The sequence below is a fragment of the Nelumbo lutea genome, chromosome 3 (genome assembly GCF_056320005.1).
Source record: "Nelumbo lutea isolate HS-2025 chromosome 3, American lotus-T2T, whole genome shotgun sequence".
Taxonomy (NCBI): Eukaryota; Viridiplantae; Streptophyta; class Magnoliopsida; order Proteales; family Nelumbonaceae; genus Nelumbo; species Nelumbo lutea.
Genome location: NC_142686.1, coordinates 111,427,718 through 111,498,609, shown reverse-complemented (window position 1 = coordinate 111,498,609; position 70,892 = coordinate 111,427,718). Strand labels below are relative to the sequence as shown.

Genomic DNA, 70,892 nt, shown 5'->3' with positions numbered 1-70,892 from the left:
GAGAGGAAATGGTTATGGACTGATACCATACGACCTGAGCGAGGTGAAGTTGGAGTACGCTCTCTGGTTTAGATTCAAAGCATCAAACAACGAGGCGGAGTTTGAGGCACTAATTACCAGGCTAAACTTAGTGAAGGAAATGGGTACAAAACACATCATCGTGTGCAATGACTCTCAGCTGGTAGTTATCCAAGTCAATAGTGACTACGAAGATCGTGACTCAACTATGGTGGCCTACTTAGCCAAAGTCAGGGAAACCCTACCAGGCTTTCACTCTTGTTTCATCAGGTAGATACCAAGGTCCGAGAACACCAAGGCTAACTAGCAAGTACTAGTGACAACACCATGTGAACTATGTACATAGAGGACTTGCCTCGGCCCAGCATTCTCGAGGGAGCAAAAGAGGTTGCTCCCGTGTTGCAAGTAGAACTGAGTTGAATCGATCCACTTGTTGATTATTTGCTCCACGAGATGCTACTTGCAGAACACAATGTAGCTTGGAAGGTAGAGCGTCAATCAGCTCAGTACGTCCTTATAGACAGACGGCTGTACAGGAGGTCCTTCATACTCACCTACCTACGTTGCTTACGACCCTTAGAAGTTGAGTTCGTACTTCATGACATCCATGAAAGGTTATGTGGAGAACACTGGGGGGGCAAAGCACTCGCCCAAAAGGCATTAAGGCAGGGCTACTATTGGCCCACTATGAAGGCAGACGCACTGAAACTCGTCAAGAAATATGATAGATGTTAGAGGAATGCCAATATCCTCCATCAGCCTACAATCGATCTGAAGTACCTGACTAGCCCATGGCCCTTCGCGCTGTGAGGAATCGACATCCTTGGTCTATTTCCACCGGCAATCAAGCAAAGAAAGTTCTTGGTCGTGGCAGTAGACTACTTCATGAAGTGGGTGTAGGTTGAACCGTTGGTAAGCATCAAAGTCCGGAACGTGCAAAATTTCTTTTGGAAAAACATTATGTGTCATTTTGGACTGCCGAGAGTGCTGATATCGGATAACGAGAAACAATTTGAGGATATAAAAATTCAGAACTGGTGTGCCAAGATGGGGATTCATCAAAATTTCACTTCAAAAGCACACTCGCAAGCAAAGGGACAAACCGAAGTGACAAACAGGGCTATCCTCCACGGATTAAAAGCTTGCCCTGCTTGAGCTAAAGGATTGTGGGTGGACGAGCTGCCCAATGTCCTTTGGGCCTAACAGACTACCATCAAGACTGGGACTAGCGAAAAACCCTTCAACCTCACATATGGGACGGAAGCCATAATTTCGGCAGAGATTGAAGTACCGACGTTGCGGCTTGAAGCATACAATGAAGAGCCAAATAACAACAAGCTCTGGACCACCTTAGACTTGGTTTAAGAGGTATACGACCTGGCCCACATTCGAACTACATCTTACCAATGTCGAATAGATCAGTATTATAATGCCTGGGTCAGGAAGCGACTTTTTTGAGTCGACAACCTAGTCATTCGTAAGGTAATGGTACTTGAGCCCAACGTGGGTAAGCTCGGTTCGAACTGTGAAGGTTCATACCGGGTGAGACGGGTGTTCAGAGAAGGGATCTATGAGCTTGAGACCATGGAAGGAAAACAAGTACCCCGAGCTTGGAATGTTGACAACCTAACAAGATACTATCTGTAAAACTTAAATGCAACTGAAAAATTACTAAGTCTACAAGATCACCAATTTGATCCTAAGGACGACGAACTGGAGAGAGGACCCTAAGTCACTCCCAGATGCCTAAGGGTTTATGGTGCTGAGCTGATAGAAGACCTCAGCATAATATAAGACCCAGTTGCCTCTTCGGCATGGGTAGAGAAGTCCTAGTCATCTCTTCAGCATAGGCAGCCTAAGACCCAACTGCCTCTTCAACATGGGCTTACTTAGACCTAGACGCTTCGGCATGGTCAACCAAAAACTCTAGTCATTTTGGCATGGGTAAGGCAAAAGTAGCCCGGGAACAGACAGGTCGGGCATATACCCAAAGTGTTTATTCGCCCCCGCATACAACGACGTTGGATTATTCCTATTTGAGTCTAGCTCACCAACTTGAGAGTAATCTATACTTATAAAAATTTTGCACGTGAGAAATTTTTGAACTATTGTATTTCATTAATGAGGCACTTCGAGTACATAGCCCAAAAAGAAGAAGAGAAGAACAAGAACAAGAAGATTACAACTATATAACTGAGGCTCTAGACATTAAGTATATACAGGGGGGTCCAAGAAAAGAGGCAAGTTACATTAGTCAACTTGGGGTTCCTCATCCCCAATAGAAACATCGGTAGGCCAATCGGTCTCCATACAATCCTCGACAACACCATCTCCTTCTCCCTCTTTTGCCGCCTCATCACCAAGGAGGTCATTGCCGCTAACCTCTTCGGAGTCCGGGTCTTTTGCAACCTCGGCGGTCATCTCCTTGGTGATCTTCAACATTGTGATGTCACTAAGGTTGAGATGGGGGAATACAGGTCGGGTTAACCATCTGCTGAGCTTAAAGCCTTTACAGTCCGCTGTCCCGACCTCGACGAACAACTTGCACTGCTCCACCGAAGACTTGTACTCCTCGACGGCCTTGACCTTGGCCTCCTCTACTGCCCCGAGTAGAATATCAGTCCGATCCTTCATCAGCGCCTCGAGGTTCTCATTCTCTCTTTTGAGAGTCTCCTCTCGCTCCTCTAGCTCTTCTACCATCAGTAGAGTCAGCAATTCCTTCTTAGCTCATGCGTCCTTTTGCAGCTTGTTGATTTTGCTATGAGCTAGGTTCAGTTCGAAGTGGCCATTTTAGGAGGACTCTTCAGCCTCCAAAGCTTGCTTCAAATTCACCTCGGACTGGTAGGCCTGGGAAAGGATGTAGAGTTCACCTAGCAAGAGAAGAGACAAAATCTAAGTATGGAGAAAAAAAAAGTTATGAAGAATATAGTCCATAGGTCAGGTACATACCGCCATGCAATGAGTTGCCGCTCTGGCCCAGAGCTAAGCTACCGGTAAATCAGCCCAACGAGCAACCTCCTCAGCGAAAACCGCATCATTGCTCTTGAGGATATCGAACTTCGGAGTCAAGATGCTCCGAATTGAGGCGTTACCACTCGAGGGGGTGGTCACCTGAGCATGCTGAGGCTCAAAAGACATGGTCTCCTTGGGCAAGCAGGGCGGGGAAGCTTTACCTTGGTCCTCCTCGACCAAGTCGACGACTGGCGTCTACTAGGCAACCGAAGGATGCTCTAGGACGGTGGTGTCGATGCCGGAAGTGGTGGTGTCTTCATGGAGGTGAGCCTTCTTGGAGGCCCTCTTATTCTTCTTCCCCTTCTGCATGCGCCCGAAGAGCTCTTCAGTGGGGATGTCAGCCATGGCAGTTGCAAAAGATGATGAATAGGGTAAGTTACAAGACGAATAAAACAAGTATAACATTTGTGATGACGACCTACTATGAGGACTTAGCCCCGCTTGTACGAGCTTCTCTTTGGTCACAAAGTTGTCAAACTTCAGCCCGAGCTTCGACCAAGATCAGACTTCCTCCCTTGTCGTTTGGTCCAATCTAACGCCAATGCCCTATATGGCAAACCTTCAGTGTGTTGGAAATGGTCACCCCTCAATGTTACAAACTACAAAATAATGCCTCTTCCAGGTCGAGACTTTGTTTGGGAGCTCATGCAACAATTTGTATCCGCGGAAAAAAGACATATAATAGCTTCGCCTGTGCTTGAGGAGAACGCAGGCTAAATTTTTCTTTATGGAAAAGATCGAGGAAAAGGTGTCGAGGTCTAAGGATCGGTTATAATCATGGAAAAGGGAGATGGTACCTACAATGTTACGGATAGAGTTGGGATGGAGTTGGTCTATGGTGATGTTAAAGAATTTGACGATCTCGAGTATAAAAGGATGAAGTGGGAAATGCAGCCCAGTTACGAGCTGCTTCTCAAAGACCACGATCTCGTCATGGTCGTGATCCCAAGGAAAATTGCCCAAGGGAATACTATACACAAGGTTATTGGATAGCCTATACTGAGCTACTTGGGATAAGAGCCTATCCGCTATCATTGAAGATGGATCAAAGCTGTCTGGTAACCGACCCCAACGCGAAGTGGAGGCCGACCTGCTGGAAGCCTTGTGCTCTTGCCGAGGTGAGTCTGCCTCAGACGGATTGGAGTCCACATCCTACGCTAAGGTTCTCACCTCAATAGGACAAAAATCCACGGCCTGTGCCGAGGTGCCTACCTCGGCCCTACTGGACTCGCCACTCCCATCTAAAAGACAATCTAAACTAAAACTAGACATGCTAAGCTAAAGGAATAGGACAACGGAATTGAAAACAAGGAAAGGCAAACTCACCAAAGAAGATCGAAGGAAGCAGGATGACCTCAAACACGGGGATAGTTAACACCGAGCTAGGAGACTTGAATGTGATCTCAAAGATCTTAGTTATGCGGTTTGAGGCGAGGAAAATGGGCCATTCGACCCCTATTTATAGCCACCATATCCAAGGATCAATGGCCAAGATCTGCATGATCCAACAGCTCCTCTGAAAACCGGTTACATGCCACCCGATGTTGAAATCAGTTGAGTGTGTGTTTTGAAGTCCGCGGACTTTATAATCGGTGTGACATCCACGTGTACCTGATACGCAATCTAGGTCATTTCTTGGTCGAGCCAAGCAGTCATACAGATCCAACCAAAGGTCCACCACCCCTACCACTTAGACATCGTGCTAAATCCACCTAGGCTCATCATGAACTCCCTGCGTCTGGTTAGGACCCCTGGCACAAGGAGTAGGGGGCAATTGACGGGGGGTGATTTGGCCCGACCTAATAAGTAAGGGACACGCGGACATGACCTGCCAGTAGGATGACAACTCTGCAAGGGGAGCTTTGTTAGCTGTTTAGGAGACTGGGTGTTAGGGCACCTCGGCACCAAAGCCACTTCAGCACCTGAGTTATGAAGTGACACATGATCGACTCTAGAAACTTCTCAACGGACTCCGAATCTCCCAGGATCACATCACGTAGCATCCAGCCTTATTCTCTCCCCGCCCGTATCGAACGGTAACAATAGACTTCATTGACTGGTATGTTACTTTCCTTCTAAAGCAAAATGGATCCCATTTGCATGGGCCAAGGATTTTGGAGTTGTTTCGTGAGACCCACGACAGATCAACTATATAAGGGCATCAACCCCCCGGGACCTAAGTGCACGCGATTAAGTGCATTCTAACTCTCCTATTTCTCAAACTCTCAACTCGCGTATTACTATTACTGACTTAAGCATCGGAGTGACCCTGTCGGGTTAACCACCCCGGGTTCTCTTCTTCCTCTTTTTCTTTGCAATTCGAACGACCTACTTGGCAACAGGCGTCTGAACTGCACTACAGCTAGGAGCATCCAGATCACACACTATCAGATTTTGTCATTGGCATTCAAGAAGGAAAGATGAAAAACCCTAAACATAAATATTAGCTTTCCTCTAAATACTCTTGATGTTTGAAGCTTTCTGTTAACACCGTTGTTGTTGCCGTTAAAATCCACAGTTGTCATTCTATTGTGGTTTGAACACCGTTGAAGAAGGCTTGTTGTTGTTAATGGTGCGGTTGGGGGAGAAAGGTTAGAGCCTAACAACGTAAGGGCTTTGGAAATTTCTGTTGGTATTAGCTTTAAAATCTTATCAATTTTTTTTATTTAATATTAATTTTGTCACTTATAAAGTTTCAGTCAATTGTAACTAGGGGTGTTCACGGGTCGGGTTGGGTCGGTTTATTGGGGTTTTCCCAACTGACCCAACTTGGTCGGGTTACCTGAGGTGGAAACCGAAACCGATCCACTGATAGGGCAAACCAACCTGGTCGGTTTGAGTCGGGTTGGGTCGGTTTCGGTTTTGCTCCTATACAAAAGGACACCTAATTGAATTCTAATTGTAATTGCCTAATGGGTCGCCTATTTGGTGTAAAAGATTATAGAAAGTTAGAAGCTAGGATAGATTGTCTATTCTAATTGTAATTGCCTAATGAGCCTTCTAGTTCTAGTAGAAGACTAGTTATAGTTAAGTAGGAAACTACTCAAACTCGGGATTACCGAACTAGTAGAAGACTAGTTTGGTTCGGGTCGGGTTGGTTTCGGTTTTCACACAAGAAAACCGAAACCGACTTGATATATCGGTTTATATATTTATCCAACCCGAAACCGATCGGTATTAGTGAAAACCCGCCCGACTTGAGTTGGGTCGATCCGAATTGATCAATTTAATCAGATTGGACATTCTTATGAACAACCCTAATTGTAAGTAATGAATTCACATCTCCGCCTCACAAGAGACCACCCCACAACATTCCACGATATTATAAATATTGGAAACATTTCCTAATAATAATATTAGAACTATATCATCATCAAAAAATGTTCTCAATACATGACAAGAATGTGCTCTGGGACGTTGTGGGGCGGAGATATAATCTCGTAAGTAATGGTGAATGGACTACTAAATTATGTGTCAAAAAATCCCTTCGAATCAAAACGCACTACATCCGAACTACTTCCAAATATCCAATATCCCAAGCTGCTGAATACGATGGAATAAGGAGGCAATTTGGTCCGTTGGATTGGTTAAAAACATTCAAGCCCAATTCAAAAATTTATACCGCTTATACCAGTCCAACTTAAAAGTCATAGTCTAAGTCCTAAATTATCGAGCCCAAGCCCAACGGGAACTAAAGCCTATATTATTGAAGCTGGGCAATGGGGGTTCTGTTGGGACTAAATGGGGTCGGGTATTGTAGTACGGTCCATTAAATTGAAACTGGACACAGAGGAAAATACGTACAGTCGTACGATATCGTTATGAACAATACGTATAGTCGTACGATATTAATTATATTTATATATACGTGGATAAATTATTGTCATTTTTTTTGTTATGCTCAGAAGTACAAATAAATATATAGAATACAAAACTTTGCATTTTGTATATATTTGTACTATACATATTTATATTTATACTTCAAACTGGGTTTTAGGTCTTAAGTATGTTTTCAAAATCGGATTGGACCAGATGGTTAAACTGAAAAAATTGGGAAATCGGTCAGGTGATCAGTTCCGTTTTTTTTCAAATATCGGATTTTCCCACAAAACTGTTGATTTTGGTCAATGAACCGTTAAATTGGGCGGTTAATTGTTCGAACAGTTTGATCATTTTTTAATTTTTTTAAATTTTTTGTCATAATGGGCCAAACATTCGGTTTGAATGATCAGACCATTCGACACATAACCGGGCCCCTGACCAATTCGGTCACCAGGTCGGTTTTAAAGACCGTGCTCTTAAGCATTTCTTGAAATTGGGACTCCATTTTTGTTTGGTTTATATATCTATTAGAAAAACGGTTGTCTTGGATCATATGAAATCATTTTTGGAAAAAAAAATTTAGAATTATGTTTCTGCAATGATAAAATGTTTTTCCTTGTTGGCTTATGTGACACTTAATGGTGCCTTAGGTGTTATAAAAAATGTGCACTAGTCATGTGCATAACATTATTTACTTTCTCCTTTTGTTAAGGCAAATTCTGTATGAAACGTTTATTTATAAAATGAGAATGGAACCAAAACAGGGCTTATTGAACCTAGGCATATTGCAGATAGAAAGAACGATTGGATTGTGTTATATCTTATATGGGAGTTGATGCTGATACATAAGGGGTTGGGGTGTTCATTATGGGTTCGGGTCTCCTGCCCAAGAGAGCTCTGCCCATGTCTACCCACAATGTACTATTCCTCATGAATTGGGAACATCTCCCCCAACCAACCCGTGATTAAGAGTTTGATTTGGATTTTTAAATTTTAGAAAATAGGCTAAACCATAAACTATATTAAATCGAATTATTAATAATATAGTTATTAAAGTATATAATATATACAATACATATTTATGTATGTATATGTTCATTTGTCATTTCATACATTTTTGTTGTTTGTTTTAATATCTAGCTTGTAGTTTGATAACTAAGAAGCTGTTTTATATTTGAGAAAGTGTGAATATAATTTATATAATAGTAATAAATTTCAATTTAATATTTGAATTGTATATGTTAATTTATGTACATATACATGCTATTTGAGATTTCTAATTGGGTTAAACCCAATAGAATGACCCAAATTGTAATAGGAATATGATGAAACCATATTATTATGGTTTGATCTGGTTTAAGTATCATACTAAAATGGTTTGAGAATTTCTCAAATCATAATTTATTTAATTGGCTTTAGATACTTTCCAAACCGAACCAAACCAAACCGAAAAGGGGGAGTTAGCCTAAACTCCATATTGCACTACTACAAATAAAGTTAATCCAATCCGTAGGGGAGCTCACCTTTACTTCGATTAAGCTGGAATTGCACTCGATATTGCACTACTACAAATAAAGTTGCCTAATCAAATAACAAAAGCCCTAGTCCAACAGGTACAAAACTTCAAATTGGGTCTAATCGGTTTAAGTTGGAGCCACCCAAGTTGATCCTATTGCCGGATTAGAAGATAACCACGGGTCCACGCCACGGCAGCTAATAATCAACACAAACGAGACGGTCAACTCTTATCTTCTAGATGTTCAACACGTGGCAAGTTAGAGATGCCAGATAACAATTATATGGGTTCAAAGTTGTACCCCACAATGCACGCCCCACAGGCACATCTCAGCGTTCCTTGAGGACATCTTCGGATGTTCCCAATAGACGGTTGGGATGTGCTGTGTGAGGGCCGTGGGGCGCCAATGTGATCTCCAATTATGTAGTGTGTCACTAGAGTTAGCCTCAGAAAAAAAGAGACGTCGTCACTCGTCCGTATGGCAAGCAATTTCCTACCCGATAAGGGTATCATCGTCATTTAACACGACAGTAGGCAAGTGAATTCAAAAATTTACAAGTGCAAAAATTATAACGAAGTTAGCTGTTAATACTCCAAATTTGGAACTTCTGGACTACGCTGTCGCTGATTGTATTATGTGGTGCCTATCTATCAATTCGAAAAAGGAAGAAAATAACAAACGCTAACCGTCCGATCACGTTCACATCCAATCATCGTTGACTTCTGATCCAGCGTGTTTGATGGTTGATGCGACAATCAGAACAGTAGAGGTACGGAATGATAGACTGTGCTCTGCGACTATGAGACATCTAGCGGCTCCAGAAGGCTGAACACATGATCTATCCATCTTCTATGAATAAAATAATTGATAAATTAATAAATTAATGAAAGGAAAAAAGGCTAGCCGCTGAATTCCCATGGGCTCCCCACGGACGCCCAACATGCACAGGTAACCGTGCATTGGGAATATCTCCCCGTGATAAACGGTTGGATGAGCAAGTGGGGCGGGCTCAGTGGGAAACCCATCTGAATTCTTAGCCACTTATTAGTGCTTGAGTTGCAGAGTTGCAGAGTTGCAGTTGCCAATTGCCTTATATGCATCTTCAAATTCAAAATCAGTGGCATCGGTGTTAATAATCTCCAGGTGGAGCCTATTTTGCTTTCGGATATTGGTTAAAAACCACTATAAAAGACCTCTCCTTTCTATCGACTATCTTTCGAAAACAAAATAAAAAACCCAAACCCTCCGCCGTGCCGGTGTTTCTTGTTCTCTTCTTCCTCTTCTCACTTTTCTCTCTTTCTCTATCCCTCAATCCCGCCCCGCTCTTTCTTTGTCTCTCGATTAGGTACTGTTTTTCTTTCTATTCTCTTTCTGTTTTCCTCCATTTATGGTTTTCCTCTTGCCTGGTTTGTCTCGATCCTTAGATTTCTCTTTTTTTGTTGCTTTTCCTCTAGGGTGCAGCCATGTCTCTGAGACCAAGCGCCAGAACCGAGGTTCGTCGGAACCGATATAAGGTCGCCGTCGATGCCGAAGAAGGTAGAAGAAGGCGAGAAGACAATATGGTTGAGATCCGAAAGAACAGAAGAGAGGAAAGTTTGCAGAAGAAGAGACGGGAGGGCATGCAAGCACAACAATTCCCCACTGCGATTCACGCTTCTGCCGTCGAGAAGAAGGTTTGCTTAGTCATTTCTAATTCAATTTAGGCTTTGGTCGGATCCACCACTAGATTTTCGTGGATCTATGGATGTGGAGTCCTAGGGTTCTCTTTTTGATCTAGGACTAGGATAGGGTTTTGTGGATTAGGATAGGGTTTCGATCTACGTGGGTCGGTCGTTTACTTAGGCTTTGGTTTCAGTTTTTGAACAGCTGGTGTAGTAATCGATGTAATTACAGAGCGAGCAGACGCCCTAAATTTTAAATTTTTGTGTCCGGCACTTTTAATATTCACTGTGCGCATTCGTCTGATTGCAGTTAGAGAATCTTCCGTCTATGGTTGCTGGGGTTTGGTCTGATGATAGTGGATTGCAGCTTGAGGCAACCACACAGTTTCGGAAATTACTTTCAATAGGTATTTACTGGATTTTGATACTTTTTTTACCTATTCTTCCTTTTCCTTTAATTTTTTTTCTTGGATGGACAACAATTGAATGTCATATTTTCGACAGAGCGCAGTCCTCCGATCGAGGAAGTCATTCAATCTGGTGTTGTTCCTCGTTTTGTTGAGTTCCTTCTGAGGGAGGACTTCCCGCAGCTTCAGGTTCGAAGGGATACAACTCAATCTCCCATTTCTGTTTTTTAACCTATGTCTTATGCATCTCTCTTTGACACCTTAATTTTAATCAAGTCTTGTTGAACTTACAGTTCGAAGCAGCTTGGGCTCTCACGAACATTGCTTCGGGAACGTCGGAGAATACCAAAGTTGTAATTGATCACGGGGCCGTCCCAATTTTTGTGAAACTTCTGGGATCTCCGAGTGATGATGTTCGGGAACAAGTATGTATAGAGCATCAACTCGATTAGCTTTTGGGGTTGTATTTTTGTTTTCAATTGATATCTTTCTTTTATGCAGTGGGCGGGCTCTCTCTGCCGTTGTAAATTAAGCCGTCGGTTCATTTAAGCTTATAAAGAATCTTAATTATGATGGTTACCTCTTAAAAACTGTAGGCTGTGTGGGCATTGGGAAACGTTGCAGGTGACTCCCCCAGATGCAGGGACCTTGTTCTAGGCCATGGAGCCTTGATTCCTTTACTAGCACAGTTGAATGAACATGCTAAACTCTCTATGCTGAGAAATGCCACTTGGACTCTATCAAATTTCTGCAGGGGCAAGCCACAGCCTCCTTTTGAGCAGGTGGGATTTTTGAAATTCCTGCTTATGTTGCTTCAAGCTATATTATGCTGGTTGCTTTTTTATAGCCTGAAACTTGAAATTCATGTTGCAGACTAAACCTGCACTTCCAGCTTTGGAACGCCTTATTCATTCAAATGATGAGGAAGTTCTTACAGATGCTTGTTGGGCACTATCATATCTGTCTGATGGTACAAATGATAAAATTCAAGCTGTTATTGAAGCGGGTGTCTGCCCTCGACTTGTTGAGCTCTTGCTGTGAGTATTGTTTGTTATTTTTAATGGAGTTTGTAAAACATGAATTCCAAGCATAAGGTATGATTTATTCTTTATTGTTTTTAGCCACCCATCACCTTCGGTGCTCATTCCTGCCCTTAGAACAGTTGGAAATATTGTCACGGGAGATGATATCCAGACTCAGGTATGATTTTATTGTGCCTCCACTTTATATGCATGCTCATTAGGATTCTTTTGATATTCGTTGTGATTGAAAATGGTATATGAAGTGGCGTTCACTTCTTACTGAAATGTTATCTGATGGTAGTTCAGCCATTGTTCTTTTTTATTGATCTGAATGATAATGGTTCCATATTTCTATTGCTTGAGAATTTTAATGTTGAGTAGTTCGGAAAGTCAATGTTTTGTTTTTTTCCTCATATCTTTGACCTGCAAGTGATGATTTATGTTTGAAATTACATTTTATGCTATTCTTTCCAGTTTCCACCCATTTTTCATTCCACTGGTGTTTTTGAATTTACTTGAGTCATTGTGTTGTTATATTGCCATGGATGATAACAAAAATGCTTCCATAGCTTTTAATTTTTGTTTTTTAGCGTCCTGTTAAATACCATACCCATTGTTAAACTGTGGGCCCTTAAATAATTCCTCACTACAATCCATTTCCTTTATGCTTGTGCTTATTTCATCTAGGCCCTTAAACCTGTAAAAGATCACTTCTTCTTAATGTGGTAGCTGGTGTTCTCTCTATACATGCCCAAACCATCCTGGTATACTTTATCTTGTTTTATCTGCTCCCATGTTCCTTTGAATAAGTTAATTTCTGATCCTATCCTTTCTGGTTTTCTCACTCATCCATCTCAACATTTGCATTTCTGTTACACTGTTCTTTGACATGCTATGAAATGTCAAAAGTATCACCATCATCATCATCATCGTTGTCACCCAAGCCTTATCACAAACCATATGGGGTTTTCTACATGATTCTTGTTTTGCCAGTCTGTTTTGTTTAATGTCAAGCATGAAAAGACAAATCAGGATCCATGTTCACGAGATTTTGGCAAAAAGTTTTAGTGCCAGAACACTGGCTACCAACCTGACACAACCCTCCTTTATCCAGGCTTGGGACTGGCAGTGTAAGACAAGCTTTACACAGGCAGAGTTGAAATGTGATGGGTATTTGATATAAAATTGTCATTATGTCAAATGTATGCAATGCCTTTGTTTTGCTGCAAGAATGTATATCAATCTTTAACATTGGTACATGGATTCATAATTTCACTCAATACACACAAGAAAAATAGGATGCTTTTTGTTGCTGCTATTGCCGAATGCCTGGGTTTGTACTAAATTGATCAAGCGATCTCTGAAATATCATTCCTTCCAAAATAATTTGATGTAGTTGTTTTTTGGTCACATTTTTTAGCCTCTACTTCTCTACTAAAGTATACTTGTCTTCTATTGGTTTTTGATTGTTGCTACTTTCCTTGCTTATGGTTGGCCATGCAAGTAAGAAATAGATTTGACTGCTTTGTTGCTAGTATTGCTACTTTTCTTGTCTATTTACTTTTAATGCATTTTGGCCTTTTTTGATATTTAAGACTTCCGGTGCTTTCTTTTTTGAGCTAATATTGTTGATATTGTTCCAGTATATCATCAACCACAATGCACTTCCTTGCCTTCTTAGCTTGTTGACCCACAACCATAAGAAGAGCATCAAGAAGGAAGCTTGCTGGACTATCTCAAACATAACAGCTGGAAACAAGGATCAGATACAGGTACAAAATAATATTTCTCTTGCGTTGTGTGTGTTTTCACTGGAATCATCTTCATTTCTAAATTATGCATTGTCTCTATTTCCTAATATGATATTTAAGTTGGCTGAGAATTTTAATTGCCTAGGCTGTAATTGAGGCCAACATCATTGGTCCTCTTGTCCAACTGCTTCAAACTGCTGAATTTGATATCAAGAAAGAAGCTGCATGGGCAATTTCTAATGCAACATCTGGGGGTAATCATGATCAAATCAAGTATAGTTCTTCTTATCTTTTTACTCGTTATATGTTTTTGAGTTACCCATGGTCGAATTAAATTTACTTTTCTATTGTTTCCTTGTATGTTTTATGGTACACAACTTAAATAAATTTTCTTCCTAACCTTTTCCTTGTATGTTATATGGAAATTCATACATCTGATTGTTTCTGTTTGACAGGTACTTGGTGAGCCAAGGGTGTATAAAGCCATTGTGCGATCTCCTTGTGTGCCCTGACCCAAGGATTGTCACAGTCTGTTTAGAAGGTCTTGAGAACATCCTGAAGGTAGGAGAAGCTGAGAAGAATTTGGGCAATACTGGAGGAGTAAATTTATATGCCCAATTAATTGATGATGCCGAGGGGTTAGAGAAGATTGAGAACCTACAGAACCATGACAACACTGAGATCTATGAGAAGGCAGTGAAGATTCTTGAGACATATTGGATGGAGGAAGAGGATGAAACTTTGCCCCCAGGTGATGCTTCTCAACCTGGGTTTCGCTTTGGAGGGAATGAGCTCCCAGTTCCTTCTGGTGGATTCAACTTCAGTTGAAGGTAAACCTGGGTTTTCTGCATGCATAGATAATCTAGATCCTTGTTATCCATTCATTATATTGTTAATTTGTTATGTTATCCTGCCGGTATAATGGTAGTGGGCGTGTGCCAATCTTGAAAAGTCAAATTGAAGACAATTTATAGCTTTTGATCCACATGTAGATTGCTATTGAATAATTTGATAGGTGAAAGGATTGTGTTTGTAGGGGTTCTCTCATTTTTTGTCAAAAAATGTATTGGTGAATAAGATTTTAGAAGCATGTTGTTTCTCTTTTCGTTGTCAGTGATACGTGTATGGATTTGAAAAATTGCAGGGTTTCAGATGGTGCAATGGAGTGAAGTTCAGGTCGGGGCGACGGGGTATATGTCGGAGTCGGGTCAAGTCTCGTCGTCATCGTGTTTGGGTCCTGTTTGGTCCAGTCTCGGGTGTGGTCGTAGAGGTGCCGAGGTGGGGTTGGCTTTCTACATTGGTTGAATAAAAGGGGTGAAAGGTTTTCGAAGGAGACATCATCATGGACTGGGTTATATGGTGGGCATAGTTTTGTCATTTGATTTGTATACCATGATATGCGGGGAGGAAAGAAAGAAAAATAGGGATCTTGCCGTCTTCAGCAAGAGCCAAATATATGCAGTATGGAGTCGGGTTTTTGTTTATTTTTTTTTTTCCCAATTCATTTGTAGTGTAGTTTGTTGATGCAAAGTCAAAGTCAGTCCTGGTATTGTTATTGCAGGGTGATATTTTGTAGTCAAAACCTATTTGCCTGGTGTATATCAAGGAAGCAGAAAGGAAGAAAAAGAACAAAGTGTTAATTAGCGTTATTGTTTATGAGTTAAAAAGAGTTCTTTTTTGGTTTTTATATTCGATTGGTTCCGTTTCTTTTCTGCGTTATCATTTTAGAGGAAAATTTTACGGCAATGCAAAATAGTTGGCAAAACAACAATTAATCACTGAATATCCTTTTGTGACGGAGAGTAATGCCTGGGTTTCTCCTTCTGTTATTTTGTTATGGATAATTGTTATGGACAATTAATCACTGAACAGGAGTAATGCCTGGGTTTCTCCTTGCGTTTGGGGCGGGGTGTGTTAAACGAGCGAGCTGCGGTGGTGAAACTCCAGGGTACTAGTGTTCACTACCGCTCCGGTGAATCTCTCAGAGTAGCTTTCATAATTGATCAGTGGTTTGAACATTCAAAAAGCACGTCGTGGCTTTTGACGTTCTTGGGATCCATACTTCAAATGAGGTGATGTACGGCCATACGGGTGATATTGAACTCACCCAATTAATATTGCGTGTGTGATGTACGGGATTTTGCTTTTTTAACACTTTACAGCGATGAAGCGATCGAGGGTATAATAATGGTGAATTTTCGGCTGTTTACCTCAATTTTCGACTGTTAAATTTCATGTACTTGGCTTGTAAAAACAAGAGAGAAAAAATTCTTTTAATATAGATCAAAACGCCGAATTCCTTCTTATCATTTTCTTTTATGTAAAACTGTTTTGTTTTTAATTTATTTATACGAAAGAGTTTTCTAAGGCTGTGTTTAGTTTGATAGTAAAGGTACCATGTTTGCCTGCCTTTTTTTTTTTTACAAATCAAACACGGCCTTAGATAAGTGAACTGTGCGATTCAAGATTTCAAGAAGCGCATTTGCCAATGGTCCAAGATCCAGGATCAAAATATGGAAGCCAAGGTGGAATGTCCGGTCAACTCTGGCTACCAAGTGAGTGGTGGCCGGTTGGTACGTTGGCTGGTATTCCCAGCGGATATGCGGATTCGAGTGCCGGGGGTTACCACTTACCTTCTAAAATTAGGCCTTGTTTTGGAGTATTTATATTAAAAATAAGCATTTATTTGTATTTGGCACTCAGTTTTTCAAATTATTTATTTTAATAAATAAATACTTTTTTCATTTTGGGTGTTTGATGGTCTTCTTTTTTAATAAGCACATGAATAAGAAATTATGATTCTTTTATCCTTTTTTTTTTTAAATTTTCAAAACATCCAATCCAAAGTGAATAAATAAATGTACTTTGATAGACTCATAGAAGTGTTTTCATAAAAGTATTTTTATAAAAGTGTTTTTATAAAAGTATTTTCATATGATTTTTAATTGGATTTAGATCACTTCCGATCTTATATATATATATATATATATATATATATATATATATATATATCCAATCCGATCTTATTTGGTTGAATTCGGATTACTCCTGTTCGGATCTTCCAATCGGATTAAGATCACTCCCTGTGTGTGTTATTTATTTATTTATAAATATAATTTTATAAAGTTGTTATATTATTTATTTTTTATAAAAATATGTATATATATGATGAAAATAATTAAAGAAACTTGTATTTTTTTGTTTTTACTTTATTTAAATTAGTATTTTTTATTTATTTTTATTTAATAATTTATTATTTTAAAAAATAAATCGGATCAGACTATATCTAAAAATCTAACTTACCAATAGAATTCGAATTCAATTTGAGTCCTATCAAATTTGATCGGATTGGATCCAATATGAATAATGTCAGATTAGATTCGAATCTAATACGATCCGTTTGCATCCCTACTTGGGGTCATTTGATAAATTTTGAAATTGCTGAACTGAAAAACGTATTGCTCTGCCTTCCGTTGAATGAATTGCTTAATATCTGAAGCTGAAGCTGAGTTAAACTATTATTATCAGTGAGTATTATATATGATGTAATTGTTTGTGCACTAAAAGAAAAGCTATATAAGTCGTTAAGTCTAGTGATGCCATCTGAGAGATAGGGTTGAGTGTGGGTTAGCTTCAACCTGAATCTGGCTGATGTAGCCCTGGTCCACTTAACCTTATCCGATCTCAATCCAATAGGATCGGGTCAAGGCGGATGTACCACCTAATTGATCTCTATGACTAGGGGTGCAACTCCAGTGAATTGGGTTGGTCTTAGCCCTAGGCTCAAACTAGGCGGATGTACCACCTAATTGATCTCAATCCAATAGGATCGGGTCAAGGCGGATGTACCACCTAATTGATCTCTATGACTAGGGGTGCAACTCCTGTGAATTGGATTGGTCTTAGCCCTAGGCTCAAACTAGGCCCCTCCAAGACTTTGGGCCCTAGCCCAACAGTAAGTAAAACCCTAAGTTGGGGTTGGATCGTGCTGCATGTGTTGTTTACTTTGTTTTTCTGTCTTTTAATTTTATACATTATATAATACAATATGTGTAATAAAATAACATTTTATATAGCAATATGTGTAATAAAATAACATTTCATATAACAATCAATATGTGTAAATTGTATCATGGTTTTTAAGAGTGGATCAGACCGAGAAAACTGGAAATCAGTCAGTTAACGGGTTCTGTTTTACCTCAAAACTGCCTTTGATAAAAAACCATTGATTTGGTCAGCGATCCACTAATTCGAATGGATAAACCATCGAACCACAGGTTGGGTCTGATTCAGGTTGAGCCACCCGAGTTGCACTCAAGTCGGCCTTAAAGCACAAAAGGATGCCGAAGGAGCACAAACACATTTCAATCACTTCCAATCTCTCCGTTCCTCCACTTTAATTTCTTCCCTCTTCCACTTGCTTCTTACTGTTTCTAATTGTTGTTCGGTTGATTCGGCTGTTTCTGGGCTTTAATTCAGGAAACAAACATGATTTATCTATTAGAAGAAATCCACTGGCTGCGACATTGATAAAGTTTTTGGTGAAGAACACCTTAGAGTCCGTTTGTTTTAGGGGTCAGATTAATGGAATAGAATGACATTCCCCCGTTTAAGAGAAAATCCATAACAGGCTATTAATAGAGCTGATTCCGATCCCATTCCCACAGCCGGAACATGGGAAGAATATACCTTTCTGATTCTGATTCCTATGGATTTTGATTCTAATTCCAACTATAAACCAACGACGACTGAAAACTCTGAATTTGCAGTTCTTTCTCTTCTAATTCCGATCCCATTCCTATGGCTTTGCCACCCCGCTTCATACGTTAAGGAAAACAGCGACGACTGAGCCCCCAATATCTTCGGATCTCTGGGCGAAAAACGAACGTGCGTACGAATTTGCAGTTCTCGTGCCGAAATATCGTTCTTTCCGTTACAGATGACTTCCGTTCCAAACCTTATTTTCGATGGTAATATTAATAGTTGGTGTCAATTTGTTTTTGTCTCGTTCTTTCTCTTCTTTCCTTACCAGAACTACTTCCACTGATAGGTGAATCCGTACGTCGATCTCTTGTTCTGGGAGAGAACATTCTCCTGCTGCAAACTTCCGTCGAGGTAAAATAAGGTTAAAACGATTTTGATGGCTTGTTTTTTCTTCCGACTGTTCTCAGTCTTTTCCTTTTCTTCTAATTACTAGAATTCATTTGCGCTTCAATGCTTGTTCATTTCTCGTTCTCTACTGCTTTTCCAATCTCTTAATAGTTTCCAGAATTCAAATCCTTTAATTTTATTCTCATATGCTGATTTTGGGATGACATTTGTAATTATCAAAAGACGGTCATTGATTTTTAGTTTGAATCCGATCTAGCTCAAAGAATAGTACTAACAGTGGTATCTCAAATCCCCTGAATCTTTAATTAATTGGAATTAAATCTTCCTGAATCTTTTTCAAATCGTCGATGGAAATTAATCTGTTTCTTTCTGCCCTTCTATTATGCTGATCACAATTATCCACATTGAATGTAGGCTTTGCAAGCATGGCAGATCGGCCTCGTCGACCATCTGTTGTTCAGAAAGTCGGAAGTCAATTTCGACTTAGATCCTGTTATTCCCAAGATGTGCAGGCTCGGAATGGTAGTAGCCTTTACAAGCCTTCCGGTTGTGAGAGACGTTTCACTTTTGGAAGTTACAGACACGGGGGACCGAACAATCCTTCTATGCAGGCGTATGGAGGGAGCCGTTGTATCTCTGTGCCCTCTTCCTTGTCACCTTTTCTTGTCGAAGCTCCTTCGGAGAAAGGCTCTGGGGCTTTCTTGGTCGACTTCCTGATGGGTGGAGTTTCTGCTGCTGTATCCAAAACCGCTGCAGCTCCCATTGAGCGTGTGAAGCTTTTGATCCAGAACCAGGACGAAATGATCAAGGCTGGTAGACTCTCTGAGCCCTACAAGGGAATTGGTGATTGCTTTGCTCGAACGATCAAGGATGAGGGATTCGCCTCACTGTGGAGAGGCAACACTGCAAACGTCATCCGTTACTTCCCTACTCAGGTTTGCGATCTGTTTTATCTATTCTTTTCCCTGTTTCAATCGATCCACTAAATAGGTTTAAACCCAACTTATGTTGGAAAAATTGTAATATTCTGACAGCCACGCTTGTTACCTGTTTGTTCATGGCTCCTGTCGTCTGTAACAAATTTGTATGTGTATATGAACCAGGCCTTAAACTTCGCATTCAAGGATTATTTCAAGCGCATGTTTAACTTCAAGAAGGATAGAGATGGCTACTGGAAATGGTTTGCAGGCAACTTAGCTTCAGGAGGTGCGGCTGGTGCTTCTTCTCTATTATTTGTTTACTCGCTAGACTACGCCCGAACTCGTCTGGCGAACGACGCGAAAGCAGCAAAGAAGGGAGGCGAGAGACAATTCAATGGTTTGGTTGATGTGTATACGAAAACTCTGAAGTCTGATGGCATAGCTGGGCTCTACCGTGGGTTCAACATCTCCTGCATTGGGATCATCGTCTACCGGGGTCTCTACTTCGGAATGTACGACTCTCTGAAGCCCGTGGTTCTGGTTGGAAAGCTGCAGGTTAGTGAATGGATGAAACAGATGCAAAATGCAGGGTACAGTTGATTTCAGATCGATTTTACTACATCTCACTGTTGTTATCTGCTCGATGATTTCAGGATAGTTTTTTCGCGAGCTTTGCACTGGGTTGGTTGATCACGAATGGAGCTGGGCTTGCATCCTATCCAATCGACACAGTCCGTAGAAGGATGATGATGACTTCCGGGGAAGCCGTTAAGTACAAGAGCTCCATGGATGCATTCAGACAGATCGTGAAGAATGAAGGGATGAAGTCATTGTTCAAAGGTGCCGGCGCAAATATCCTACGTGCGGTGGCTGGTGCCGGAGTGCTTGCTGGGTATGACAAGTTACAGATGATCGTGTTCGGGAAGAAGTATGGATCCGGCGGAGGCTAATTTTTATTACCAATTCCCTCTTGTTCAATACTTCTTTCATTTTTCTTCAAATAATTCTGTGACAATCGGCCTTTGCTTTGTCATCATCCTTGTTCAATAATTCTCCAATTGTGAGTTTGAGGAACGAATTTTGAGTTAGTTCTGGAGTTGCGAGTTCATTTTTGTATTTTGCCTTGTTTTTTATTCATTTAAGTTTATTTAATTACCGGTATGTTTTCCACTTTGTTTTGATTACTATCTATATCAATTCAAGGGGAAATGATTTACGAATTCATTGCTCAGATTAACGGGACAATTGTTAAAAGAATTTGTTTTTTTTTTCTGTTAATTGAAAGTATAATCATGTTGTCAAAAAAGAAAAAAAAAGGATAATCACTAAAACTAATCTTAGCCCAAGGTGCCAGTTTTGTCGTCCATCGATCCTTAATAGATTTATATTGGATTGAACCAATATCTAGTACATTTAGACTTACAGGTGTTAATGGACCAGATTTGAGTTGCAGACAATCTAAATCAAAACTAAATTGGACAGATTGAACGGTCTATACATTGAATTGGATTGGTCCAAAATATTCATTGGATTGAATTGGACATGGTCCAAATCCGGTCCAATTGATATCCCTAATAATAATGGTGGAACATGATTTGTATAGTCAATCTCAAGTAATTTGGATAAGGCCACGTTGATGAGTTGAATTAGCTGTTGATGAATTAATTCTTACGCCGGGTTTGCTTTTTGTTTAGTTTCTTATGTAGGTAAATGCAGTTACCTATATAATGCATTTATCCATGTTTTTTCATTTATCATGTAAATAAGGCAATGATCATTTTTGTCATAAAAATCTATTATTAAAAGGGACATTTTTTGTCCCATTCAAGCGTTGACAACTTTCCCGCTAGGTGAAAATGTTATTTACCCACCTAGGAGATGGACCCCCTTAAGTCGCCAACAAAATATCAGCTACATGAGTAAAATCATATTTGGTGGCAAACACTCCCAAATAATAACAGTACTGTTTTATGAAACTGTTTAGTCACTAGGTCCTCAGCTGAATACCATTTAACTTGCTTAAATAAAAATGCAAATATTAGAGGTTGCAACACTTGATAACAAACTTATTTGGGGTAAGTTGGACCAAGCTAACATTTATAAGAAGGATAAATTTCTTAAACTAACGGCTTAGACAATTGACTAAAGCTAACATCCGTTAACTTTCCGTCATGTGACTAATATATTTATAATAAAATTCCGAAAACACCCTTCCCACCTCCATTCCTAAAAAAACCCTTTAACCTCTGTCTACACCGGCTTACCCCAAATGCTGCTCATCTTTCTCTCTCTTATCACGTGGTGAAGCGTGAAAAAAACAGAAAAAGAAAAAACGAATAAAAAAAGAAAGAACGAACTGAGCCTCAAAGAAAGAAAGGGAGGAAAAAAAGGGGGTTCAGGCATCTTGCTCGGCGGCGATTAGTTTCAGAGGTCAACGGGTAAGGCTTCGTAGGGATACAGATCAAGTAATGAACTCCTACGACAGACAGTACCACCTATGCACTTTCTCTTGGGAAATTGGAAGGGCCCTTCATTGTTCTTCCATGTCTTTAGTGTTCAGCCTTCCTGAGGTTCCAAATGGAGTTCAGGCTACTGATGAGTGTACAAACCGATTCATGTCTGCAACTCGCCAAGTGCTCCACCATAAACGAGGCCAACAACTCCTACTTTGTCTTCTCTCCCTTTTCTATCTACCTCGGTTGGAGCTAGCCTTGTAGGTTGCTGATTCAGCGGTCGAACATTGGCACAGATATTATCATTCCTCAAGTCCCAAAACATCGATCATCTCCAACAGGTTGGCCGTCAACTCGTCGATTCTGTCAAAGGACCTCTCACCAATGGAAGCCCTCATCTCTCTTTCATCAACGGCCTTTGGGTTGAAAAATCTATTAATCTAAAACCTGCATTCAAGGATATTGTTAATTCGGTATATAAAGCAGAAGCCGAGGCCGTCGATTTTGTGAAATAGTCTTTTTCATCATTCCCGACAATGAGATAAGGAAAACCTTAGTCAATTGTCAGAAATAGAAACAGTAAGGTAACATTAGACAACTTTAAAAGGTACACTTAATTAATTAGCTAAACCATTAACCAACTTTATCCTTATAAGAACTGGGCAACCCAGAAAGAATATATTTCTGCTTCTGACTTCTGTTGCCATTCTTGCATGGTTCTAATGGTCCGACCATGAGGTACAAGTCTGACAACCGTAAATATATAATGATAATGTCTTTCCTTGTATTACGCAAAGCTCCTATATATTACAACTTCACCCATACTGGTGATGATAAGCAGCTTCGCCTATGTAACATTGAAACACATGATCGATCTTAAAACGAAGGTTTCAACCTTCAACCCAGGTGGTCTCCACACAGGAGACAGGCACAGAACAACACGAACCTTCTTCTTATGATTGTAAATAGCTGAATCGAGGAATGCTATCAGCAATCAGTTGGTGCAACTCTTTGTTTTCCTAGTCCGGGGCCTACCTCGCCCATAAGATACATGTTCCCGTTATGTCCGTAAGGCAAAGAACACAAGAGTTGCATCAACTCGTTGTTTGTTTGCATTCCTGGATTGAATAAGCTAAGAATCACGTCACATTTGAGGATTGGCTACCAGTGTATCAAGTCATGAGATAACAGAAGGATGTATCATTTCGGATGAAAATGAAGTACGAAGTGGAAGCAACCGAATGGAGACATGAACCGATGAAGATCAGGCGATGGGTTGGCTTCAGATAGGTGTTGTTCCGAAAGCAGAATTAAATTAAGTGAGAAATTTTACTAAGTTGTTGAATAAAAGCAGGTTCCACCCAGCTTCCTCCTCACACTCAAAGCCCTAAATGTCCTTCGCAAACGGGGCATTCCCCTAACTGCAAGGAAAGCGCTGCCGTTGTCCGGCTCGACTGGGATCCCATGGTGCACTCGTTTTCGAAAGGTGCAGTACTACGTACTTAGTACTTAGCCATCGCCGGAGGATCAGGTCAGCTGGGTCCAGCACTCTTTGTCATTTGGTTTGTCCACTTGTGGAATTTTCATGGGAAAAAAAATTAATTTTAACCCAAAAAAGAAAATAAAGGAAACATGGGGCCACGTGGCTAAGTCTAGGGGCCGTTTGATAACGGCTGAATTTGCAGAACGGAATTGATTATTGGATGAGCTCAGATTGCAACTTACATAAGTTTCACATATAAGGGTAGTCTAACAAATTTGAGTATTGTCCTAGTTTAAGTGAGTCCTGTGCTACTGTTAATTAAGATCTGGATTAATTTATGTGGGTCTCATGTAACCGAAGGGTGATTTTCTGTTGAAGTGTTAACAAGTTGATCTTTGTTCTAAAAAAACGTTAAAGTTTACCAAACTCAGGTGTGATTATTTCGATCTTTATTAAGGTGAAATCAAACTGATTTAGTTGTTGAATAGTATTTTGGGATGACTCTTACCCATTGGAATTATGAACTGTAAGCAATTTTTTTTTTTTGTGGATAAACCATAAGCAATTCAGTGCAGCCATTTCAGCTCAGCTGTTATCAACCTCCGAACGGTGTGAGTGTGACGCCATGTATGCTTTATCTCTTTATTTATTTTTTCCTATTTTAAATCTCTCTCTCTCTCTCTCTCTCTCTCGTCTGCTTCTCCGTATACCAAGGAAAAGTCCATAATGTTAACCTTATATATAGGCCTCTGGAGAACCAATAAATGCAAGCAACCACCCAGTAATCCAGTATCGTTGCAGAGCTTAAAGTAAAACATCCTCACTCTCGCACTCCCCCCCAACTCCTCGAAAAAGATGAGGAACCACATTTCCTTCAGCGACGAAGATGAGAACGAGTCATCAAAGTCGCCCTTCTGCTGGTGGAGATCAGCCGAGCACTTCAATGACCAGGGCCAGCTCAAGCTCGATCTCTCAAACCTCTCCAACCTCACTCCCAGAGTCAAAGTCCTTAGAGAAATGGAAAGACTCGCCTTAATTGCCCCCGAAGGTCTCGACGACCTCCGACATAAGCTTCTCGCCTACCGTTCTGGCGATTTTTGGCTACCCACTGGCGGAATCAAGAAGGAAAACATGGATGTTCCCTCAGTTGTCACGATTCTCTTGGTGGGCTTCTCCGGTTCCGGGAAAAGCTCCCTCGTAAACCTTATGTATAGCGTTCTGGGTCGCTCAGGACTGATTCCTTTTGCTCATACCTCCGGTAAGCTCTCCGAGAGTGAAATTTGGATCACTCTCTCCTTTATTTCGAGCTTCCATTTGGTGTCAGACTGACGTGTTTTTTTTTTTTTAATTATTATCGGTATTTTCTTGTTAGGAAACACTTCGAATTACACTACTACGTTCTTGGAAGAACACAATGTGCTGAGGTCGCTGCGTAGTGGGTTCTGCGTGTATGATTCGAGGGGTTTGGACTACAATGGGGTGGATGAGAGTCTGGAGCGGTTGTCGGGGTGGTTGGCTGATGGGGTTCACCATCACCAGCTCTGTCAGAAGTCAGCAGACGAGGAGTCAAAGCCATTAATTGGGTCCATGGCATCACCGTCGAAGTTCACCAGGAGAAGAGTAAACTGTGTCATGGTGGTGGCGAACATTGCAGAGATCTACCAAGCATTGAAGAAAGGTGACCTAAAGCCAATGGAAGCGACGAAAACTCTCTTCAACTGTCCAGCTATAAGGAAATGCAGTAAGCTACTCTCCTCATCTTTGTTTTTTTTTCTCTTCTCTTGGGGCTCTTGTCGATAACTTGGTTCATGCATCTTCGGTGTAGTCATCGCAGAAAACGTAGATGAGAAATCATACATTAATTAACTACTAAAAAATGATGATCACAACTAGCTACACTTTCTCTGCTTCATTGGGATCTTCCAATCTAATAACAACTCTTAGTGCAACTCCTTCATTCAAATAAGGAGTCCCCTTCCTCGACTACATATCCCCATTAACGTGAGCCAGTAGGAAGGATCATTGGTCCCAATTAACTTTCTCGGATTGTGTACGTATAGTTTGACCCCTGTAACTTGTAGCCCATGCAATTGCATGCAGCCATGCAAACTCTCTGTGATAAATACTGATGCATTCTCGACCTAGCCATGCATGAAAACACTCTTTGGTACGTACATATTTCGGCAAGTTGCGACAGAGTTAACAGTTAACAACGAGAGCGGCTTTACAGAGTCTTATGTTTTCCATGCTAAAAGCTCTTAATCTGTGACTAGACGACAAGCTCTGGCAAGTGCTTCTATATGTGTGATGCATGTAAATGATTCCATCTCCATCCTGTCGTGTGTGGTGGTGGATGCAGATGAGAACCCAATCCTGATATTGACGCATGGCGACAAGCTATCCCCCGAGGAGAGGATCGACGGGCGGGTGAAGATCTGCAAGTTTCTGGGGATATCAGAGACGACGGGGACCTACGATATTGTGTGCCTGACCGAGCACGGCTTCCTCCCAGATGAAGCGGACCCCATCACTGCTTATGCTCTGACGGAGGCGATGTACAGGGCGTTGATCCTGTCGGACAGGACTCACCCTCCGAAGAGAAGCGTCAAAGACTGGGTGGAGTTGCTGGTGTCATGGCTCATGTGCTCCATCGCTGCAATCTTTGCTCTCCTGGCTTATTTCTTCTCCAAACTCGGTCGCAAGGACAATAAACTCAAACTCATGTGAAAGTGAGATCGAGATCAACCAAACCAGACCAAAATAGGAAAGGAAAGGTGGCTTAATTTAGTCCCGTTTTAGAGAGTATAGACTATAGACTATAATTAAGATGGTGTCCTAATCTAGTATTATCCCTGGCCTCTCTTTTTCTTTTTAAGCTGCTGGCTTGGTCGAGCTTGAATCGAGTTATCGACTTCAATTCACAAATGCAGTCGTGTTCGGTCTTTCTATCTCTATCCCTGGTACGTTAGGTTCGTGATGATCCTATTTTCCGGCAGGACACCCTTTAAATTAGTAAGTCGCAGGATGTTTCCAATTATGTCATCGCTAGCTCTCCGGTCCTTAATCGGAGTAGCAGCTAGCATGTACTTTCTTCTTTATTCAATAAAATTTCAATTTAGTGAAGCATTTGATTCTCTTTTCTTTTCTTTTTTTGTGATGTTTGTGTATGTGGGTGCTCGGGATACCTCCATTTTGCTCCATTTCTGTCTGATCAAGAAAAGTTCAAATAAAAAGAAATGGAGAATGATATAAAAGGAGCTCTATGGACCTGGTTTCACATAAGCGCTGCCCCGGAGTGTCAATTTGGTCCAATCCGATCCGGTCCAATATGAATCCATTACAAAATAATTTGACCAGGTCCAGTCAAATCCGATGAATACTTTGGACCATTTTGGATCAGTCCAATCTGTGATCAAAACTTCAATTTGGTTTCAATTTAGATTTGTTCCAATCCAAATCTGGTCTGGTCCAATTAAATATGTATCTATCATGTATGGTCTATATTCAATCCAATCCAATAAATACTGTGGACCATTAAGTATGGACTGGTCTAATTCGATATGTCTCGTTGATTCTTCTAATATTTATTCAAATTGATTTTGATTTGGATGGATCCGAGCTAGAGCCAGTCCATTGACACCCCTATATGCATGGACTCCGGTCTGTTACAAATAAGAAATGTACAGCAGGCTAATAGACTCGATCAGTGAGTCCGGGTTGCTGATTGTGTTTCATTGTCATTGCCTGTTGTAAGTCTTGTTTGTGGGAGATCCTAAGTACCCTACATGTTCTATGTGTTCTGGTATACATGCCAAAAGTCCAAATATAATAAAATTAATAAAAAGTAATTTTGAAGAAAGAGATAAATTACAAAGATATCAATATATATGACTATACAAATTAGAATTTGAATGAAAAAAGAAATTTAATTTATGGACAATGTATGGTTTTGGTTATTTAAAACATTGTAATATTCCAAAGCCTCATAGCTGAACTAGTTTGCGAGGATCTTTTCAATTGGTCCATGTAAGGACCCTTTTCCCTTCTTTTTTTTACCTTAATTAAGGCTGTGTTTGGTTTGAAACAAAATGGTAGGAAAAGGAAGAAAATGGTAGGGAAACCTGTTCATTTGTAAAAGATACAAACATGGCCTGCATGGAAAAACTTGGTTGGAAAGTTCTCAACAACAAGATAACCTATGAGTAAAAGTGGATAAAGGGTAATAATTAAGAAAAAAAAAAAACAATTTCTTTCACTCAACCCCTAAAAAAGTAATCTATATATCTTGGAAAGGAACTTTTGAGAGGAGGATCTGGTCATGAAAGGTATCAAATGGAGTATTCGAAATGGAAGTGCCATCATTTTTTGGGTTGACACAATTGTAATGAAATGTGTCCACTATTCAAATACATAAGAGCAAATGACTTAAACAACATGGGATTTATCCCTTTCAGAAAACTTAATCCCTCAAAATGTAACAAACAAAACTAAAGTTATATATATATTCTTGAGTTTTCTTAAGTGTGCGTTTGTTTGAGGTGTAAAATCAAACTGGGGTAAAACTCTATTCCAAAATTCTTTTACATTGATAATCGATGTAAAAATACATCAAAATTATCGATGTAAAACTTACTCGTTTCTACTGTCGAAGTAAATCTCCTCTCACTCTAACATCTCTTTTCTCCATTTTTCCATTTGCTCTATCTCTCGCCAGTGTTGCTACTTCTTTGTGCAATATCCAATACAGGATTCTATTCTCTCCCAAACCAATGAACAGAAAAAAGTCGTAGAAGCAGTACCAAAGACAAATTGGAGAAATCTAAACTAGGCGAATCCCTCAGATTGCTACTTAGAAAAAATGATTGTAGTGTCAAACTCTTCCAAACCGGTGAACAAAAAAACGGTCGGAGAAAAAAAAATCTCAACTTTTACTTATTCTCTCCTCTACCTTCTCCTCGCCTCCTCTGTTTTTGCTTTCTCTCCCACTCTACTTTTATTCTCTTTCTTCTCTGCTCTAATCTCATCCTTTTTAGTTCTCGGGAAACCCACTCCGGCGCCGCATTTATGATTAGGATCACTTGCCTACCACTAACTTAATATGGAACTTTGGATTTACAATCAATCACATGGTTGTCGTCAGTTAGTACCAACGTTGCAGAAGAATCTATCGTTGGATGTACTGGATAATAAAGAGCTTAGCCCTTGTAGACATAACCGCTACATGTCAAATTCTCTCTCCCTTTTCCTCCACCCCAAGCTTGTTCATTTTACTTTCTCCCCCCTCCTCAATATATTGATATTCAATAGCTTTCTTGATGATGCTGACAACAACTCGTCGGATGCAGATATCTCTCCTCTTCCATATGACTTCTCATCGACTACTCCCGGTAACTCAGTTAATTGTAAAAGTTACAAAGGGATTCACATGAGCGAGAAGTGAATGCTTCTCACTGGGAAAATATCAGTCCTAGCCGGTCAAATCCATTATTTCATCTCTAGCTTCAGATCGTTGTGCATTTTAAATAATGACAAAAAAATTCATCAAAATTTACGCCTTGACAACCAAACACGGTCAATGTAAATATTGAAAAACAACCGGTTCTAATTTTCATCCATCACTGAACTACTTCATAATTTCCATAGGTGTAAAATTAAAGTTACACCTAAAACAAACGTAGCCTAAAGTGATAAAAGGGAAAATCTATGCTGATAGAAAGGCATGACACTTGGAAGAACTTCGACAAATCAAAACCCTCTCTTGAATTTTGATACATATCACCTTATTGGTTTCCACTTTTATGATACTTATTGAGATTTTCTGGTATCTTTTGTCTTTTCAATATCATAGTTGAACCTGTAATAAAATGTGGTTGGGGTGAATCCCAATGGGCAATTCTTAATAAAACCTTCTGCCACATGACTTGATACAAAGGTGAATGTGGAGAGTAGAAGCCAAATTGGGCTAAAAAACTACATTACGAATCTAAAAACCCAAGGCAAGTTTTTTTTTTTTGGTAACTAAACAGATTAAATTAAATTACTAAAATGTTGATAAAGTCCTTTACATCCAAGGTTCCTGCAGGGTAAATATCAAAATAAACTAGATCCAAATTCAGAGTTTTAGCCTTCTGGGCTATGGAGTGGGCCAAGATTCTTGGGATTAATCCTACCTACACCAAGGTTGGGGATAAGCTACCCCCATTGTGTATATTAGAGTATATCCAATATACCCAGTTGTATATATCCTTAGGACTCCATCCTTAGGATAACAATTATCCTTAGAGGTTTAGGATAATTTTTATCCTAATGAGATGAGATCTGTTTGTTATCTTTGTTGGTTGTTATCTAAGACTCTAGCTAAGATAGAGTTTCCTCTTTGTAGAACTCTTCTGTAATAAATATAGTTCAAGGCCAATGGCCAATTCATTGTGCCCAAACATTGTTTGTGTTGTATGATTTTAACTTGGTATCAGAGCCTTTCTGGTCCCATGGCTTCCAGCGGCTACAATTTTGCATCACAACAATCAACAGGCACGTCAGCCTCCAGCAACACAACAGCTTTGAATTCAGTTACCCATAGTGGGATTCATTATCTTCCTATCAAGCTCACCAATGACAACTACCTACTCTAGAAGGCACAGTTGCTGCCAGTTCTCTACACCAACAGACTGATGGGGTACGTAGATGGTTCTATCATTGCACCTCCTCAGTATATACCGGATCTGACATATGGAAGTCGGATGATGAGTGGTTTGAGAAAGATCAACTGGTCTTATCTTGGATCATTGCATTGCTCATGGAGAACATGTTCGCTCAAGTTGTAGGACATCGATCTTCCCATGACATCTGGAACGCTCTACCTAAATCCTTTGCAAAGTACTCACGGTCCAGGTTGATGCAATACAGAAGACAACTTCAGATTCTCAAAAAATGAGGTATGTCTATTTTTGAATATGTCTGAATATGAATATGTTGTCATTGCCATTACTAATAGGTCTGATATAGAGGACCTCGATATTGATGATGTTTTAGGCACTCTTCTTGGCCATGAGGGGTAGTTAGAACATAATGCTACCACTGTTGATTCACCTCCCTGTATCCAATATGGCTAATCTTAAAATTCAAAATCAAAATAATAATCAATACTCCCCTTCTGAGAACACCCCCAAGAGAGGCAAGGGGCGTGGTTCTTCAGAAAACCGCATGAATTATGGCTGCAAAGATGTGGAAATACAATTATCTGTCAGCTGTGCAATAAGTTGTGACATGGAGTGATTAAATGTTGCCGGCGATATGATCTCAACTACAAGAATGAGGAGGCAGAACCAGCTGCCTACAACAACAATACTACTCCCTCTCAGTCTGCATTCGAACCCGGTACCTGGACAGTGGTGCAATACATCACATGACGCCTGATGTCGACAATCTACAAACTCAATCTGAATATGGTGGGTCAAATCAAGTCAAAGTTGGTAATGGTTCAAGTTTGGAAATTAAGAATATTGGTTTTTCAATTCTGCATACTACTACTCGTTAGTTTTCTTTAAATAATATTTTTCATGTACCGGAGCTCTCCAAAAATCTGTTACCTGTTCAGAAATTTGCTCGGGATAACAAATTATTTTTTGACTTTCATGGTGATTATTTTCTTGTGAAGGATTATACAGGGAACATCCTGCTACAAGGAACCAGTAGAGACGGTTGTATCATTTTCCGGGCAAGGTGGTCAATACAAATCAGTCTTTTGCTTTGATTGACAAAAGTGCTTCTATTGATGATTGGCACATACGTCTTGGGCATCTAGCCATGCGAATTGTGAAGCAAGTTGTCACTCAATTTGGTCTACCTTATAAAGGTAAATTTTGTTTCAGCTCTAATTTACTTTGTGAGTCTTGTCAAGTCAGTAAGAGTCATAGGTTACCTCTTCCCTTGTCTTCTTAAGTTGTTTTTTGTCCACTAGATTTGATATTTTCAGATGTATGGGGACCAACCCCAATTTTATCTAATGCAGGCTTTCGATATTATGTAATTCTCATTGATGCTTATAGTAAATTTTCTTGGTTATTTCCGTTGCAACGGAAAATAAGATGTTTTTGATGTATATCCTTTACGTGTCATATTGAAAATCTATTTAATACCAAAATCAAGGCTCTGCAATCTGATTAGGGTGGAGAATGTCGAAAACGTTCTTCTTACTTGGGCTTCGTTGGCATTGCACATCGACTCGCCTATCCTCACAAACATGAACATAATGGTTGTGTTGAATGGAAACGTCGTCATGTCATCGAAGCAACCTTGTCTCTACTGGCTTCCTCATCATTCCCCTTCTCCTTTTGGGCAGATGCCACCCTTACAACAGTTTGCTTAATTAATCGGCTTCCTACAACTACTCTATGGCACAAGTCTCCATATGAAGTTTTGTTTGGCTCCCCTCTAGATTACAGGTTCCTCAAAATTTTCGGGTGTGCTAGTTATCCACTGCTTCGCCCTTACAATCGGCACAAGTTCAATTTTCATTCCCAGAAATACATCTTTCTTGGCTACAGCGACAAACACAAAGGATATCATTGTCTAGGGGTGTCCATGAAAAATCGAAAAAAAAAAAAAAAAATTGAACTGTAAACTGTGGTTAACCAAACCGGTTGGTTTCGGTTCAGAATTTTTGAAAAACCGAAGGACCGGTTTGGTTTTTGGTTAACCTATAAAATAACCGACGGTTAACCGAACTGACCGATATATATATTTATATGTATATTTTATATATACTTTTAATAGATGTCATATATTTTCTATGTATTTTATATAAATATATATTCATTATATATAAATATATACTTGTATTATATTTATAATAATCTATTTACAAATATATTATATATCATTTATTATTTATAATACAATATTATACATATATTTGTATAATATATATTATAAATATAAAAAAAAAAGAAAAACCGAAGCACCAAACCAGTCAAAAACCAAAACCGGTGGACCAGTACCGGTTAACCGGTGGTACCGGTTCGATTTTGGTTTAGTGAAATGAAAAAATCGGTACCACCAGTTCGATTTACAAAAAGGGGCCATGGTTCGGTTAACCGAATTGTGGACACCCTTATCGTTGTCTGCACTCTGAAATTGGGAAAGAATACATCTCCAGACATGTTATCTTTGATGAGCATCATTTCCCAGAATACTCTGCGAGTGCTCCCACCGAATCGGTTCAGCCAACTGGGGTTTATCTGCAACCGCTACCTGCACCTCTAGCTTCCACTACAGACTTCCCAACTTCCGACTCACTATTACAGGATAATTCAGATCTTCCACCGTCGACTGACAGCACTCACCATTCGACAGCTTCCTCTATAGGTATGTCTTCTCCTGAAGTCGGACCTCGTGGGACTCATCCTATGCAAGACAATCCTGCTGTAATAGTCCCAGTTGCTTCTCAACATTCCTACTAGCATCCTATGGTCACTCGTTCCATGGATGGATCTCTTCCTCCTCGTTCTCATCTCACGACCAGGTATCCCTTACCATAATCACTATTAGTTCAGTCTCGAGATGATACTACGGAACCCTCAAGTTATTCACAAGCAGTCAAATCTACTCATTGGCGTGATGCCATGACTAAGGAATTTAATGCACTTGTTTCTAATGGTACTTGGAGTCTTGTTCCCTACTCGTCTGACATGAGCGTTGTAGGGAGCAAATGGGTATATACAGTAAAACGGAAGGCAGATGGTACTGTTGACAAATACAAGGCATGATTGGTAGCACATGGTTTTACTCAAATCCCAGGGTTGACTTTATAGCTACTTTTAGCCCAGTTGTAAAACCTATAACCATCTGTACCATTCTCTCTCTTGCTGTGATGAATCGGTGGTGTATACATCAGGTTGATTTTGATAATGCTTTCTTGAGTGGGGTACTTCGTGAGGATATTTATATCAAATAGCCCAAGGGGTTTGAAGATCCCTCTAGGAACCACGAGCTTTCTTGAATGGAGTAATTCGTGAGGATATCTTTATGGACTTCGACAGGCACCACGGGCTTGGTATGCTCGTCTCACTTACCAGTTAGCACAAATGGGTTTTAGAGCCCCTACAACTAATACTTCTCTCTTTGTGTTCTGTTCCAAGAACGTTACTCTTTATCTTCTTATTTATGTGGATATGTCTTACTTTTTGGGAACTCCCAAAGTGCTATCCATAGCTGCATTTAGGAGCTCTCTCACCATTTCTCTCTTAAGGATCTGGGTCCTGCTTTCTTCTTCCTTGGTATTCAGCTTATTCGGCATTCTAATGGGGTTCTTCTCAGTCAACGTCAATACATCACTGATTTGCTGCATTGGTCTCACATGAATGCTGCAAAACCTATTTCCTCTCCTATGGCGGTTCATCCCAAGCTCACTTGACATGATGGTTCTCCTCTTGCTGATCCTACTGAGTATCGGAGTTTTGTTGGCACTCTTCAGTACGTGGCGATCACCCATCCGAACATCTCGTTTGTAGTAAGCAAAGTTTCTCAGTTTCTGCAGGCTCCTATTGATGATCACTGGGCATCTATGAAACACATCTTGCGTTACCTTAAACATACCATTATGCATGGTCTGAACCTCTCATGGGCATCCTCTACCTCTCTTACTCTTCATTCTTTTTTTGATGCTGCCTAGGCAGGGTGTCCAGATAATCGTAGATCCATCAGAGGTTTTGCTATCTATTTAGGCTCTAATTTAATTGTTTGGAGCTCCCGCAAACAAGCAACGGTTGCATGTTCTAGCACTGAGTCTGAATTTTGTGCTTGTGCCACATCCGCCACTGACATTCTCACCAAGCCTCTCACTGGTGATCACTTCCGCTTCTTGAGAGACAAACTCCATGTTCATGATGAGCATGGAGCTGGAGGGGGCGTATTAGAGTATATCTAGTATGCCCAATTGTGCATATCCTTATGATAACAATTACCCTTAGAGGTTTATGATAATTGTTATCTTAATGAGATGGGATCTGTTTATTATCTTTGTTGATCGTTATTTAGGACTTTATCTAAGATAGAGTTTCGTCTTTATAGAAGTCTTCTATTATAAATACAGTTCAAGGCCAATGGCCAATTCATTGTGCCCAAACATTATTTGTGTTCTCTGATTTTAAATGTATAGCCCCACGGAGCCAAAAATAAAAATAAAAATCTAAATATCCAACCAAAGGATACTCATTAGGTTTGGCCCTATAATAAATTCTCATTAACCTCAGTTATTAGTTAGGTTTGGCCCTGCAATAAATCATCTCTCCATTGGTCTTAAAGAAAATGAAACATTGTATTTGGCTTCTAAAGGTAAGATCAACCTTGAAAGCAACAAAGATGGGGAGAAAGCAATACACATCATATGGAATATATGAAAGTATAGAATAATAAGTGGTAGAGATGCAGTGGAGCTGGCTGAATACCAATTAGAGAGCCTAAAATACAAACGCGAAGAAAAAAAGACAAAAGGATTCAGCTCATAAGACGGAAACTGCTCAAATAAATCGTATTAAACTAAACTTTGATGTATCGGTTAAGCATGGAGAAGGGAGAAATATCAGGCTTTGGGCTGAAGCCTTGAATCACAGCCCTTGTTGTAGTGATTTGGGGCCCTTTTAAATTGGATGATGAAGTGGCGTTAAGGTGGGGTCCCAAAATACATTCAAAGGCCCTGATTTTAGATTTTAGCCAAGGCTACACCTTTGGGCATGGCAGATTTCACCTCAACGACAAGCCATAATTGGTTGCGTGGCAATAAACTTCAGGCTCAATTTGGAAAGAGTACAAATACAGATTTGTAGAGTGAAAAATCTTATATTTTATATTATTTCGTATGTATTTGTACAGTATATATTTATATTTGTATTCCTTCTAAATTGAGTCTTAGACTGTATTTGGTTGTAGTGTAAATTTATTTGTACTAGTATAAATGCATGGGAGTGCAAATGTAAAAAAATGCAAATTGTTGTTTAATTTTGTTTTGGATTTTGCTTTATTCTGTTTCATGTTTTAATTTACTTCATTTATACTGCAAGCAAATAAAATAAGATAAAATTTGAAACAAAAATAGGTTAGAATTTACACTTAAATCATTTGCACTGTTATGATTTTACATCAGTGGAAATTTGTTTCATTGCAACCAAACACAGCCTTAATGAAAATATCTTTTCTGATTTTCTCTTTATATCAAAGGCTGTGTTTGGTTTGAAAGAAAAAAAAATAGGTATTATAGAGATGATTTTGGGTCCAGCAGCAGGTTTTTTAGCCGGTTTTAGATGGTAAATTTCCAGTGGCAAGAGAATGAAACCAAGGGGTTGAAGAGATTGAGTTTACATCTCTGTATCATACCAATAGCAATCTGCCATACAGATTTTAAAAAAAATCACTTTAATTTTGAAATAGGGAAAACATGCTGGTGTGGCAGATTGCTATTGGTCTGATACAGAACTAGGGGACAAACAATGTGAATTCAAAGAGATTAGAGAGATCACTCCTCATAGAGTGCTACTCACGGCACCTACCTCACATCATCTCATGGCCGCACATCAGGAACATCTCCCGTACTTATAATTAATTATTCACGAGGAGATGTTTCCAATATATGGTGGGATGTGGCTGTGAGGAGCACTCTGCGGTTAGCAGATCTCAATTGGATCCAAGGATGGTAATTTGTATCCTCTTGTACTTGCTCCTATCAGCTTCAATGGAAGTGGGTTCTTTTGTTTGAAAAACAGGTTTTGGATTGGATACAGATCTTGGGACTTTCAAGCCGTATGGATATGGTATTAGGCTAAACTGACCCTCCTTGACAACATATTGTTGGAACTTGAAAGGCATGGGAAATTATATATAAGGAATTGAATTTAATAATATATTGAATTTTAGGTAAAAGATAATTAATAATTTACATATCTATATATTTTAATCAAATAATTAATTTTTTTTATGATTGTTCATATTATTTTAATTGTTTACAAAACCCTCCCAAACTGCACCATTGCAGAACATTTTTTTATCTGCGATTGAGAATTCACTAAGGGTCAGTTTGTCTTTTAGATTTTGAGAGGGGGAAGTTGGTCAATAAGATTTTGGTTTCTATTAACTAAGATACCAATGTTCTTTTTTTTTTATATTTATATGGGGTCTATGGAAAATTTATTTTCCCTTGGGTAAGTTATACTCATCTCCTAAGTGGGTAATTAATTTTTCCACAGAGAAAATTGCTGGTACTTGAATTGGATAAAATTGCCTCCTTAATAATGCATTTTTATGGCTAAAATAGTCATTATCTTATTTACATGGAAAATAACAAATAAAAAAACATAAATAAACACATTTATCATAATAAATATTTCTATAACTTCCTGAAAATGGAACATGGCCTGATTGGTAAGGTCTCTCCGTGCTTGTAGGAGAGACTTTGGATCGAATAGTTAGGAGATGGTTAATCGTCTACCCCAATGAAAAAATGCATTTTCTAACCAAGCAGAATCTAAATTTACAATTATAATTATATATTTTTAATATTATTTATTTTATAATTTATAAAGAATGAAAGAGTGAAAAACAAGTAAAAGACAAATAAAATGGCACCTACTAGTTTCCGAAATAAGAAAAATGTAAAAGAGTGAAAGAAACCATTAAAATAGCACCTGAACCCACTATCCAGTAGGTCTCTCACTTGCATTTGCCTACCTCTCTGTTTTGAATTCTACTGTTGCTAGCTGGTTAGTGGCTGCCCTGCCTCATGAGCCCAGCCATCTTCAATTATATGCTTGCCATCATTGTCGAGTGCCGCGGCTGCCGCTGCATCTTCCTCCAAGCTCCGGTCCTCTTACATCTTCCTCGCTTCATCTCCAATTTCTTCTTCTTTGTTTTGGATAAAACACATATTGATAGAAGGCTTGGCTTAATGAGTAACCATATAATTGGTATACATTTTTTTAATCTTGGTGAAATGAGATTCAAGTTAAATAATTTCGGTTTTAATCGAAATATCCAAAATAACCAAAAAAAATTTGGTTCAATTTATTCGATTTTCACATATTTCGGTTTCGGTTCGGTTTATGTTAAATCGGTTTTTAAAATTTCGGTTTTGAACCTAAAAAACCGAATGCTCACCTCTAGCTTTGGGATGTCGGGATGGTTTATTTACCGTCTACCCTATCACTACCCGTCTACCCAGTGAAAAAAATACATTTTCTAGCCAAACAGAATCTGAATTTAGAGCGCACAACCTTGCCTAGTTGCGCTGCATAAAAATGCAAGCAACGCACTGGTAGTCTTGAATCTCTTACTAATGGCGGCAGGACGCGAAGTCTCCCACGTAACAGTCGGTGGGAAAGGCTCTGCTCTCTCTTCAGCCTTCGTTTTCGCCATTTCCAATGGCTGTGCTCAGGTACGAATCGATTCTTCAGTCTTGGAGAAGCTATCTACCAAGCACTCCCTCTCCGCAGTTCCTCTCCAGAGCTCCTCGAATCCGAGATTTCTAACGCTAGAAGAGTCCCGAGCTTCACTTCTTGTTCTCCTTAATAAATTTGCTCTCTCCAATGCTGGTGTGCGACCCACTCTCCCCAATTTGATTGTCGAAACCCTAAATAGAGGGTTTAGTGCGGAATCCTTAGATTTTGGCTCCGTAGTTGGGTTCTTGGGTTCGTTTTTCCGGTTAAACGGGACAACGCTCGAGGAGGCAGGCGTAACAGATGGAGAACTGGTTGTTTTGGAGAATTCTTCCGCCAATTTGGGTGGCATTTCTGCACTTTTGGATTATTCTTCATCTACTCTGTCGACAGTGGCTGATGCTGTTGCCTCCCTTTCATGTGAGGCTTCGAAGGCAGATATCTCGGCTTTCAATTCTGTGGATTCTGGAGACGGCTTCTCTGTGAAGGACGAGACGGCTGTTGCCAGTGATATGAAAGTTTTACTTATTGGGTCGAAGCTTGTTGGCCGTGTTGATTCCGATGCCATTTCGGAGATTCCAAAGGTTCATGGCAGTTTCAGGGAAGTGGTTAGGTCGGTGCATTCGAGAGTGCGGGTTGAGTTGAATTCTGTGGCCAAAGTTACTAAAGCGGGTTCTTGGGGTAATGGATTTGGAAAGGTGTTGGCGACAACATTTTCACCTTTAGCGACATTGCTACGTTTTTTAGGTGAGGGTAGTTTGCGTCGAGCGAAATTGGTTATTGATTCGATCGATTCTGCCGATCTGCGTTCTCAGGTGCTGGAAATATTTGGTCGGAGTTGCCCTAACTCCGACAATTTGAATGATGGGGTTCGGTTGATTTCAGAGGCTCTCCTTAATGTTGATTATGCGAGTCTTTTGCATGAGATATACTGTTTATTGGTTAAAGTCAGAACGATTATTTCTTGGGAGGGAGCTTTGGCTCTTTTTATACTTGAAAGGAATGAGGCAAATGAAAGAACGCAAAGGGTTACATCTGTAAGACCTGAGATAAATGGAGGAAAAGCAAATGCAGATAAAAAGGGCGAGAAGAAGAAGAAAGTGGTTTTGGGAAAAGGAACTTCTGTCCTGAGGCAACTCATTAAGGGATATTTGAAGCAGATGGATGGTGATTCAACTGACAGTATAGCAAGCTTGGAGGGGTGGACAAGAGAGCTGTCCTTGTTTTTTGATCCTAAAGCACAGAAACTTGATGCTCTGTTGAATAAATTTAAAGAAATTGTAGAAAGCAATGAATCTAGACGACTTCCCAAACTTCCGAAGGTGATAACCGCTATGTACTCTTTTTTTTTTTCTCTTCCAAGATGCAATTTCTGTCTGTTTCTATGTTATCTGGACACAACTGGACACGGAATCAGATACAGAATTTACACTAGAAATTTCAGTACTCAATATGATACCACACCCTTGTACAGGTATCTGGGTATCATAGGCCTGCTTTAGGCTTGATAAAAGTTTTTTTTTTTTTTTAATGTTATATCTGATAAAAAATTAAACCCTCTTGTTTATTGATTGTTGTCACTCTACTCAAAACGTTTCCATGATATGATGTTACTTTGTTTTGGAAGCACATGCTTATCTTGCTGATCTAATTGCATCTTGCACCTTAGGTTGTGATGTTAGCCTGGTTCTGTATGCAATTAATATTTAAAATCAATTGCATATATTTTACCTTGTTCTAGGAATTAATACTCTCTGAACTTCATTGGAATCAATTGCATTTCAAAAAATGAAAATCAATTGTATATATTTTAACTGCATCATGCACTTTGCTGAGTCATCTATTAGGAAGTTTTTCTATTTTGGAATTTGATGGGATATGCATTACTAAAAAATATGAATAGCTTGAAAACTTAGAAGCAAAAGCATGCAAGCAAATTAGCATCCATATCAATATCCGTATTTGCCCACATTTTCCTTGAAGAGATGGTGCAATACATGTACTCTCAAATTTTCAAACTTGAGAGTTTGTATAGTTCTACCGATCCTGTTAGAGTTAAGTGAGATTGGGCCACCACCGTGCTGTTTTCAAAGAAAATTGCATATGTTTAAATTTTTAGAAGCTTTTTTTTTTTAATGTTTTTTGCTGTCAGCTTCGGGGCTTGCTTTCCAGGTAAAGTACTTGGCTTGCTGCATCACTTCCATGTCTCCATGTATCAAGCAGCATAGCCTATTAAAGGTAAAAGAAGAATGAAGGCTTTTTGTCTGTTTCAGTATTTCACTTAATACATACATTTCTGTACTTTGATGAGCAAATTATTGGTAGTTCTCTTTCAAATGAGTCTTGTTATCCTCTCCTTCAAAATGAGTCATTGAGACAATTCTTCTTTACTCAGTGAATTACCAGTTTGCAACATAAACCTGATTGCATCTCCGAGTCATGCTTTGCATGATCATGTCTACTGATAGTGCTATTGAGTGCATATTTACATGTGCATTAACTTGTTCTATATTGTTCCATGTGCTGATAGAGCGCAGAATATATTCTAGTGTATTTTGCCTCTGGCTTTGTTGCCAAAGTGCTTTATGATTTTTTTGGCATTGCTTGCAAATTTCTTTAACTTGTATATTTTTTCTTCTCAATGAGCTTATCTTTAATCTTATTTTTTTAACATTTGTTAGGGTACACGAGATTTTGCAAAAGAACAAATGGCTATAAGGGAGAGAGCGTTTTCAATAATAGAAGGGGTGTTTAAGCGGCATGGTGCCATGGCTCTAGATACTCCTGCTTTTGAACTGAGAGAGACTCTGATGGGAAAGTATGGGGAGGATTCAAAACTAATATATGACCTTGCTGATCAGGTAAATTTCATCATTAATTGTTGCAAGCCATGCCTCATGATGATTTATTAATTATTTCTGTTGTTCATCTTCAAGTAATTGTAATGTTTCTATTTTTTTTTAGAGGCGCTTTAGCAGCTTTTGATTAAAATGTTCATGTTCTTAGTTTGCTTATTTTATGTGTTGATTATTTTAGCCTTAAATATTTGAAGCTGCTTTTACTTTGTAAAATGTTGTGGAGCGCTATTATTTATTTATTTAGAGAACATATTGTTTCAAAATAAATGGAGATGCATGTGGTGGGGTGTGCATTGGAATACTGGTGTGTTGTGCAAGGTGTTAGAATGTATGGTAAACTTTTCATTGGGTACAAGGCTATTGTGAGTTGACATTCCATTCATAAAAAAAAAGTTAAAACACATGTTCCAATATTGGAGGAAGGGGGGGGGGTAATAAAGAGAAGTTGATCAATCTCATTTTCCTGTTGACATATCTCTAATGTTTGTGATGGTTCATCGAGTAGTTATTCTTATTGTTATCAAGTTGTAATTATATGCTTAAAATTTTTACAGGGTGGTGAGCTTTGTTCTTTGCGGTATGACCTAACAGTTCCATTTGCCAGATACGTAGCTATGAATGGTCTTACTTCTTTTAAAAGGTACCAGATAGCTAAAGTATACAGAAGGGATAATCCATCTAAGGGGAGATATCGTGAATTCTACCAATGTGACTTCGATATTGCTGGACAATATGAAGTAATGGGGCCTGATTTTGAGGTTATTAAAGTTTTGACTGAATTGCTTGATGAATTAAACATTGGTGATTATGAGGTATTTTCTTTTCCTCTATCTTGCTATTATTGCAATTCACTTCTATACTAATTATTGTTTGTTATATAAGAATTTGATTCCTTTGAAGAATTTATGCATCTATACAAAATTGCATTTTAATCATATTCTGTGCTTCCGTGATTACCCATGAATTTTCTTTTCTCCTTAAAATGGCTTCCATTTTGGTAATTCACCTTTCCTTCTACAGATAAAACTGAATCATCGGAAGCTGCTGGATGGAATGTTGGAAATATGTGGAGTGCCTCCTGAAAAGTTTAGAACAATATGTTCAAGCATTGATAAATTGGACAAACAGTCATTTGAGCAGATCAAGAAGGAAATGGTGAGATTGTATATTATATGTAACTTGGGCAATGGGTATTTATTTTTCTTTAGCATCCTTTTTTTTTTTTCCAGAGAGTTGGATGCTTTCATGATTTTATTGTTTGGAATACATTTCCCCCTCTCTCTGTCCTGTTTTTTGATCGTGTATAAAGTGAATGTGGTAGGATGCTCTAGTACAAATAATAGATGAATTCTCTATGTTAGACACATGTCAGATTCCAACACCATGGATTCTTGAGGGACACTTGTACATGACGTTTTCGATTTTCTCCTTGCTTATTTGACATAATAGAACAGCTAACTCCCGAGTTGACTTCATAAGCACTCTAGTTGACTTGACTTCAAGCATATGGAGCCATGTTATGGTGGTGACTCTTTTGTGTGTATGACTCCTTTGAGACAAGCTCTAGTGACTGACTCTTTGTTGACCCACTTGACCTTTAGCTGAATGATTTTTCATTGTTTCCTACCGGTCACCTATGCCATTATTTGATTTATATTTTTTAATTTAAAATGCAAAAGTTAGTGTATAAAATTTTGAAAGTATATATTTTGGACCTATCAAAAGACATAATAATATATTTATTTCATTTTGCATTCAAATGAATTAGTAAGAGTATTTCATAATTAGGTCAATCATGAAATCTCCCTAGATAACCAACCTGTTTTTTCCACATGGAGGAATCCCATGGCTACTCTGAATCCTTTAAGCTCTCTATCTGCATACATACTTCACTTGTACACATTATTTTTTTATTCTTTTGATCAGCCACATTATTTGCATACAATACATTGAATCGGAGATATACCTTACTTGTACAAGCCATCCAAACTAAAAAAAGTTATAATTTGTGGTTATGAGAATGTACAAGGTAGACCTCGCAAAAAGTTGACCCAACCTGCGAACCTGACCCAACCCAACCCGAAAAAATAGGGTTAGGGTCTCATATTTAGCAACCTGAATGCGAAAATGACCCAACCCGACCCAACCTGAAAAAAATGGGTTGGGTCATGGGTCAACCCGCTCACCCGATTGTCAAGTCTAATTGGGATTATTTATGCATTGTTAGAAGTTTCCACTCTTTAATTTTTTCTATTTAGTCTTTACTTTTTATTGTTTACTCTTTAAATTGTTAAATGTTCAAGCTTTTATTTTATATTTGGAATTTTAAGGTTAATTCTTTTAATTTTGTCATTTTTCATGTAATTTTTCTTTATTTTTCTAAATTTCAATTATTTTTTGGGATGACCTGAATTGATCAATGGGTCAACCCTAACCCGAACATTTAGGGTTAGGGTCCGGCATTTGACAACCCAACCCGACCCCGACCCACACAACCTGAATTAATTTTTTCTTGCATTTTTGTATATTTTTTAAAAGTTTAAAATTGGCGCCTTGCTTGAAAAAGGCAGGTGTCTCACCTTGTGGTTGTGCTTTGCTCCTTGGGTGCAAAAAGATCCTTGCACTTTTTTTTGGCCTTGCACTTTTTTTTTTATCAGCAATACATAAAATTCGTTCATTTCATTAAAAAAGAAAGTGTACAACCAGAAGTTGTGAAAACCTTGTCCAACCCAAAACAAGACAGACCCACTTGGCTGAATTACAGCCTATATTACAATTGAGTTCAATACATATGCTCTCTTTGAACTCCTTGAGTTCAATACATATTGGCAGATCTCCTAACCCACTTGATTTGAATTGTCATTTCTCTTGAAAGCCATTTGAAATGCCTAAATTCATACCTAAGCTTCCGGATTACCCCTCACCTTTCTTTAGCCAAGCCACTGGCAGCTTTGAATGACCTTCAAGAATCAATCTTGCAACTCCCATATCTCTCACCATCTTAACCCTAAACACTGCAGCAAAGAATTCTGCACTTACAGAATCACCTTGCACAATTGGGCATGAAAAAAAGCAAGCATTATGCCACCCTCATCTCTTATTACCCCTCCAGTTCCTGACAGGCCTGGATTGCTCTGCACTTTTAAAACACTGGACTCCAGTTCACTACCCTCTGACCTTACCTGAGTAAAAAATCTGTCAGCGAGCTATGTTATGTCTTGGGGCTTGAAGGACAGATAGTTAATAGACTAGGATCCCAGTGAAGGTAGATTTGTAGCTCTCTTGGAAAGGCTTAAGCATAACTGATTAACAGTAACAGCTAAAGGAAATTATTAGCTATTAGGTTAGCATTTGGGAGTTTTTATTATTAAGGAAAAGTGGCAAGAGCAATTAAGGAATTAAATTGAGTGAAAGTGGGAAATACAAAGGGGCATGGTTGCCTTCAATGAAGGATTTGCAAAAGAAACCCAAAAACTTTGGGCTGGCTCTCTGCTTAAGCTACAGCTTGGATAGTTGAGAGTGGAGCCAGGTGCTGACTCATTGTAGATTTTGTCTGGCTTTGTATTTTTTTTTACCAACATGGATTTGGCTTTCCACATTTAGAAATCTGTGGAAGCCACAAAACCATTCCAGGGAATCTTTTCTGAATAGACACTTGATTAGAGTGATCCTTCTTCACAAAAAAGAAGCAACTTTTCTTTCCAATTGCAAGTTTCTAGCTATGTTACCCAGATACAAAAAAGGCATGACTGGATATGATATTGAATTTGGCATTTACACTAGAAATTGAAGTATTAGGCACAATATGACACCCTTGTACAGGTATCCATTGTCTCATTGGTTCTAGGGAAGTTTCTTAGTTCAGGAATCCAAAATAGTCAAAACCCGGAATGGAAGGTGAAGGTGCAATCTTGGTCCAGATGATGCTGGAGAGGTCTTTCTTTGAGGAAAGTGCAAGTATGTTTTTTCACCCTTCAGTGATGCATAGAGAATGCTGAACCCTCTGAGGCAGAAGTTAAGAGGTTCAGGGCCCTTCACATGGGATTCATATCAAGAAACAGTCCCAGATACCTTCCCTTTTGATTGAAGGCATTTCAATCAGTGCAATCAACTGGTGTTTAGAGTATGGGAATTGGCCTTTGGTGGTTGGTCCACTACCTTGATGAGACTAGGGAGATGTTAACTTCTGTATCTGTCTAGAGGGAGGTTAGGTAACCTTGGCAGAGGCCTCTGGTTGCCCCAGAAAAGACATTGGGGAAACTCTTGACAAGGAGTTAAGTAGGCAGAAGTGATGATCCCATCATCTAACCAATCTACTGATCATCATCGTAATCACCCAAACCTTATCCCAACTATATGGGTTTGGCTACATGATTCCTGTTTCACCATTCCATTCTGTTTAATGTCGTATACATTGTTAAATTATTGGCGCTTAAATCATTTGATCTACCCCTAGCCCATCTAGCCCTTTCAACTAGCAAAAGATCACTTCTTACAGGTGCCATTAGATGGTCTTCCTCTTCCATGCATGTGATCTAGCCATCTTATTCTACTTTCTCTCAATTTATCACCTATTGGGGCTACTCCTAGATTCCTTCAAATGACTTCATTTCTGATCCCATCCTTTCTACTTTTTCCACTCATCCATCTCAGCATGTGCATTTCTGCCACTCTTTTTCTTGGATATGTTGTTTCTTGACTGCCCAACACTTGGCTCCATACAGCATGGCTGGACTTATAACTGTTTCATAGAATTTTCCTTTTAACCTAAGTGGTATTCGCCCAACACATAAAACTCTGGGTGCACCCGTCGATTTTCCCCTTCCTGCTCTAATTCTATGGCTGTCATCCTCAATCTCTCCCTTGTTTTGAATTATTGCACCAAGGTACCAGAAAAGGCCACCTATAACTCTTTTGGTCTCCAATCCTAAGTGTACCCTGATTTTCACTCCTATTGTTATTAAATGTATATTTCATATATTCTGTTTTAGGCCTACTTATTTTAAAACCTATTGTTTCTAAGCATCTGTCCATAAGCTTAATTTTGCATTTGATGATTTGATCCTGCATTAGTTTCATAACTTAAAACAATGTCATCATCAAACAACATGTGCCATGGGATATAACCCATTTTAATTAAGCAGCATGAACTTCATTAGTTCATTAAACCCTTTCGGCCTTTCCCCAGCTTTCTTGACATCATCAGTCACCTCATTACAAGTATTAATTGCTGGTGAGTTCCACTTCTAATTAGGAGGTAAACAGCCTCTATAATATTCTATGTGTACTCTATAATACTTGTGGATCCAAATACTCCCGAGTTCTGACAGGAGTATCTGGACCGCTGAGCCATGTGAGCATTCTCAGTCAAATATTTCCTCCACATGATTCAAAATCTATTGATTAATGGCTTCCTCCATAAAGCCATCTGGAGAACTGAAACCCCATTAGATGTTGCTTTCTTTGTCAGGAGGCATGACTCCTATGCTTTACTACCTGCACTGTATGTAACTCTATGGAGGAAACAGTGAACCACCTATTGTGCACTGAAACTTTACTACCCAAATCTGGTTCCATTTCTTCAACTGTTCTGCGGTTCAGTGGTCCTTTCCCCATGCCATCATGGACCTGTTCAAATGCTGGAAACTCAAAGTCTGAAATCTGAACATTAAGGGATCTATCCTATGGAGGACAACTACCTTGGCAATTTTGTGGGCCCTATGGCACAAAAGAATCACAGAGTTGTCAAGACCAGAAGTCAATTAATGGAGGAAGTTCTGAGAAATACCCTTGGATCATCCTGACTACCTATTTGACAGGGCTTCAAAGGCACTAGTATAGGTATTTTTTTGAGTTTCACACATTAGAATACTTGTTCTTCCTTTATTTTTCTTCTGAACTGAAAAATCTTTGATCCCATCAAACTTATGGTTATCTCATCTGGCTGCTCGATCCTCATGACAATGGTTCTTCCATTTCTTCCTAAAAATCTCTTCAAGTGACCAAGAGGGCTCCCTTTCTCAGTAGACATGATTACGATGAAAGGTATTATCTCATCAACTATTCTTTTCTCTGATTTGCATACTTGCCTTTTGTATGAGTCTAGGATTCCTTGTATTGCTTTCTGATGTACATGGTCATCCATTAGTGACTGATTTACAATAATTGATCTTGAGGAGATTCATGTATCTATTATTGAATTGCTGCATTTTTTGTTACAAGTGTTTAACATGATGGTATTGTGCACTAATTGATTGGTTTATTTTTCATGGATGCCTTTCAATACTTTGTATTTTTAGTTCTGTTCATATGTTTTTCTTGTTATTTTCCATCCTTTATTTGTCTGGTGCTTTCTATGTTAAAAATTGATTTGTCATGTATGCAGGTTGAGGAGAAAGGATTAACTATTGAAACAGCAGAAAGAATTGGCACTTTTGTGAAGAAAAGGGGATTCCCATTGGAAATATTGTCTGAATTGAAACAAGATGGCAGCGAGTTTCGAAACAACAGTGGATCTGTTCTTGCATTGAATGAGTTAGAGATTCTATTTAAAGCTCTAGAAAAATCCAAGTGTATAGAAAAAGTGGTTTTTGACTTGAGTCTTGCCAGAGGTCTTGATTATTACACTGGAGTTATTTTTGAAGCTGTGTTCAAAGGTGCTATGCAGGTAAATATTGACATTGCTCTTTGATTCACCCCTTCCTGGATAGTACAAAATTACAAATAGAGTTACCGGAAAACGGTTATGTCAATGATTCACTTCTGAACCATTTTTTTTTTTAATTTTTGAGATTTGATTCGTTACTAATTATCAAAAGAAAAAGATTTGATTTATTACTTTGTATTTTGCTTTGCATTATAGATCTCTAAGACGTTTGTTAGCAGAATGTGACAATCAAAGCTGAGTATGGGTTAAAAGTTTGCTCTGGCTTACAAATATGTAGATGTTAAGGTGGAAGTTCAGTGGTGATATGTGTTCTATGTTTATTCATATCATAATTCCCTCACATATGTCCAGCATCCAAATTTCAGTTTGAACAAAAACAAATTTATTTATTTCTTGTTCCTTCATATTGGTAGTTTGAGTTTCAACTTGAATAAAATGAATTCAGGAAAAAAATGCTTCTAAGGGTTGTGGCAATGGGCTATTGCATTTTATGGAAGCAGGTATCAGTTGCATCTGGATTCTAGACAAGCTTGAAATCGCATCTGGTACAAAGAACACATCTGTTTTGGCCTCAATTGTAATTTGGTTTCGGGTCAGCTTTCTAAAGCTGGGTTTCTTTCACAACTTCTTGTTGTAATAATTTTTTCTTCTAATTAATGAAATCTTTTATGTGTTGCTGATAAAAAAAATGCTTTTTAATTTTCTCCTTTGGAACATGATCTTTTTCTCTAGATCTTGTTCTTAAAAGAAAATTTTGACAAACTGATAAAGAGGGAGATTTTTTACGAAGAGAAAACTAATCAGTAACTTGCTAGTTTTACATATCAAACAGCAGACATGTAAATTGAAAAATAAGGTGCAATGCTGCTTGGTATATGACACTCAATTTCATCTCAATACATGGTTAATTATAATATCTAAAAGTGAATAGCAGTTTAAATCTGTTATGTACAATATTTCAAACATAATGTTATAATATAATTATTATTTAATAGAGCACTTGCAATTCAAAAATATTATTAGCTACTAAAGATTGGCTGTAATTTCATACTAACAAAGATTAATTGAGTGATGAAAGGGGAAAAAGCAATGAAGGGTGGAACCCCTGTTCTATTTAATGTGCTTGTGAGAGAGTAATTAAAGAAACCCTTAGGTCTTATATGTTTTAATAGAAAAACTGTAAAATAAGACAAATAATATTTATAATATAGGATATAATGTATTAACACACTTGATGATACAATGCAGTGATATTAGCAATTTTAGAATTAGGAATCTGCCTTGTGGTTTTCATTGCCTAGGTGAAGAAATTATTGGAATTCCTTGGAAGAGTTCTCTGAGCTAGTATTTATGCCAGTTTCATACAACCAGGTGAATTAGCTCAAGATCTGCTTGGTTTATGTTGAGATATTGGTTCCTTTGCATAGTTTGCTTCTTGCATTGATAAATCATTAAGAGATGTCAACTGGAAGCCATATCTGGAAACAATGATTAGTGCATATTGGTACCGGAACTGCACAGCAAACAAAGAATTGGAGATTTGGCATCTTATTGCCTAAGTGAGTGCCTAGTTACCTAGGCAAGCCCCTTGGCAACTATGAACCACATGCTCCCATTCCTTTTATTTTAATATGTGTATGCAAGCTGTATCTTAGGGTGATGTTCTGCTCAATATATATAGGAATCCATATATGATGTATGCCATCCATAATTGGGTGCTTGGTTTTCCTTGCATAAAGCAACTGTTAATGATCTTTGCAGTGTTGGAACCTCATAGCTGATTTACCTATGGCCTCAGGTTGGTTCTATTGCAGCTGGAGGACGCTATGACAATCTTATAGGGATGTTTGGTACAAAGCAAGTGCCTTCAGTTGGTGCTAGCCTTGGAATTGAACGAGTGTTTGCCATTATGGAGCAGCTTGAAAAGGACCGTAATCAGGTAATCTTATTTGTTCATTTGTTTTCATGGATAACAAATATTTATTAAAAGAATAAATTTAAATGTTGACTGCAATAAGAAACCACTGTGGAGAGGTGAATGGAAGGGGGATTCACAGCCGGATGGGGATTGGGATTTCAATAGATGGTAATTGGGTGGATGAGTGGAAGGGGATTCACAGGTGGCAATTAGGTGGATGAATTGAAGGGAAAGAAGTACCTTGGGTGTTTGGACTTGCTAAATGGCAACTGAAGCATTCAGATGTTATAGGGTCTGCTAACACTCTAGCATATGAACTTGCTAGAGAGGGGGTAAATGGGTAGGAACTTTTCAAGAACAGAGCTGTTGCTAATTATGGGGGGTGAGTTAGGTGGCTGTATTGTAGTTGTAAGGATTTATTAATTCATTAATTGTCTTCTTTTCTCTTTCTTTATTTCTCGTATTAGTAGAAGTTTTTTCAGATCAGTTGGTAATAAAAGGATATGAGACCCTAGCATGGAGTCATGGACATGTTTGGGCTTGCCTTGAGTGGTTGAATGTGTTTTATAAATGCATGCCTCGCCTTGTGCCTGGCACCTTGGGTGCAAAAAGCCCTTTGTGCTTTTAAAACATTGGCAATCTTTTGCTGTAGGGTTTATTTTCAGTGGCCAACTAAAATGCATTTTTTCCGTGTCTTTCTTACACTTGGGCAGACAATCCGAGCAACAGAAACACAAGTTTTGGTCTCTATTCTGGGGGAAGACCTATCTCAAGCTGCGGAATTGGCGAGTGAATTGTGGAATGCGAAATTGAAAGCAGAATATATGGTTAATAAAAGAGTTATGAAACATATTGATCGAGCCAAAGAATCGAGGATACCTTGGATGGTGATTGTTGGGGAGCGTGAACAGAATGAAGGTATAGTAAAATTAAAAGACATTGAAGCCAACAAGGAGGAAGTGGTCCCAAGAAATAACATAGTTGAGGAGCTCCAAAGACGGTTGAGAAACATTCCTTTGTAATCCAAAGAAAGCTTAAATGCTGTCAAATGGAGCCCATCAACATCCATGCATGTTACCTGGTTTAGTTGTCAGGTACTTGGGACTTCCATTGATATATTGCTTACACATGGGGGAATTTGCCCCATTGTCATTTCGGAGCACAGCCATAGCCAAGTGGATCAAGAGAGGCGTTCACTAAGGGCCAAGAAGGATTTATTTGTTTAAGTTAATGCATGATACTGACTACATTGTTGGTTTTGAGTTTTAGTGAGTTTAATTCAAATCCAACGCTTAAGCAAGTTCTTGTTTAAAGTTGTTTATCTAGCAATAGGTTAAGGGCATGAGCACAATTAGTATAGATGCTGCTGAGGCAAGTACATTTACTGATTTACATTTCAAGGCTTGATTTATTATATTTTTTTTTTTACACCATTGGCTGCACAGTAAATTTTGATTTCACAATGAATGAAAAGATGCTTCGGGGAGGGTTGTTATCTCTACCTTCCACTCCTGTTGGTAATGCGATGGTGGTTTTGTAATTGTTTGGGCTAGGGTTCTCTGAAGTCTGACCTGGACAAAACCAGATTAGACTCTTAAGCAGTAAAAGTGTTGTCTGGTTCATTGATTGTAGGCAGTTTTGATGGTTCAGACCCACGAACGGCCCCGACTTTCGGTTCACCTCAGGTTCGGTTAGCAACACATTAATTTGCAGTAGTATCACTGTTAGGCCCTGTTTGGTATCAATTCTGGGGATTTTCATTCTTAGAATTCTTCCAAAAAAGAATGGATTTTAGAATTTTCTTTGAAAGAATATTTATACGTATTAATGGATGACTGAAAAACTGGACGTTGTTTCTCATGGGTCTTGTTCCAAAAGCAGAGTGCAAGCTTGCATGTGACCAAATTTAGATGGTTAGAAAATGGTTTTATATGTTCATTTTATGTTCATTAAACAAGTTATATCCCAACAAATTACTGACCGCAGTTGAACTTATTATGACCCACATATATCTGTGTTCTTACATCTTCGGCTTATTTGCTCGTTCAAACTTTTAAATCAACCACTGTTTTATATAGTAAGGTTTCCAAAATTCTTTTGAGTGTATGCATGTGAAGACAGAGCTAAACTTTTCTCCATCTCGCATTAGCATTAAAGGTATGTGGACTAAATCGTGTGAATGTGAAGTTGAAAATTGAGGTATATCCAACTATGTTGAAAACAGAGTTAAACGTATCACTCGATCTTGCATCAACCTAAATAAAAAAAAGGCACTCCCACAAACCTGTTATCTTGAATGTAGGACGTTTGAAGAGAACAGCACAGGAGAGAGATTGATAATGGCACTACAGCAGAGAAGATGTCAACCATAAAAAATGCCAGCTCAAATAAGACAACGATTGTGAGTAAAAAAAATAAAGGCTCAGTTTGGAATGAGTACAAATGCATACTGTACATTTGTATTTGTACTCCTTCCAAACTGGCCAAAGAGTACAAATACAATTATGTACAGTGCAAATGCATGCAAAATAATACAAAATATAAGGTTTTGCACGTTACATGTTTGCATTTGTACTCCTTCCAAACTGAGCCAATGGAACGAATGAAGAACGAATAAAATATAGTTAAGAATAGGAGTGCTTTTTTACGTGGAATATGAAGTTGGAAATTTGTTGCTGCCTGTGGAAGGGGAAACTAGGAGAGAGCCATTAGAGGAGAAAGAAGGCCAAAATGAGACCAGTTAGGGCATTTTTTTAGGGTTAAGTACTCTGCCAACTCAATGCAAAATTCTGAATGACATCCCCTCATAATCTATTAGTAGCCACACCCCCCCCTGTAAACCACATCCTGCCTGTGAATTTGGCATCAATTCACGGGCAGGATTCATCCCCCCTGTACCGTGGGGCTAAACAATTCTGATCTGGACTGATCAGTCATTCTCTCTAAAATATCGACCTTTAATCTAGTTTTGCATAATTACCTAAGTGCTCATGTTCATACATGAATGAGAATTTTCATCAAGAATAAGAGCAATTCTAAGGATCGCTAGAAGTGATTCTTTGGAGTAATGCCAAATGGGTCTTAGATTCTTTCAAAAGAACCATTATATTCTTGACTTCTTGTTAGGTGTGGTTTGTATGTTTTTTCGGCTTAAGATTCTATTGTCAGAGTAGGGCTTTGAAATTATGGAACCGATCAAATTATACAGGCCCTTAAGCATGGACTAGTAGAGACTTATTTTAAAAAAAGAGGTAGGCGAATTGAATGGTTTTTGACTCTTTCGGTAGAATTGGTCTAGCAATGTCAGAGATTGTATGGTGATGGAGAATTTTCTTTTAGTGCAAGGTATGGTATCCGAAAAACTTTGATGAATATTGATTGTTTAGTTTTCAGTTTTTTAGGTATCATACCTTCATTAATGGGTGTTAGATTAGGTTTGTGGCCAATTCTAGTTCAATTGAATTGTTGAACTTGAACCCCCCTCCCTCCCCCAACCTTAGTGTATTAACGTAGGAGCATTTGCATTACACTTTCCATGTAGTTACAGTTCAGATTAATTTTATGGTGGCAAGACTCCTTTATTTTCCTTGCTTTTAGTCGGTAAAACTTTTAATTTATATATGTGATTTGAGGTTTAACACTAATGAGATATTATTGTTTGCTTTATGTTTCTCTTAATTAATTATTACAAAAAAATATCACACTATTTTGAGCTTGTTTCATGGTTTTCAAATTTCATTCATTAAACCGAGGTTTGCATTCATTATTTTTGTCTAAACGTTGGAATTAGGGATGACAATTTCTACCCATCCAGTGGGTACCTACTCTTACCCTCATGACGGTGTTTTTTTTTTTCGGAAAAGTATGAACATGTCCAATGCAGATTTCTGAATTCCGTTGCAGATCTATAAACATCCAAAATGTTAAAAACCCTCACTCTATACATAGATGTCTGCTCGTGAATTGGCATCAATTCCGAACTGGCCCCCACCCCAACTGTACTTTGGGCCTATGAATTTTGACGCTGGGCTGAACTGTCATTCTCCCTTTTTTTTTCCTTGAAGAATGGATTTCGGGGCGGGGATGGGATTTAGGATTAGGTACTGTATTAGGCTAATCCCAGCCCTCCCTGACCCGCATGTTGTTGGTAAGCAAATAAATTTTAAGTTCTAGATAATAATATTTTAAATTTTACATAAAGTATAGTTGATAGTTTTTGTGCTTTTTACATGCCTTAATCAAATAATTGGAAACTTTATTGTTTATTTGTGTTATTTTACTTATTTATTACTTATATATTACAAGAAATACTAGGAAATTAGAAGCGGGTTCTAAACCCAACCCTCTCCTATCCTTAAATGCAGGGAGAGTAGGGTTGGGAACAATTTTGCATTTTTATATGCATGGAGTGTTTTGAATTCTCAAAATCCAACATGCTACGTGTTTTGGGTCAGGTACATATTGAAAGGTTTAGGGAGACGGATAGGGTCTAAAATTTACAAAACCCTCTCCAAACCCACTCCCTTCTCATTCATAGTTGGAATGTGTTGGTCATTCAACTTGAAAATCTTTCTCTGATGCCAAAATAAACATCCATGTGTTTGTACTCCAATTTATGGCAATTTGATTGTTAATTATCATCTTCTAAAGATCTGGAAATGGATTGAATCAAGTTGGATCTTATCCATTAGATTTAATTTAATTAAAATAAATAAAATAAAAAAGGATCAAAATATTATTAATTATCAATTAAATGAACTAAAAAAATACTTCAATATTGTATTTCATGAATAAAATTAATTAAAAATAACTTACATGATACAAACCTGGGACATTATAGGTGGTTCTCATTTCATGGTTCTAAGAACGGTGGCATGGTTCCAAAATCATTCCAATCCTTTTTCCCTTTTTGTTTTTGAAAGTTGCAACTTTTTTTTTTTTTTTTGGAATCACAACAATGCAAAAAGACTCTCTCATGGTCATGGTTCTTTTTTTTAACCACTATAAATTAACATTGATTATATACTTCGTATGTATATTTACTTTCACTATGGACTTTTGATTGTATGATTCATGATCAAATAGAGACATAATGACCAAAAATCATATTGGTGTGTGACACACTATACATAATGCTTTCATGATTAAAAAAAAGGCTATTTTAATGGTTCTGAAATCAAGAATAACATATATAAATCAAATTGGGTAGGAGTGGAATCACATCTGATCCAATTATGAATAATTTGATTTCAGATCAAGGTTTTAAAAAGGTGAAGGTATAGTTGAGGCCTAATGGCCCAAAAAGATGAGGCATAAATCTCAAAAATTAAGAAAAATTTAATCAAAGTTTATAAATGATAAAAATAACATTTCGTACATAAAGTTAGACGAATAAAAAATATAAATCCATAAAATAGAAGTTTATAAACAACAAGTTTTAGCCCTTTAACGTTAAACAAATTAATAACTAGTCAACTGACAATTATAAAGCCTTTACATTTCATGTTTCAACACCCAATTTTCTCAAATAATGCAAATGATTGGCGTGGAGTTGGTCCCATAGCTACTAAAAGCTATCAAATTCAATTAATCCAGTTTTATTCTGCATCAGCCTTAAGGGGTCAAATTTATAAGGCTTCAAAAAAAAAACTTTTTGATTAAAAGAATCTTCATTGTCATCATCAACATTCAAGCCTTGTCGGCAACATGAATCCCATTTTGTCATTCCATTCTATTTAATACCAAACCCATTATTAAATTATGGGCAGTATTTAAGTCATTTTTAACTACTTTGACCCATGTCCTTTTTGGTCTACTCGTATCTCTTCCGGTCTCTTCACTTTGCAACATATCACTTCTTCCTGTGCTATTCTTGGTCTTCTATGCATGTAACTAAGCCATTTTAGTCTACTTTCACTCATATCACCTGTTGTCGCACAGATTAGTTGAGGGCAACACCGTCACCAGGGCATACGACTCCCTTCAAGCCAATAACGTACATCCAACTCTGGCACCTTGCGAAGCATGAGTATGACAGGGCGGCCAAGGCATCGCACACCTCACCACCCAACTCCGGTGGAAAATGGCCCCTTGGCTCCCAACACTTAGCACGATAGTAAGAAAAGTGACAATCCTGGCTGCCTCAGCGGTATACCTCAGCCAGTGACCCCGACCATCTTGGCTTCGCCTAAGCAAGCACTTGGGGATGAAGTAGGCCAGGCGAGCTACAACTCGGTCGTACAACTCTGCCTCGGCCTCCCCCCCTATTTACCCAAAGCGAGTGTATAACGAGCCATTATAAGCCATTTTTTGCCTTGTGATCTCCTCGAAGGAAGGGGCAGGGACCCCTCGGTAAAAGAGAGAGAGAGAGAGAACACTATGTACAAAAAATGCTCTTCATTTCATTCATTTGGTCAAGTATAATCATTTACAAAAGATGATGATGCGTCGAGGATGAGCTGGAGGTGTATCCGGGAGGGGGGGGGGAGGGCACCTCTCGAATGTCGTACAGGCCTCCCCCCATCTTGACCTGAACGACCAAGCTTCAGGGCTGGAAATGCAAAAGAACTTGGCCTTCCAGTTATGAACGGATGAGGGGTTATCAACGGGCTGAAGATAATACATGCCGGCCTCGGAGGAGTGCTTCCCTGGCAAGGACAAAGCACAAAAAAGCTTCATCGTCAAATCCACGTACCAAAGCCGGGACAACACTAACAAGGAAATTATGGTTCTAAGGGCATTAGGGGCAAGCTGGCTGATGGTGATTCCATACCACTTCAGCAACTCAGAGATCAGGGGATGAAGGAGAAACCTAAGGCCGAACTCTAATAAGTGTTGATAGACACAAATCTCCCCTTCCTTAGGGGTCCACAGTCGGTCACCAACATTGGGCACCCTAAGTGTATAAGACCAAGGTATGTGGAACTGCCTGGCCAGGGACTTAACTTGGTCCACGTCCGGAGATCTATCAAACTCTAAACGTGGCAGGTGGTCCATAGTCACCCCTCGGGTAGCGTATTCAGCTACCGCCCTAAAGTTGGGTTCTGGGACCGGCTCCCCTCAGGCTCCCTTGGTGTCACCGATGTAACACTTTCACAAGGAGGGCCATCGCCTCGGCACCCCCAAAGGCTACCCTATCCCTTAGCACCATCACCCCTCGCTGAGGAGAGACCACAACTGCCAACGGTCCCAAATTGGAACTAAGTGGAGTAGGAGTCCGAAGAGAGCTCCCTTCTGAGAGATTGGAAAGTTCTTAGCACTCGGGGCCTGAATCGGAATAAGACATCGGATCAAGGTGTTACTTAGACGAATGAATGCTGAAGGCAACTAGAAGAAGTGAACTAGCCGAAGGCTTTGGGAGTAGAAATCACTCAACAGCAAAGGTGCCTAGAGGCAAATGATGAAGAAAAGCGTGTCTAAGGCCTCTATTTATAGAATAACAAACGACCCAGATCCTGTTGGATCGGGCGAACCAACAGGCCCGCTCATCTTAGTCCACTGGTTTGGGCACATCAACCCAGTGAATGGGTGGTCCGATTCACCCGGGGACCCATCCCCCTTACGGAAGACTCTCCTCGCACTCGACCCACATCGGACACGGTCCCGATGTATCAACCCGCAGTACTTGTCGCGTGACTCCAAGTTGTCGCCACGAAAGTACAAGGCATGGGCTCGGCCTTTCTGAGCCCCTCTCGCTCGAACTCCCAAGCCGAAGCCGAGCCCCCTACAACTTTATCATTCTCCTGCGAGCAAGAATCAGACGAAGCATAAGCGAGACGGATGCGATGCCATTGCAGGGCACCCTTCACCAGATGAGCCCGATGGCGCCTACCAGCAATGATACTCCCATCATCCGAAGTTGAAGCCTCACCCAGACCTCCACCTCGACTTCGAGAGTGGGGGGCAAGTGATGTAGGCACATTTCGCTAGGACAACACCGGGCTAATGCGTGTCTAGCCAACAGGCGCTAGCTGGGATCCACTGCGGTAGTTGGACTCAAATGGCCCAATCGCGGGATGCCGCGTGGCCTCGTGAGACAACCATGTCATACCCCTTGTATGGCTCGCATTTGGGCCATTTGAGTCCAACTACCTCTAGGCGGCTTCGAGTATAAATATGAAGTAACCCCCACAAGGTTAACGATCTGGAACCTAAGAGACTCTTGGTATTCTTATTTATTGGGGACCTAGTGCATGCGAGAGACCTCGTCTTAGCCCTCGCCCGCACCGGACTCCTTTCTCCTTGTGCACACATACTAACTTGACCATCGGAGTCCCTACCTTAGGTCCTCACTTGAGGCCTCTAACATCTCCTCCCGTGTAGAGCATCCTCCCTCGCTTCTCTCGGATGCCTCATGTGTGCCTCTAAGGAGACTCTCCTTGGCTACTAGTCCTCGTTCGCCAGCCTTCAGCCTGTCCAGGCCTTCGAGAGATAGCACACCTCGGCCACCAGCCTTTGGCCTCATCGGTCCTCGATGCCTCGAGTCCCTTGGTTCTGCCCTGAATCTTAAGAGTAAATTTATAGTGTTGCCCTCAGCTAACTTGAGCGACAACATCACCTATTTCGGATACACTCCTAGATTCATTCCATTGAATTTGGTTATGATTCTATCTTGTTAGTTTTCCACTCATTCATCTTAGTATATGCATTCATATCATATGATATCCTTTTTTGACTACACAGTGTATCTGTTTGGTTCCCTTTATGTTTATGTTTATTGAGCAAACGTTGTCAGATAGGCATCCCATCAACAAATACCTCATTAATTGCATCTATATATGTAGGAAGCCCTCATTCGGGTAAGAGTTTATTGGCACTTTGTTTATAATAAACATCCCCATTAATTGCTTTTCTGGATTTTACCAATTACAAAACGTTCGCTTATTAATTGCTTTTCTCGATTTTACACCCATACAACTATATCTTTTGCAATTACGCTTTTAACCCTAACTTGTGGTGCACATGAAACCTTAAAATAACCCTAACTTATTTTAATGTTTTCTTGAATCCTGATTTTCTCCTCACAACACTCGCAGGGAGCCATGGCCCCACACCCTATCCCTTAAAATTTAAAAATTTCCTCAATTCCCATGTATCTCACTTCTATTTTAGCCCTATCTAAATTTATTAACTTTTGCCCCCTCCTCAGAAAAAAATCCTTTAACTCTATTCTTCGGACTTGCAGCGACACATCAGGAATATCTAAAAGTAATTTATTTTATCATTTATGGAAAGATATTCCTAATGCGTGGTTGCAATATGCGCTCCAAAGATTGGTACCAGAGCGCTGTATGACTACGAAGTAGCATATCCGGATTCCTTTTCTCCAACCCACAAAAGTTTTTTTCAAAGAAATTTTTTCAAAAATTCTTAAATTGCGCTCTCCCTCTCCCAAAGAATTTTGATTTTTTGAGTTTTCCAGTAAAAAGGTTTTTGCCAATCGAATTGCATTATGGTATATTAAGCCCAACCTTGTTTTTGTAAACATTGTAAAAATTAAATACAAGTACTATATATCTTAATTTTTACTTTTATAATTTAATGACGAAAATGCCCTTTACTCAAACATTTGATCCTCCACCCTCCTCGCGATCCCTCTAACCCTAAGCAAACCATACCACTCTATTATATTATACCAAAATACAGAGTAATCTCTAATTTACCTAATAATTTTTGCTCTAAAATTAAAAACAAAAGGAAGGGGTTGGCTAGGGCTAGGGTTAGGGCTATGGCTAGCGAGAGGTGTGGATCGGATCAAATGTTTGAGTGAAGGGTATTTTAGTCATCAAAATGATCAAAGTAGAAACTAGGGCATTTTATTTATAATATTTTTATTTATTTGGGATATGAATGAGAATAACCTAGGGTTAGGCGGCTAGGGTTTGGTGTCGTGTCTCGGTGGTCAGAATCACCCATTATGTTATGTTGTGTGTCGGTTGCTTCCTATTTCATTCTCCTCACTCACTCTTTCTCTCTGCATGTCGGTCATTCTCTACTCTCCGCTACTTCCTCGTCTTCTTACCATCCTTCAAAGCTTAGCATCATATTCTATTCCTCTCTCTCTCTCTCTCTCTCTCTCTCTCTCTCTGGTGTCTTGGAGCCTGATAACGGTTCGTCGGTTCCTTGTCGCTCATTGATTCTGTCAAGATTTGATCAATTCTCTTATAGAAAAGCAGTCTCTCTCTGTTTCTGTTGCTCCACTTCACTACATCTGTGTTGTGTCTCTGGGTCTTTTGTCTGGGATCTCTTCCTTAAATGCAATACCTATTTTCGCTACTGCTACATTTCTCTTACATCCTTCATTTATCTCGCTATCTGAGCCCCACTTTATTCTGATTCCTCTTCGCCAAATTATTAGGGTTTTGGTGTGACAGAGGAGAGTATATTTTGTTGCTTAAAATAGCCCACGTAGACCAAGTGGTTAACTCTATTTCGTCAATTTGGCCCGCCTTTCTGGGTTTGTTTTAGTTCTTCAAAAGCAGTGATAGAGATGGTGGATCTCAGTGTAAAGGTAAGTGATCATTTTGCTCTCTCTGGCTCTCTGTCTCTTCCCCTTTCTTTTAATGAGCTTTTCACTTTCATCATGGATGCTGGATTACTTATCCATGATCTTTGCTTCGAGGGGACTGATTGCTTTGTTCTATTTCATTCTTCCCTTTTCATGTACAGGGATCGGAGTCTGAAGAAATGAACATATCATCGGAAGAAGGCCAGAGGAACGAGGCCAAGAAGAGCTGTGCCGATTGTGGGACGACAAAAACCCCTTTGTGGAGAGGTGGCCCAGCTGGGCCTAAGGTGATCACTTGTCAAAAGCCCATTTGCCTGCTCCCTGATTTTATTCGTTTATGAATTCAGGTACAAGTTGTATTGGGTTATATTTTCACCTGATTGTGAATTTTCATTTTACATCTTGTCTGCGATACAGACCCTCTGTAATGCATGCGGGATCAGATACAGGAAGAAAAGGAGGGCTGTCCTGGGTTTCAATAAAGGGGGACCCGAGAGGGAGAAAAAACCTGCTGCTGCTAAGAATAAAAAGCTGGGTGTCTCATTGAAGCAGCTGAGGCTGCTAACATTGAGAAGAGAAGTTTGGTTACAGAGATGGACGATAGCGAAGCAAAGGAAATTGGGGGAAGAAGAACAGGCGGCCGTACTGTTGATGGCTCTGTCGTGCGGCTCTGTCTATGCATAGAAAACGGGAAAAAGAAACCTAACCACTAATACAGTAATACCTCGTTTTTTGTATTTTCTCTTGGTTGATGTTACTCTTCAGTATCCAGGCCCCACTCCCAATCTGTTCTTTATTTTTTTGTTTTGATTTTGTTACAAAGACAAAGAGAATGGAATTTGAGTTCTGAAGAGGAGAAGAAGAAAGCAGATTGAATGGGGGATGTGACATGAACGGATGGATTGGAAGCTACAGATAGGGGCATGTTTTGCTAACATAATATTACTGTTTATTATTATTATTATTATTTTTTGTTTAAGTGTATGAAAATGGTAATGTTGGCAGTGTATATGAGGAACTTTGATATCATTTTTACGTTATATCTTGGCCAATGGGGATGAAGACGATGGGAAGAGTGGATTTATTTTTATTAAATATGTTTAATTTTAGATTTAAGGTTGATTTGCAGAATATTTTGTTTTCGTGACGGTTAGGTTTTAGGGCGGGGAACCGGGGAATACTCAGCAGAGCTTTGGGAGTTGGGGGCGGCCATTGTTTTTATGAGTCAGGATATCCTGCCCACGTCTATCCACACAACATCACATCCACACATCGATAACATTTCATCCTCGTTGTGTGTTGTGCGTAGACTAGGCCTTGCAGAGCTGCGGGCAGGAGATCCAGTTCCGGTTTATATGAGGAGCGAGATGCTGCATCTTGATGAAGGATGATTTGGCTCGACCTTGACACGTGGCAAAAGCAGCAGTTCGGCACAAAAACAAGCCTAAGACGTTTTCATCAAGAGGAGAAACTAGCGGACCGAGTTCCCTATTAGGGGTTCGAATTCACCCTTGGCCCCAAATCGGAAAGAAATCCATTGGCCTGTCTTGTAATAGTTCGGGACATCTCGTTGAACTGACCTATCTGGTAACAGCTCGGGATACGTCTCGCCGAACTGACATGCCTTGCAACAGTTCGGGACATACCTCGCCGAACTGACCTACCTAGTAACAGTTCGGGATACATCTTGCCAAACTGACATGTCTTGAAAACAGTTCGAGATACACCTCGTCGAACTGACCTGCCCTATGCATACCTCCGAACTCAAGATTTTGTCTCGTTCACCACTCCACACCTTCAGGGCACCAAAATCAAACAAACCGTACTATGCCTGACACTGAGGAAGTTCGTTCCCAAGGGCGTCGCACCTGACTGGCTTGGGATCTGACGCTTGACGGCCGCACTCTAAACGACCACCTGCCATCGCCACCTGACACCGCCGTCTCTAGTTAGAGAGACGGTTAGGCAGTGACAGTTCTGTCATAGCAGAAAGGACGATGGCCGAATTGACAGACGTAAGGGTAATCATACCCGACCTAACAAGGGCCTCGGAGCGAGTGCGCGAAGTGATTATAAGAACCCCTTGCCCCCAACGAACAATGTATGTAAACTTTGCGCCATCTAGTCTACACTTTGCCTTTGAGAGATTATTGACTTGAGCTTCGGAGTTATCACACCGGGTTCCCCCCGGAGTTCTCTCATTTTTCCCGTTTCAGGCTCCCCGATGCTCCAGCTCAGAGGCGAGTTCGTTGACAGCCAAGACCGGCCGGATTGCGCTCCATCAATTGGCACCGTCTGTGGGATTAGCTTCTAAAAGCCTCTTTCTAAATCTCATCTACCTACCCTTCTTTCAAAAACTCCAACACCCACTCCAACATTGAAATGGCCTCCTCCAGCAGTGCTGGATGTGGAACCGAAACAGCCACTACCGGAGAGCAACTTCATGCTCCGGCGGTGTGCATTGGGCAGTTCACCATCCCCCTTTCAGTGGATGGGATCCCAAGCTTGAATGTGCCACACGTGGTGGCACCTCTCCCACTACCTATCGAAACGAACTTCGCGGAACCAACTGTTGTCCCACTGGCAGCCCGCCAAAACCAGATAGATGATTTGATGCAATGCATGTGGGCAATGCAGGCCCAAATGCACCAATTACAGCAGCACCAACTCCAGCAACACCAGGTGTTGCACCACCTCTCCCAACACCATTATCAACAACAATTCCCTCAACTACCCTTGAACCAGTCGCTCCCCTCCTGGCACCTTGTTTCAAAGCCGGTCAAGGCCTCCCCCCAAGGTGGACGACCTCACCAATGAGAGGCTTCCCGACCGCAGAACCCCCTAACAGTCAGGCCTCTTCCCCGGGCCGAAAGCCAAGAAAGATCACACCAGCTTCGTAGCTCACGAGTGGGTCAAGAACCTCGCCAACAAAGTTACATCGGTGCTCCAAGCCCGAGTTTCCACTCACGGAGAACCGCTTCAACGCCTTAGTAGCAAGCCAGCAATCTGGGCCCATCGAGCTCGGCAACATAGAGGCAACCAGCGCCAGCACCAGGCCCAATCAAAGAAGGTGCCGGTGAAGTCGCCGAACTGCTACCCGCGTGCTACCCGAGCTCAGAGGCAAGAAAGAAACGAGCTCAGGCGAGGTAAAAACCGCCCCCATTCTCTCAGTTCCTTCCCCCCATTCAGCAGAACTTTTGGCAGTCCCCTTGCCTAGAGATTTCAAACTCCCTCCTCTAGACAAGTATGATGGGTCATTTGACCCCAACGACCACGTAGACGCGTTTCAGTCGCAAATGCACATCGCTAGGGCAAGCGAGTCGTGCATGTGCGTGGCCTTCACCACCACCTTCAGAGGGGTGGTCCGCACCTGGTACCGGAACCTAGCTTTCGGGTCAATAAAAAGCTGGCCCCAGTTCGTGTAGATCTTCACTGCACACTTTGTTACCAGCAAAATGTGTTCGAAAATCGAGGAAAGTATCTTCGGGGTGATCCAAAGAGAAGGAGAACCCATACGGAGCTACATCAAACGGTTCAATGAAGCATGTTTGCAAATCCCTCGGTTAGACCCCGCGGTACAGCTCGTCGCGACCAAAAGAGGAGTGACTCATCAAGAGTTCAAATGGCACATGGTAGCCAGCCAGCCAGCAACCATGGCCGATTTCCTCAAGCTCGCGGACAAGTTTATGAGAACAGAAGAATAGATCAACCAGAGAAGCGAAGGCGGGGTTGAAAAAAGAAAAAGAGAAGGCGAGCCCTCCAACCCCGGCGACAGAAGAGGCCACAACCGAGAGGCGAAGCCAAGCCAGTCGCCCCGAGCTCCCTTAGCAGTTCGGACGGACTACACGCCATTGAACACAAGGCGGACCGAGATCCTGATGACGATCAAGGACGCTCCTTACGTAAAGTGGCCACCTCGCCTGAAGAACAACCCCAACGAGAGGAACACAAATTTATATTGTAGTTTTCATAAAAATCACGGTCATAGCATCGAGCAATGTAATAATCTCCGCGACGAGATAGAAGGACTCATACGTCGCGGGTACTTAAGAAATTTTGTACATTATGACGATAGTAATAAAGTAGATCGGCAAGGGAAACACGGGAAGGATGTCCCCGAGCCGAGCAATAGACCGGCCGAAACCTTGCAACGACCTCCTCTAGAAGAAAGGCCAGTCCGGGGAACCATCCACGTGATAGTGGGCGGTTCGGTGGTGGCATGATGCACTTCGGCGGCAGCAAGGACGTCAGTTTGCGAAGCAGCCCGAGAGGAGCAGAACCCTCCCAAGAGGCCGAAGAAGGAAGAACCGATCTTTTTTACAGAAGACGACGTGTGAGGTGTTCATTACCCCCACGACGACGCGCTCATCATAAAGCTAAGGATCAGTGACTTTGAAGTCCGGCGCGTACTGGTAGATTCAGGCAATTCGACAGACATACTATTCAAATCGGCGTTCGACCAGTTGCAGTTGCAGAAAAGCGATTTGAAACTCGCTCACACTCCTTTGGTAGGCTTCAGCGGAGAGGAAGTCAGGGCCTTGGGAAAAATAACAGTACCTGTAGAAGTCGGCACATGGCCGTGCGCGGTAAGACTCAACCACGATTTCCTAGTGGTCGCAACCCCCTCCCCATACAACGCCATAATAGGGCGACCAATTACGCATATTCTGCGTGCAGTGGTCTCCACCTATTATCTGGCAATGAAGTTCCCCACGGATTTCGGTGTGGGGGTAGTGCGGGACGACCAACTTGAGTCCCGCAAATGCTATGTTGCCGCCCTGAAGGGAAAAACTAAGGCAGCCGACGATCTCGAACTAGAGCGACCTACGGAGCAGGGCGAGGAACGAGCTTCGCCCACTGAGGAAACAGTCACCGTCCCGGCCTCGGCTACAGATCCGGCGCGAACACTACAGATCGGTGCCTCCGTCAACGAACCTTTGCGAACTGAACTGGTGAGTTTCTTACTCCAAAATTTAGACATTTTTGCATGGTCCGCGACAGATATGCCCGGTATTGACCCCGACCTTATAACTCACAAGCTTAACACTGACCCTGTAGTCAGACCTATTAGACAGAAGAAACACAACTTAGCCCCGGAGCGCTGGAGGGCGGTCGATGAAGAAGTCGAAAAGCTCCTCGCAGCGGACTTCATAAGGGAAGTTCATTACCCGAGCTGGGTAGCCAACCCAGTGCTAGTGAAAAAAGCCAACGGCAAGTGGCGCATGTGCGTCGACTACACCGACCTGAACCGAGCTTGCCCAAAAGACTGCTTCCCCCTGCCCCAAATTGACCGCCTGGTGGACGCGACCTCGGGACACGAGCTGCTAAGCTTCCTGGACGCCTACTCAGGCTACAACCAGATTAAGATGGACAAATCCAACCAAGATTGCCAAAACACAGTTTTCGCGAGAATTAATAAAAGACTTGGATTCTGTCTTCCAAATTCTGCGTCAGTATAACATGAGACTAAACCCAAACAAGTGTGTCTTCGGTGTCACCTCGGGTAAGTTCCTATGGTACATTGTCAACCGGCACGGCATTGAGTTCAACCCGGACAAAATAAAGGCCATCCTTGATATGAGACCACATCGGAAAGTAAAAGAAGTTCAAAGGCTAAACGGCCACATAGCCGCTCTGAGCCGCTTCATGTCCAAGTCGGCAGACCGCTGCCTGCCTTTCTTCAAGGCAATCAAAGGCAATGGGTTCGAATGGACCCGAGATTGCCAGCTCGCGTTCGACAAGCTAAAGACTTACCTCGCCACCATACCAACCTTAGCCAGACCCGAGGAAGGCGAGGTCTTAGAACTGTACCTCTCGGCGAGCGACGAAGTGGTCAGTTCGGTATTAGTAAAACAAGTAGATCGGGTCCAGCGGCCCGTCTATTATGTTAGTAAAATTCTGCAGGGAGCAGAAACAAGGTACCCGCAGATAGAAAAAATTGCCTTCGCACTAGTGGTATCAGCTCGGAAACTCTACCCATACTTCCAAGCTCACACCGTCATTGTCTTAACCGACAAACCCCTAAGACAAGTTTTGTTGAAGCCTGAGGTCTCCGGTAGGCTAACGAAATGGGCCATTGAACTCAACGTGTACGATCTCCAGTACAAACCCCGGACCGCAATTAAGGCCCAAGCTTTGGCAGATTTTATCGCCAAGTGCACTTTCAGCCACGAAGCCCTACAGGTCGAGCCCGAGGTCCCTAGTTCGGGCGAACCCGAAGTTCCCGAGCCAATAAGGTTTGAACCCCGTGAAGTAGCAGCCAGTGTGGCATCTCTCCTGGTTAGGCGAAACGTGAACTGGGATGAGGAGCCCTGAATCCTTCACATGGATGGTTCCTCGAACCAGCAAGGCAGCGGTGCTGGAATAGTCTTATAAGGCCCGGGCGGCACAAAATTAGAATACGCACTACGCTTTGAGTTTGCGGCATCCAACAACGAGGTAGAGTACGAAGCACTGATAGCCGGACTGAACCTAGCGCGAAAGGTAAAGGCAAAGCACTTGGTTATCTGCAGCGATTCCCTGCTCGTGGTCAACCAAGTTACGGGCGAGTATGAAGCACGCGAGCTCTCCATGATCGCATATTTGGCGAAAGTAAAAGAGGCCCTGCTCAACTTCCGATCACACTTCATCTGGCAAATCCCGAGGTCAAAGAACACTAAGGCCGACGCTCTGTCCCGGTTAGCCAACACAAATCACAACATGAGAACCGTGTACATAGAGGATTTACCTCGGCCTAGTATTCTCGGGGGGTAGAGGAGGTCGCTCCCGTCATCAAAGCGGAGCCGAGCTGGATCAACCCACTCGCGAGCTTCTTGATAGACGGAACCCTCCCTGCAAAATGCAATGCGACCAAGAGGGTGTAGCGCCAGGTAGCCAAATACGTCATGATAGATGAACGATTATACCGACGGTCCTACACGCTCCCCTACTTGCGTTGCCTACGACCTGTCGAAGCCGAGTTCGTACTCCGCGACACTCACGAAGGCCTATGCGGCAGACACTTGGGGGGCAAAGCTCGCCCAAAAAGCACTTCGACGAGGATACTACTGGCCAACAATGAAGGCAGAAGCTGTCGAGCTCGTAAGAAAATGCGACAAGTGTCCGAAACACGCCAATATCCACCATCAGCCTGCTTCCGACCTCAAATACCTCGTCAGCCCGTGGCCCTTTGCACAATGGGGCATCGACCTCCTGGGACGATTCCCGCCAGCAACAGGCGGAAGAAAATTCTTAGTTGTTGCAGTAGATTACTTCACGAAGTGGATAGAAGCCGAACCTCTGGCAACTGTTACGGCCTAAAACATACAGAACTTCTTTTGGAAGAACATAATATGTCGTTTCGGGTTACCTCGGATACTAATTTTCGACAATGGCAAGAAGTTTGAGGATATCAAGTTCCAAGAGTGGTGCCAGAACATGGGGATTCGGCAAAACTTCACATCAGTCGCGCACCCGTAGTCAAATGGTCAGACGGAAGTAATGAACAGAGCCATCCTGCGCGGACTGAAAGCACGTCTGGATCGTGCTAAGGGACTGTGGGCCGAAGAGCTACCAAGTGTCTTGTGGGCTCACCGAACTACAGAAAAAATCGCCACAAGAGAAACCCCCTTCAACCTCACCTATGGCACTGAAGCAGTGATCCCGGCGGAAATCGAAGTACCAACATTGCGACTAGAAACGTATGACGATCAGACAAACGGAGATGAGTTACATACCAACCTTGACCTACTGGACGAGGTAAGGGACCTTGCGCACATCCGGACAGTGGCCTACCAGCAGCAGGTAGCTCGCTACTACATTGCTAAAGTAAAGCGACGAAGCTTCCGAGTCGGCGACCTGGTCCTTCATAAGATTATGGTGCCTGAACCCGGCGTAGGCAAACTTGGACCAAACTGGGAAGGGCCCTATAAAGTAAAGAGAGCGCTCGGGGGGGCATACGAGCTCGAAACCTTGGAAGGCAAACTAGTACCTCGAGCGTGGAATATCGTGAACTTAAGGCGATACTACCTATAAACCGCCAAGCGAATTGGACGAAATCGCTATAAGGTCCTATGGGCCACGATGCGGAGCCAAGAGGAACCTCGACATAAATAAACAAAGAAAAGTCGGGCATATTATCAGCTCGACAAAGAAAAAATCAGTTCGCTGCAAAAGCCTTCGCGGCAAAACAGGGCGGAAGTACAATAACCCGGACAAGTGACATATTATCAGTTCGACAAAGAATCAGTTCGAGAAAAAGGAACATAGACAAAAAGATTTATCTATTCCGTTGCAAGAAACAATACATTGGCCATCAGAAGGCACTTCAAAAAAAAATTATCTTTACATGCCCGGAGCTACTTCTTCGCCATCAGAAGGCACTTCAACAACACCCGAAGGCCCTGCCTCCCCTTCAAAGTCCGGCTCGCCATCGACAGCATTGGCCATCTCATGAGTTATACGCAAAGTGGATATTTCACTAACATCGAGGTCGGGGTACGTGTTCCGGATCATCCACTGGCTCATCTTGAACCCCCTTTTGTAAGAATCCACCATCAGATCGTCAAAACGCGGAGAGGCAATGTAGTCTTCAACGGCCTTCTTCTTGGCATCTTCAATGCATTGGGAAAAAATCTGCGTTTTCTCCTTGATGTCCTCCTGAAGATATTCGACTTGATGCTGCAAATCCAACTTCAAGTCCGCCATTTGCTTGACAACGACCCCCATGGCCTCGGCATCACGCTGAGACCTCGCCTGCCTGGCCATTGCGACGCGAGCAGCCTCTTCGGCAGCACAAGCGGCCGCCTCAGCAGCTCGGGTATTCGCCTCTACAGCACAGAAAGCCTCTTCAGCAGCATGGGCGGTAGCCTCAGCAGCTCGCGCCTGTCGCGAGCTCCTCTCCACTTGGGCTGCTAAGGCATGAATTGAAGAACTCACCTACCAAAAAAACAAATGAGCAATGACAGCAAAAGCGACAGAAAATGAAGAAGGTAGACGAAATCTGACTTACCACCATAGCATGTGTTACGGCGCGGCAGGCGACCTGGTTCAAAGGAAGATCGGTCCACGCCGCGATCTCCTCAGGGAAAGTAGCCTCCCTACTCTTCTGAAGAGCATAGTTCGGCGTCAACACGCTCCTGAACTCCCCTTGAGCTCCTGAGCCCGAGGGCCCAGCTTGCGTATGAGCGGACCGAGAGTGAGCAGGAGCACTGGAGTATGCAGGAGCACCCATATGAGTAGTCTCAGCGTAAGGCCCCCCGGTAGTTTCATACATCAGCGGAGTCACATCGGGCTCCCTCAGCAGATCCTCCGGCATGTGGCCTGGAACTTGAGGCTCTTCATCCGGGGGCAGCTTGGTACGAGTTCGCTTGGCGACCCGCTTCCTCCTCTTCATGCCCTGGAACAAGCGCCCCCCACTAGTTCTCTCCGCATCCATCACAACTGTAGAAACGAGTTCGACATCAGAAAAAATGAAGGAAAAAAGCAAGCAAGAAATCGCATAACTAGAAACCTACCCGAACTCAAACTGGCCGCAATAAGCTTGGCCTCCGTCAAGTACTCATGACACTTTAAACCTTGTCGTGCCCATTGCCGGAGGCCCTTCACCGTCTATTTGTCGAGAGTGACACCAGAATCAGGAGCGGCCTCACCCCACCCGGTCTGAAAGGGCCATCCTTGCGCCCTTCGCACGCCGAAGTAGTCCCGCTTCTATGCCGGGACCTTATTAGGAAGATCGTGCAGAAGCTTAAAACCCGGGCGAGGAGAAAGGTAATACGCCCGTCTTCCCCAAGAAGAGAACCCGCTTGTCTCTTAAGCATCAAGATGGAGGAGAATATCCCCAAATCTAAAGGGAAATTTTGCTCGCAGAAAAGGGAGACTGTCCCCACTAGGTTCTGAATAGAGTTCGGGTGAAGCTGGCTAATGGTAATGCCAAAGTAGTTTATGACTTCGACTAAAGTGTTGTGGTCTATTGGATCAGGTATGTTTTGGTTTTCATTAATCCGATCCAGTTACAACCCATTTACTTTGAATGGTATATTATGTATTGTTTATAATTAAAATTTTCAATTTATTTTAGTATAATTTATACCAAAATAAATTAATTATTTTCGTGATTAATTACAAATTCTCAAACAATATTATTATTTTTAATAATTAATAATTTTCATTTGGGTAATATTTTTGGGATTAATTACTAATATTGTCGACAGTTTACTAATAGTTTACCAAAATTAATTAATTCTTTTTAGGACTTATTAAAAACAATACCAAAATTCACTTGAAATATATTATTTATATCCATGATTTATTAAAAATTTCCTAAATTTAATACCAAAATATATTACTGTTTTTAGTAATTAATATTAGTGATATATTAATAATTCATGATTAATTTATAAGTGATATATATAGAAATTTAAAATTTGTTTTATTAGTTAATTAACTACCAATAATAATTAATTGTTTTATTAATATCAAAATTTAAAAATTAATAATTGTGTCATGAATAATTAAATTGATTATTAAATTAACTATCATTACTTTTAATAATAGTAATCTATCTATATATATAGAAATATTTTTATAAATTAAGAATTATAAAATTTATTAATTCATAATTGAGAATTATTAACTATAATTATAAATTTATTAATATTTTTAAAACTATTAATTATAAAATTTAAAAATAATTATTAGATATTTTGTGAATAATTAAAAAATACCATAAAATATTACTGTTCTTAGTAATTAATATTACTAAAAAAAAGGTCACTATAAATTAAAATTAGTGCTATTAATTACTAGGGGGAACCTTGCGATGCACGAGTTTTGTTAAAAGAATTCAAGGCAAAAGGATCTAGGGGTGTACTTTAGGTTGGGTGGGCCTAACTAGAGCCTGACCAAGTTCAACCCAAGCTTGTGCACAAGTTGGGCTTGAGTTTTGAACTTCAAGCTGGGTTTAGGCCAAAAAACTTAAGGCTAACCTAAACTCAGGTTGGATTTGGGTTGAGGCCTCACGTAATTTAAACTCGATACCCAATTTTATCAAATATGTTTTACTTAGAAATTGGGTTATAAAGCTCAATACACCCAACCCTAAGTCTAACCCAAGATGTTATGTTAAGCTCAGGTTGGACATAAGTTGGTAAACTCAAACCAAGGTAGAGGTGTAAAGTGGGGGTCAACCCGGTATGGCCCACGGCCCAAGCTGAGGCGGGCCCGTGCCATGCCGTGCTGGCACGCAGGTCTAGGACTGGCCGGGCTGCAGGCCGTGCCGTGGGCTTGGGCCAGGCCGAGCTGTACCACAGGATGGGCCTTGGACCTGGGTTGAACCGGACTGCACTGTTTTTTTTTTTTTTGA

At 40.6% G+C, this 70,892-nt stretch overlaps 5 protein-coding genes across 6 annotated transcripts; all 5 read left to right on the top strand.

The window, feature by feature from the left end:
* Positions 1-9,432: 9,432 nt before the first annotated feature.
* On the top strand, positions 9,433-14,897 carry LOC148867652 (importin subunit alpha-1-like). Its single transcript, XM_088980701.1, has 12 exons — positions 9,433-9,714; positions 9,824-10,042; positions 10,341-10,437; positions 10,535-10,626; positions 10,731-10,862; positions 11,034-11,219; positions 11,311-11,474; positions 11,559-11,637; positions 13,103-13,231; positions 13,356-13,483; positions 13,666-14,040; positions 14,355-14,897. The coding sequence occupies exons 2-11, from the start codon at positions 9,833-9,835 to the stop codon at positions 14,036-14,038; spliced, it is 1,590 nt and encodes a 529-aa protein (XP_088836827.1). The 5' UTR covers positions 9,433-9,714; positions 9,824-9,832; the 3' UTR covers positions 14,039-14,040; positions 14,355-14,897.
* Positions 14,898-18,179: 3,282 nt separating this feature from the next.
* LOC148867651 (ADP/ATP translocase 1, mitochondrial-like) lies at positions 18,180-20,394 on the top strand. 2 transcript variants are annotated; one of them, XM_088981678.1, is made up of 4 exons: positions 18,180-18,325; positions 18,737-19,257; positions 19,426-19,797; positions 19,896-20,394. In XM_088981678.1, exons 2-4 carry the CDS (start codon positions 18,748-18,750, stop codon positions 20,190-20,192), a joined length of 1,179 nt encoding a protein of 392 aa, XP_088837804.1. In that variant the 5' UTR covers positions 18,180-18,325; positions 18,737-18,747; the 3' UTR covers positions 20,193-20,394. The 2 variants fall into 2 exon arrangements, with proteins under 2 accessions (XP_088837804.1, XP_088837805.1); XM_088981679.1 differs by having other exon boundaries at positions 18,213-18,335.
* Positions 20,395-23,935: 3,541 nt separating this feature from the next.
* LOC148867650 (uncharacterized) lies at positions 23,936-26,304 on the top strand. The gene is made up of 3 exons (XM_088977919.1): positions 23,936-24,436; positions 24,551-24,919; positions 25,538-26,304. The coding sequence occupies exons 1-3, from the start codon at positions 24,034-24,036 to the stop codon at positions 25,903-25,905; spliced, it is 1,140 nt and encodes a 379-aa protein (XP_088834045.1). The 5' UTR covers positions 23,936-24,033; the 3' UTR covers positions 25,906-26,304.
* An 11,029-nt stretch (positions 26,305-37,333) lies between these two features.
* LOC148867649 (Class II aaRS and biotin synthetases superfamily protein) lies at positions 37,334-50,545 on the top strand. Its single transcript, XM_088977920.1, has 7 exons — positions 37,334-38,923; positions 40,283-40,462; positions 41,014-41,271; positions 41,480-41,614; positions 46,845-47,126; positions 48,925-49,065; positions 49,758-50,545. The coding sequence occupies exons 1-7, from the start codon at positions 37,502-37,504 to the stop codon at positions 50,064-50,066; spliced, it is 2,727 nt and encodes a 908-aa protein (XP_088834046.1). The 5' UTR covers positions 37,334-37,501; the 3' UTR covers positions 50,067-50,545.
* Positions 50,546-58,889: 8,344 nt separating this feature from the next.
* LOC148867648 (GATA transcription factor 15-like) lies at positions 58,890-60,591 on the top strand. Its single transcript, XM_088981677.1, has 3 exons — positions 58,890-59,554; positions 59,713-59,838; positions 59,969-60,591. Exons 1-3 carry the CDS (start codon positions 59,534-59,536, stop codon positions 60,233-60,235), a joined length of 414 nt encoding a protein of 137 aa, XP_088837803.1. The 5' UTR covers positions 58,890-59,533; the 3' UTR covers positions 60,236-60,591.
* Positions 60,592-70,892: the final 10,301 nt, after the last annotated feature.

Excerpts from the sequence above, each read along its gene's own strand:
- LOC148867652 (XM_088980701.1), top strand. The coding sequence starts at position 9,833 with ATGTCTCTGAGACCAAGCGCCAGAACCGAGGTTCGTCGGAACCGATAT. Across the intron at positions 11,475-11,558 it reads CGACTTGTTGAGCTCTTGCT|CCACCCATCACCTTCGGTGC; the intron begins GTGAGTATTGTT and ends TATTGTTTTTAG. Across the intron at positions 13,232-13,355 it reads GAAACAAGGATCAGATACAG|GCTGTAATTGAGGCCAACAT; the intron begins GTACAAAATAAT and ends TTAATTGCCTAG.
- LOC148867651 (XM_088981678.1), top strand. The coding sequence starts at position 18,748 with ATGGCAGATCGGCCTCGTCGACCATCTGTTGTTCAGAAAGTCGGAAGT. Across the intron at positions 19,258-19,425 it reads TCCGTTACTTCCCTACTCAG|GCCTTAAACTTCGCATTCAA; the intron begins GTTTGCGATCTG and ends TATATGAACCAG. Across the intron at positions 19,798-19,895 it reads TTCTGGTTGGAAAGCTGCAG|GATAGTTTTTTCGCGAGCTT; the intron begins GTTAGTGAATGG and ends CGATGATTTCAG.
- LOC148867650 (XM_088977919.1), top strand. The coding sequence starts at position 24,034 with ATGAGGAACCACATTTCCTTCAGCGACGAAGATGAGAACGAGTCATCA. Across the intron at positions 24,437-24,550 it reads TCCTTTTGCTCATACCTCCG|GAAACACTTCGAATTACACT; the intron begins GTAAGCTCTCCG and ends TTTTCTTGTTAG. Across the intron at positions 24,920-25,537 it reads TCCAGCTATAAGGAAATGCA|ATGAGAACCCAATCCTGATA; the intron begins GTAAGCTACTCT and ends TGGTGGATGCAG.
- LOC148867649 (XM_088977920.1), top strand. The coding sequence starts at position 37,502 with ATGGCGGCAGGACGCGAAGTCTCCCACGTAACAGTCGGTGGGAAAGGC. Across the intron at positions 38,924-40,282 it reads GACTTCCCAAACTTCCGAAG|GGTACACGAGATTTTGCAAA; the intron begins GTGATAACCGCT and ends AACATTTGTTAG. Across the intron at positions 41,615-46,844 it reads AGCAGATCAAGAAGGAAATG|GTTGAGGAGAAAGGATTAAC; the intron begins GTGAGATTGTAT and ends TCATGTATGCAG.
- LOC148867648 (XM_088981677.1), top strand. The coding sequence starts at position 59,534 with ATGGTGGATCTCAGTGTAAAG. Across the intron at positions 59,555-59,712 it reads TGGTGGATCTCAGTGTAAAG|GGATCGGAGTCTGAAGAAAT; the intron begins GTAAGTGATCAT and ends TTTCATGTACAG. Across the intron at positions 59,839-59,968 it reads GTGGCCCAGCTGGGCCTAAG|ACCCTCTGTAATGCATGCGG; the intron begins GTGATCACTTGT and ends TCTGCGATACAG.